General features: G+C 38.8%; 3 protein-coding genes and 2 long non-coding RNA genes across 5 annotated transcripts; 2 read left to right on the top strand and 3 right to left on the bottom strand.

Annotated features, from left to right (window-relative positions):
- Positions 1-22,837: 22,837 nt before the first annotated feature.
- Positions 22,838-23,641, bottom strand: LOC138886936 (uncharacterized). Its single transcript, XR_011405897.1, has 5 exons — positions 23,612-23,641; positions 23,369-23,500; positions 23,207-23,284; positions 22,987-23,131; positions 22,838-22,906 (listed from the first exon to the last, which is right to left on the bottom strand). It is a non-coding gene; the product is annotated as an uncharacterized lncRNA (long non-coding RNA).
- Positions 23,642-34,186: 10,545 nt separating this feature from the next.
- On the top strand, positions 34,187-35,379 carry LOC104227133 (uncharacterized). Its single transcript, XR_711036.2, has 3 exons — positions 34,187-34,249; positions 34,318-34,772; positions 35,068-35,379. It is a non-coding gene; the product is annotated as an uncharacterized lncRNA (long non-coding RNA).
- A 7,127-nt stretch (positions 35,380-42,506) lies between these two features.
- On the top strand, positions 42,507-42,899 carry LOC138888277 (uncharacterized mitochondrial protein AtMg00810-like). Its single transcript, XM_070170110.1, has 2 exons — positions 42,507-42,656; positions 42,738-42,899. Exons 1-2 carry the CDS (start codon positions 42,507-42,509, stop codon positions 42,897-42,899), a joined length of 312 nt encoding a protein of 103 aa, XP_070026211.1.
- Positions 42,900-46,086: 3,187 nt separating this feature from the next.
- LOC138888276 (uncharacterized) lies at positions 46,087-46,725 on the bottom strand. Its single transcript, XM_070170109.1, has one exon. The coding sequence runs from the start codon at positions 46,723-46,725 to the stop codon at positions 46,087-46,089; it is 639 nt and encodes a 212-aa protein (XP_070026210.1).
- A 376-nt stretch (positions 46,726-47,101) lies between these two features.
- Positions 47,102-53,417, bottom strand: LOC138888275 (uncharacterized). The gene is made up of 6 exons (XM_070170108.1): positions 53,189-53,417; positions 52,666-53,028; positions 52,367-52,555; positions 49,582-49,815; positions 48,391-49,065; positions 47,102-47,433 (listed from the first exon to the last, which is right to left on the bottom strand). Exons 1-6 carry the CDS (start codon positions 53,415-53,417, stop codon positions 47,102-47,104), a joined length of 2,022 nt encoding a protein of 673 aa, XP_070026209.1.
- Positions 53,418-72,089: the final 18,672 nt, after the last annotated feature.

Here is a 72,089-nt window from a genome sequence, read left to right as displayed (position 1 = left end):
TAAAATATATTTTTGGATCACGTCACATGAAAAGCACCCGCAATCCTGAACACATTTGACTCGACGTTTTGGGATTTGGATTTGGGTCGCATAAAATGCACACCCGAGTTTAAGAAAGTAAATTATTAAAAGCGCGCCTAAAAGTGACTAGCTTATTATTATTTTGGGGAAGACCATGAAATTTGCTAGACGGCCCATCCCGAATTCTAAGTATTTTTAATACATATGCATTAATGAGGGCCCCACGGCTTGTGCGTTTTATTTGTCGAGGCTCGTCTCGTTTATTTTAAAAGGATAATCCTAAAATGACTACATGTTTTCTATTTTTGTTCGTCATCTAAAAATGAAAGAAAAAAAGTCATAATTAAATTACATGCTTGGCAAGTTCGGGCCTCTTATTAATTATTAGATTACAAAAGATGCTAACGGAAAATTGCACTCGAACTCATAAAAATGGATAATTGTTTCGTGTACCTTATTCTATAAGCGAATATCGCTAAAATTGAAATTATATATAAAAAAGCATACGAGATTGCAAGTTTGGTTCTAGTGACTCGTAACGCCAACTACTGAAGTTACCAATGTCTGCTCTAAAATAATGAACTCAAAGGCATATTAATTTTGACAATTGAAACCTACTCTACTGATATTTAACTATTGCATTTACTAAGGAGGCATGGACTTACTTATTTCAATCTAATAGCATGCTTAAACTGTTCCTAATTTTTAACTTCAAACAGAAAAATGCCATCATACAAACAAAACTAACTACAGCTATAAATACCACATAATAGTTCATTATAACTATAACTTCAATTAATCCAAATCAACTGAAAATAGTCCAGCTATACAAAGCAGCAGAAATCTACATAACAGTAGTATACAAAATGTTCTAACTACAATCAGTAAAAAAAAAAAAACTGAATCAAACTTCAAACTTCCATTTTTATATATATTCACGCTTCCACATATTTCAGCTTACAATAGCCAGTGTTACAGTCGTGTACCTGGTATTGGAAACAAAAGAAGAGGAAGATGAGAAACAGCAGATGCAGTAGCAACACAGCAATAGCAACAAACAGCAACAACCCAATAACAGATTAAAACCAACAAAATCCGAGCAATAACCAATGGAACAATAACGAGAAACCCACAACAAACTCAGAAAAACCAGTTGACAACCCCAGCAATACCAAACTGAACCAGAGAACTCCCAGAAACAAACAGAGGGCAGAAATCAACTCAGAAATGCAATGAAACAGTACTTTCTGATTCTCTATTCTTTAACTCTCAAAGAAGAACACTTTCAAGAAACTCTACTCTTTTAACTGATTTTCAGCAATCAAAGAAGACTAGACTTCCTTACTCTCAATATTGAATTCTTAGTATTGAAATCCAGTCTGTTTTCACTCTCTAACTAACTGAACTTTTGTGTTAAAATCCAGTCACTTTCACTCTCAAACTAAACTGACCTCTTCAACATTAAAAGCCAGCCTATTTTTATATATTTCTAATTATGAATTTCTGATCTCCAAAATTCCCCCCTTAATCAGTCCAAATGCCTTCTATTTATAGCCATTACAGACCTGCCCCCTCTTTAAAACTTAACTACCCGACCCCCCAGCAACCAAAATCTGCATATTTCCACTTAAAACCCACTAAGGAATGCTTTTCCTTATTTTCCGCCCCAATTCCCTCTTGTTCCCCATTAACTTATTAATTTAAAGACATTTAATACCCCACTAACAAGACACTAATATTAAAATATTATCCTAACTGTTTCATTCCCAAATCACCCCTGAAACCCCTTAATATTACTGCCATAATACAATCTATTCATTTGCATTAAAACCTTTAACTCTAAAATCTGTTCAAGCTAACAATTATCTAAAACTAATTCTGATTAACAACCATAACCATTCCTCCTGACAACTGAATGACTAAGGTTGAATTCTAATTGAAACAAATGAACTGAATTTAAATCAAAACCAAACTAACACAACACAGAACTCAACAAAATCATTAAAGCTGAAGTTGAAACTGAATCAAAATCACATGAATGTAGGGATTAAACTAACACAATTCTAAGTCAAACCTATACAAGAATGCAGGATCATTGTCAGTATATTGACAATGCCCTGAAGCTAATTGCCTAAAGATCAGTACATACAACATTCGACCTCAAACCATTTGACGAAAACTACTAATGAAACTGAATTAATCGATGATAACTAATTAACCGATTGCCTATAACAATTGAAACAATCAATCAGAAATAGATAATCAGGCAATTCAAGCGGCATTTACAAGAACATGGATTTATAATAAGACTTAACTAATCGACGAAACTTATTCGAATCGATTACACAGCCTATAATTATACACAACAACGAGCAGAAACAAATTCGACCAAATAAAAGGTCTGAGGGAGAAGAACAGAACAATCGACAAAAAATTGAAAAATTAATATAACAATACTAAACAAAATAAATAGACATTAATATCAAAAATAGAATAGAATGGAAAAAAGAAAAAATACCTTAAAAAAACAGAAAACAGACGGGCTTGACCAACTCGGACTCGAACTTTTTTGAGGTCAACGGACCTTAATCGAGTATTCTCAATTGAGAACACTGGACTAAGGTTAGTTAGAAACCCCAAATTCCCGTTAATTTCGGAGAAATCCCAATTTGGTCTTCGTTTAGGGTTCCTGGTTCGATTTGGGATTCGAACCGTTCTAGCACGATTCGAACCAAACCAATGGTGGTTTATAGGTAAGGGAGGTCAAGTGGATATCTGGTGTGAGTTTGGGGTGGATTGGTTTTGGTTCATGGTTTGCTCGAATCTTCAATTGAAGATTCGAGAAACTGGGGGATAATTCGAAGTAAATGGTTAACAAATTCGGGTTGGGGGTGTTTAGGTGCTCTAGGGGTGTTAGTTTGGTGACTGGCGGCGTTGTTGCCGCCGGGTTTCAGGCGAAGGTGTGAGAGAGCAGCTAGGGTTTGGGCTATGGTGAGGCTCTGTCTCTGAGAGAGACGATGAACAGGGGGGTCTGGTTTGAGGGGCTGGGTAGAGATTAATGTTATATAGGGAGGGGGTGGTTTAATCTTGGCCATTGGATCAAGCACGATCAACGGCCTGGATCAATTCACTTAAAGGAAACTGTGACGTTTGGTCATGCATCGAGACTAGGTCGACCCGGGTAGAAATGGACTGGGTTATGGGGGAAGGTTGGGACCGTTAGATCACTGGGAACGGACGGCTCAAATCAACTCGCCTAAAACGGCGTCGTTTCAAATAATGCTGGGTTGAACTGAGCCGTCTAATGGAAACAAATCAACGGCTTAGATCTGAGGCGCCGAAACGGCGTCGTTTGAACTGTCTGAGAGACCAGGCTTATTGGATTGGATCGTTTGATATGATTTGGGCCTGATTTTGCATTGAAATTGGCCCAGTTCCGATTTTGTCCAATTTTTCACTCCTTTTTTTCCTTTGATTTTCTTTTAATTCCTAAAAACCAAAATTCCTAAATTAAATTGTACAACCAAGATTATTTTAAAAAGATATTAATCAACCCTTAACAATAATTAACACACAAGATTAAATATTGATTAAAATAAAATCACACAATTAAACAATAAAAATGACAAAGCTGCCAAAATTCATATTTTTGTGATTTTTATTCTTTTAAAATAGGACATGGTTTAATTAATTCAAAAATGCACAATTAAATCCTAAATATGCATGAAACATGTATTTTGGTATTTTTCAATTAATTAAAACAAGATAAACATTCACAGACAAAAATAATTATCCAAAATGTCACGCAAAATTCTCAAAATTGTACCCAAAGACAATTTGTTTTATTTTTCGATTTCTTTTGGAGTAATTTTCGTAAAGCAAAAATCACGTGCTCACGTGGAGTATATTACAGATGCAGGGGTGGAGTCAAAGAGTTTTGACATGAAGATTCGGGCAAAGAAGCCTTTCACTTGGTACTCTTTGAAGGACTTGAGGAACCCAAAGAATAAGGGTCAGCCGACTACTATCGTCGGCCAGTCTGATGAGCCTTCGGTGGTAGCTACAGATTCAACTGACATGCCTTCCACTACAACAGGCACCCGTACAGCTGCCATGCCTCCACCTCTATCTTCAGGGTCGTTAACATCAGTTCCCTCCACTTCTACCTTGAGGTCGGTGCCTATGCCTGCTCAGTCATTATCTACGTTGTGAGTCTCCCAAACCCTGACGAGCCTTAACAACTAAATGCAGGTAGCTACTGCAAAGCTGTTTGACTTATCCAGTATTGTTGTAGTACATACATCTACCCCGACATCCCAGATTCCTCCGACAGTGGAGGACACTTTGAAAAAGATTTTGAAGAACCAAAAGACCATCATGGAAACTTTGGTGGCACATTAAGGAGTGATTGAGGAGCTTAGGAAGCAGGTGAAAAAGATGAGAAAATCCCAGGCTTCGAAGAAATTAGTTGACAGGTTGCGGAAAGGGGTGACTAGGATAGAAGCAGTTGGTGATCTTCCATTTGATCTACTGATGGAGACAGCTCCCAGTAGCACCATCAACTTCAAAGGCACCGGCTGGCCAGGCTAAGGAGCCATACCTAGCTACCGACACTGTTGAGGTAGTGCGACAGATGCTTGCCAACCCAGCTACTCCCAGAGTAGAGGATGATAAGATCCAGTTTGAGGATCCTGAGGGCGGTGACGCTAATATGGACACAAAGATGTTCAAGGCCACATAAGGAGTCCCATTTACTCTTACCCTTCCTTATTCTTATTTTGTTAAGCATTGGAGACCATGCTTATTCTTATTCGGGGGGAGGGGTGGAGTTTATTTGATATTTGACATTGGTTTGTAATAACTGATAACATTTTCTTTTGATATTCTTATGTACATATTCTTCTCTCTCTATTGATGTATATATTCTCTTTCCCTCTCTCAGTTTGTATATTCATTTATGCTTTTAGTAGCTTGCTTGGTAGCTTCTTTATTTTGTTTTCTTAGTAGTCAATGTTTAATTTAATAGCTTATTGTTTACTCTAATATCTTCTTTTTAATTTAGTAGTTTCTTTCATGTTTAAGTGATCAACAAGCCTTTGGTTTTTTTAACGTGACGGTTCTTTCCAAAGGTAGTTTTTGTGTGAATCCGGTGACTCTTCCCAACGATGGATGTGACAACCTTCTTAAAGGATTAGTCCATTTTTTATGTTGAGGTAAGAATAGTAGTAATAATGAATAAGAAGACCTAATTGAGTCAAACTCAAAGAGTCAAACATGGTTCACTTGGTACCAACATACTTAACTATGTGCTTATGATTAAAAACAAGTTCCTGGAAAGAAATAACTCTAGTTAGTGACCTTCTGACTCTTGCGTTGACTTAAGTAATCATCGAGTGGTTTAATCGAACCATTAGTGATTTTCAATCTTGAATATGGTTGTTGTGGGACCTAGACTCTATCCTCTTTGGCAATCCAACTCTGTGTGAGGTGCGATCGTTTTGTTGCAAGTCCAAGTATCCGTGCGAATGGTCTAGAACTTGCCCCGAATGTGTTTCTTGGCAAAATTTTAAGTTTTGCTTGGCTTGAGAAGTAATTGTAGGCTCTCCTTATCCCGTTTGAAATTTTCCATGTCCTATTAGTGTTGTTATCCCTAGTTAACCCATTTGATCCTAAAACCTTTCTCATTTGATAACTATGCCATAAGCCTTTACCTTTTTTGTAGTGACCCTCTCTTGACACCCGAGCTTTCCTTAACACTCTTGAGAAATAATTGGCTAAAATGTAAGTTTGGGGGAGAGACGAGGAGTTTGAAAAAGGTATCAAGGCACAAAAAGAGAAAAGGAAAAGCAAAAAAGAAAGAAAGAAAGAAAGAACAAAAAAAGAAATGCAAAAAGAAAGTGAATAAGTTGAAGAGTTGAAGGAATTCAAAGAAAAGTAATGATGCAAGGCATGGAGAAAACAATGAAGGAGAAAATGAATATCATGACCAAGAAAGAGTAATGTCAAGTATCTCTAGTTTCCCTAAGGAAAACAAAATGCCTCAAAGAGTTGGCAAAATATGAGCCGATAAAAGAAAATGGAGTGCTTAAGGAAAGATGAACCCGTTCTATTCCAACATATCCAACCTTAGTCCAAAAGTCTTCATTACATTCCGAAAAAGCCCTACGTTATTTCAAGCCGGGTGAGCTTACATTAGTGGTTATCTACATGGGGGGCAAGCTTATGGTACTTGGAGTCGTACTTGTGACATTCTTTTGAGAGAGATGAGCGAAATTTTCACAAATCTTTGAATTAAGTGATACATTCTTAAGTGCGATGAGCTAAGGGAGAGTAGAAGAGGAGGAGTTTGGGATCCACAATGACCGACATGAAAGAGCGAGCTTCCTTGATGAATAAAGTCAACTCTTGATGCTCAAGTGTCACATTAGAACTATTTGTGCCTAAACTTCAAATCATTGCCTTGTTGATAATTCATAAGTGTTGTGGGTAATTGCTGGTCCAATTGATATGTGATCGATGCATCTTAGATTAGCTGGAATAGCTCTTAACTTGTGGAGGTGGGATACCTTATTTTCTTGAGGACAAGCAAAAGCTTAAGTTTGGGGGAGTTGATAAGTGGGGATTTTGACTACTTATTACCACCTTTTAGCTTTTATTTTAGTCTAATAGCATTTAATTGTATTCCCGAAAACTGATAAAATATGCTTAATTACAGGAGTATTGGAAAATGAACCACTAAAATGAAATCCAACTCAAGAAGGAGTGATCTGAACTCAAGGACAAAATCATATACAAAAGCTCAAAGTGCGGACCGCAGGTTTCTATCTGCAGCCCAGATTGTGAAGGAAATTTTATCAGAGTCCAAGTGCAAAGTGCAGTCCGCACATGAAATGTGCAGCCACAGAAGCTAAGCAAGATTAGAAGCTCAGAGAGTGTTCATTTTAAGAATCAAAGGAAGTGCGGCCCGCACAATTATTGTGCAGTCGCAGAAGTCAGCTAAGCAGCTGCACCCAGAAATGTGCGGTCCGCAGAAGATCCCTGTGCGGCCGCACCCAAAAATGTGCAGACCGCAGAAACTAAGAGATGCGGCCGCGATTTAGAATTGTGCGGACGCAAAGATCTAATCCTGTGAAGCTGAAGCAAAGTGCGGACTGCACATGGAATTGTGCGACCGCAGAACCTCCAAAAGGGCATTTTTGTCCGAAAATTCCAACTTGTATAAATAGAATAGTTTCATAAAATTAGGTCAAGTTTTGAATATTCAAAGTATTGTATCCGTTTCTTCTTACTTCTTTAGGCAACTTTAGCTTATTTTGGTGATTTAACATTGGGTTTTTAAATTTTAATCTTTCAATATGAGTTTTATTATCTTTTTGTTCTCTTTTTTCTTCTGTACCCACTATGAGTAGCTATATTTTTACTAGGGTTGTGACCGAACCCTAGTGTAAATGGGTGATTAATTTTATGCTTATTTATGAATGGGTGTGTGTAATTTAGCTAGTTTATGCTTCAATTGTGAAATTAATGGTTGCAAATATTGATTTATGCCTATTTGACTTAGTCTCTTCTTGAGAAAGGGAGACATAGTCTAGTTAACTTAGCTAACAAGGAATTGAGTCAATTGAGAGATCGATTAACCCAATTAAAAGGTTCAAACTAGAGATAATAACAATACGACTTGAGTTCTTATCAACCATTTTGGTAGATACCCATTTGGACTTGAGAAAGCTAAATTGGGCAAAACCACTCTCTGACCGAGAGGTATTGAGTGGTCAACATAGTGTTGTGAGCTATAATACTCCTCAATCAAAAAAATAGCATAAAAGTCTTTATCCCATTAGGCAAACACCTAGGTCGTGGTCACAACCCTAAGCCTTTTTATATCTTGGAAAACATTCAAAAATAATCATCTCTAGTTTTATACCTTTAGATTTTCAATCCCTAGTTAATTTTAGAAGTAAAAACAATACCCTGTTTGTGGAAGTGCAATCTAGATACTTTACGAACTCACTCCAAATATATACTACTAACTTCCATCATAGCTCCTTGTGGATTCAATCCCGATTTATTATTGCAAATGACCGTGTCATACTTCCTTAGAGACGTGCATTTGGACGTGATCAATTTTTGGTGCCATTGTCGGGGAGTTAAAAACGGATTTAGCTATATATTTGGTTTTGTGTGTGAATTGTCTTATTTTCCTTCCTTGTTACTTATTTTTGTGAATCAATTGTAGGTACCAAAATGGCAAACAAGAATTATCAACTCGAAAACATGCCTTTGGGATATGTGGACGTTGAAGATGACCAAGTTGAAGAGGTTCCTCTTAAACCTCAAGCAAATAGAAGAGTTCGGGGCCTCAAGATAACATTCCAATTCCACCCCCACCTCCACCAAGAGCGGCTCCACACCGGGTGTTGTCGAATGAAGGGTATGCAAGTGCCATTATCCCACCCCACATTAGGACGGGCAACTTTCAAATCACAAATGTAATGCTCACATTGCTAGAGCAACGGGAATTCTTCATCGGAGCTCCGAGTCAAAATGCATACAAACATTTGAAAGGGTTTGTGGACACTTGTTGGGGGAGTAAACGGACAAACATCTCCGAGGATGCTTTAAGGTTGAGGCTATTTCCTTTCTCTCTACGGGGGAAAGCCTTGGATTGGTTAGAGAGATTGCCAAACCATTCCATCCATACATGGGATGAATTGGCGGAGAAATTTATTTCCAAGTTCTTTTCTCCCGGGCATATGGCTACTCTTAGGAATGAGATTCTAGAATTCAAACAAGAACCCAATAAGCCATTGCACGAAATGTGGGAGAGGTACCGAACAATGGTCAAAGATTGCCCCAATAATGACATGAAAGAGGCTATGATTTAACAAACTTTCTATCGGGGGATAAACACTACCAATCAATACGTGGTCAATCAACTTGCCGATGGAAATTTCATGACAACGCCATATGCGGAAGCTTGTGAGATTTTAGATGAAATGGTCGATACTTCATTGGCATGGCAAAGTAGAGAAAATTTTCCTCAAGGTGATCCGAACATGATTCACCTACATAAAGAATTGCATGATCATGGGAAAGCCATTGCCAAGTTGACCACCACAATGAATCAATTAGTCAAAGCTCAACTTCAACAAGTGCAAAATCCTAAGCTCAATGAATGGAGATAGTAGAGAATGCTAATTCTCACTTTCTAACCCATGTTGTTGTTTCCGATCCTTTGAGGTCGGAAATCGGGCCTCTTCTACCTTCGGTTGATGAGCAACCACAAATAAGCACTGCCCCTGTTGCAGTTACTTCTCAATTTACAACACTATCAACTTAATCCCCCTCTACACTAGCTGCGTCTTCACTACCAGCAACTGCTACATCTCCTCCATAGGCCACAGACATCCGAGAGGAGTGTGCTTCTCCTCCCCAGTCCCCCGATCATGAGAATTTAGGGTACAATTATTCACCCCCTCCTTCATATCCCCGAGGGAGTAGGAGTGTCACTCTCTCGGTTTCGAAGGGGTGATTTCTACTGTCCAGGCTAGTGGAACTCGCCAACTATATGAAGCCGCTGGCTTTAGAGAAGGATAAGAAGAAATTACACTCCCTTTTAGGGGAGTGCATGTTGAATAACGCCATGCATAATGCTGCAACGATATCTTACTTGCTCCCTTACTGCTTGTTTTTTATTTATCTGCTGTGACGAGGTTTCTAACTTTAGTATACTTTTTTGTTGGCCATATTTCTTACTTCCAAAGGCTTTCATAGATTTATCCTTGATAAAGAAGGACTTATTCCCGAACAGGTTCAGCAATACTTAAGCAAAAGTCTTCTTTAGCTACAATCAGGCCTCAAGCTCACTCGCCTCGGCAGCCTTTGCCTCCAGCATCAGGAGGCAAGCAACAATTTGGTCCTTCTCGGCCAACAGCTGAGTCCCGGTTGCAACTAAGGCCCGATTCTAACTTCAGTCTTTTTTTTTGTGCTTATGCAATTTGGCATTTTGATAAATAAAGAAGACTCTTGGTTAAGTATTGTGCAAAGTTTATTCTTTTTGCGTCAGATTAGATAAGACTTTGGGTGTATTTTCGTTCGATAGCTTTATGTTCCGGGCATAAACTCTTCTAGAATCAACCCTTTAGTATGAGAGTTTCATAAGAGAGGGCCCTCTTATGTTTATGGTGATCTTGAAGAGGACGTCTCTTGTTCATCCCGGCACAAGCATTTGAAGTTTTTTGTTTAACTTTCAAATGATAAAATCAACTTATCATTTGGACAAGAAACAAGATAAAAATAAAAGGACTTTATTTTATTCCTTATATCTTCAAAAGCACATAAGAATTCATTTTCTAAAAAAAAATTCCAATACATGTGGCTAACTTGTACAACTTGTTTCTACGGGGCTAGCCGTGTAGTCCTTGGTCCCGATTGGATATTATTACTCCCAGGTCTCGTCGTCCCTATTTTTGTGGCAATCATGTTGACGTATCTCATACTACCCCCCGGTTTTCGAATGCGGACTATGTGAATTGGAACATTAAAATTCTTGCTCCGCTGGGTAAAGCACTTGTGAACAGTTGAATAGACTTTGGTTCGATGGCAAACTTTACTTCCCATTAGGAATTTTCCATCAAGCCAAAGACTATTTAGTCATCCTAACTGGTTTGTTATTTAAATGCCTTGTCATTTAAAGGTCTTAACTTTACCGATGACGTTCCTCTTGTAGTATGCTTTCCATTATTGTCTCGTTAAAAACCTTGCCAGAAAAATCCGATTGGGAAAAAAACCGGTCAAAGGGAAAAAGAGTGTAGCACATACTTTCAGTGTTGATGGGATCCATCAGTAGTAATACCTTTTGAGGTGAGTCACCTTCCAATTACTAGGAAATCTGAATCTATCCTAATTTTCCAACTCGTATGATCCTTTTCTGGTGATAGCTGAAACCCGGTAGGGACCTTCCCATGTCGGGCCCAGCTTCCCAGCGTTGATTTCCTGAATATTTTGAGTTACTTTACTCAAAACTAAGTCTCTTACTTTGAAGTAACAAATATTGGCTCTCCGATTATAGTATATTTCCATCCCCTGCTTCTAAGCCACCATCTTTACGTGTTCCAAGTCCTTATGTTCATCAAACAGATCCAACTTCACCAGCAATGCCTCGTTATTCCTTTCTTCGTCTGCTTGGGAAAACCGTAAGGTTGGTTCCCCCACTTCCACCAGGATCAAAGCTTCTGCGCCATATACAAGAGAGAAATGTGTCTCTCACATGCTTGATTTTGCTTCGTTTGGTACGCCCATAGCACGCCCGGTAACTCTTTAGGCCATTTGCCGTTAGTAGTTTCTAACCTCTCTTTAAGGTTTTGGATAATTGCCTTATTGGTTGACTTCACATGTCCATTAGCGCTCGAATGGTATGGAGAGGAGATAATTCTTTTGATTTTCAGGTCTTCGAGAATTTTTGTGATTTTGGGGCCCATGAACTATGGTTCGTTATCGTATTCCGAACTGAAAAATTATGTGTTCCCATAGGAAGTCAATCACTTTACGCTCACCGATCTTTTGGTAAGGATTTCTCCAACCCATTTAGTAAAGTAATTGTTTAAAATTAAAAGAAATCTTAGCTTTTCGGGACTCGGTGTTAGTGGACCAACTATATTTATCCCCCATTTCATGAATGGCCATAGGGACAGTACCGAATGCAAGAATTCTGCCAACTGGTGTACCAATTGTGCATAGCGTTGGCTGTCGCATTTTTGCATGAACGTATTAGCGTCTTGTTCCATCTGAGACCAGTAGTTTCCTACTCTAACTAGCTTTAGTACCAATGAATCTGCACCTGAATGGTTTTCGCAAATTCCTTCATGGACTTCTCTCATCACGTAGTCTGCCTCCGAGGCTACTAGAAATCGGGCCAACGGGCCTTGGTATGATCTCCTATATATTTTCCCTCCCATAAGGCACTAATGAGCCGCTTTGGTGCGTAGTGCCAGGGATACCTTTGGATCTTCGGGCAACTTGTCGTGCTGAAGATACTCGATGAACTCATTCCTCCCGTCCCAGACCAGGTTGGTTGTATTTACTTCATAATAGTCGTCCACATCCAATACTGAATGCATAAGTTGAATGACAGTACCAGAGTCGGATCCTTTCATCTCTATGTACAACCCCAAATTTGTCAATGCATCTGCTTCTACGTTCTATTCTCTCGGGATGGTTGTGATTGACCACTCCCTGAATCGTGCAAGCAAAGTTTGAACTTTAATCACATACTATTGCATGCGTTCCTCATTTACGTCGAAAATCCCATACACATAGTTTATTACCAACTGGGAATCACAATTGATTTCTATGACCTCGGAGCCAACTCCCCGAGCTAGTTTGATTCGTGCAACTAGAGCCTCATATTAGGCTTCATTGTTAGTTAACAGAATAGTTTTAATGGCCTACCTTAGGATTTCCCCCGAGGGCGTGATTAGGACCACCCTGAGCCCAGACCCTTTCATATTGGAAGCTCCGTCCGTGAACAAGGTCCAAACTCCTGATGTTGTTTCGGACACAATCACCACTTCTTTAGAATCCAAGGGTAATGATCCGGGACTGAAATCGGCCAGAACTTGTGATTTGATCGCAGTCTTAGGCTTATATTCAATATCGAATTCACTAATTTCAACTGCCTATTTGACCAACCGGCCTGACAATTCAGGCTAGTAAAGAACATTTTGCAAGGGAAAGGTTGTCACAACAGCTACCGGGTGACACTAAAAATAGGGCCTAAGCTTTAGAGGTTGTCACAACAGCTACCGACTATGAGAGCTAAGGCCAACTTTCCAATGTGCGGATAACGAGTCTCTGTTCCTGATAAAATTTTACTAACATAATAAACAGAAAATTGCGTACCTTCATCCTCCCGAACTAGAACGACACTTACCGCTACTTCTGAGACCGCTAGGTATATTAGCAATTGTTCACCTTCCCTTGGTTTTGATAGTAGCGGGTGGCTTGATATATAACATTTTAGGTCTTTCAAGGCATGCTGACATTCCAGAGTCCATTCGAAATTGTCCTTCTTCTTCAAGAGTGAGAAAAAGTGATGACATTTTTTCGAGGATAGAGAGATGAACCTGCTTAAAGCAGACAATATCACGGTTAATCTTTGTACTTCTTTTATGCTTGTAAGTTGATCCAGGATGTCTTCGATGGCTTTGATTTTATCGGTATTTACCTCGATCCATCTCTGTGAGATCAAGAAACCCAAGAACTTACCGGAGCCAACGCCTAACGCACATTGTTCCGGGTTGAGCTTCATTTTATGCGTCATAGAGATATCGAAGGTCTTTTGGAGATGCTTTAAATGATCACCTGCATGCAAAGACTTGACCTATATGTCATCTATGTACACTTCCATTGTTTTACCTTTTTTCTTTTCGAACATCTTGTTCACGAGCCTCTGATAAATGGCTCCAGTGTTTTTAAGCCCAAAGGGCAACACATTATAACAATATGTGCCAAAATTCGTTATGAACGAAGTTTTTTCCTAATCCCCCGGGCTCATCTTTATTTGATTGTACCCGAAGTAGGTGTCAAGAAAACTCATTAACTCGTGCCCAGTCGTTGCATCAACCATTTGATCTATGTTTAGCAATGGGAATGAGTCTTTAGTGCACGTCTTATTCAAGTCTTTATAATCTACGCACATTTGAAACTTGTTATTCTTTTCCGAAACCATAACTACATTAGCTAAGCACTCAGGATACTTTACCTCCTGGATTTTATCGATGTCAAGTAATCGAGTTATCTCTTCCTTAACAAACATGTTTTTGACCTCGGCTATCGGGCATTTCTTTTGCCTTACCAGAGAGAATCTCGGGACCAGGCTTAGCTTGTGCCCAACCACCTCTAGTGGGAAACATATCATATCCGAGTGCGACCATGCAAAACAATCAATGTTATCTTTAAGGAAATTAATAAATCCTGACCTGAGTTCGGGATTGAATCATGTTCCCAAGTAAAACTTTCTCTCTAAGAATTCTTCGAATAAAGCCATTTGCTCGAGTTCTTCTGTCGTGTATTTGGTCGCTTCTATATCTTCCGGTACTAAAAGTATCTCGGTACCTGGTAGGAATCGAATGACTCCTCGCCTTTACATCTTCACTCAGCATGGGAGCAGATGTCGGTTCCTGTAATTGCTATTTGTTGGGCTCCTTCCCTTTACTGCTGGAAATTGATACCTCGTTCATTTCTTTTACTGTCGGTTGATCTCCTTTTATCTACTTGATTCCCTCTAGGGTCGGGAATTTCAGCAGTTGGTGATACATTGATGGTACGGCCTTTATCTCATGTAACCACGGCCTATCGAGAATTATGTTGTAGCCCGTGTCACCATCCACCACTTCAAATAAGGTGGCCTTTGTTACCCCGTCGGCATTCTTAGGCAACAAGATCTCTCATGGGGTTTTCACACTTGTCGGGTTGAACCCGGCTCAAGAAACGGCCTTTAAAGAAGTGCTAGTCTGCATCAAAGTTACCTTTGAATTTATCCTAGTTATAGTCGCAGTCCTGCCTCTTGGTTGATATTCGGAACCCGAGCTGATCATCTTCTATCCTTATTTTCGACCCGTAGAGGTGAACATCCACCCATATGGTCTCCTGGAACTCGAGCAGGCTTTACTTCAGCTTACGGGAGGCGTTTGAGCTCCTCAGATTCAACCCCTTTGTGAATGCCTCTGCTACCCACTTGTTTGGTACGGTCGGTAGCAGTATCCTATCAGTCTAGAATCTAATCACGAACTCATGCAGCAATTCGGACTCACCCTGAGTGATCATGAATATGTCCACCTTCCTGGCCCCGCTATGGTCCTTAATAAACAAATCTGTGAGCATTTCAAAAGAATATAATGAATGCTCAGATAAGAGTGAATACCATGTCAAACCCTCTTCGTGAGGCTTTCTCCAAACTTTTTTAACAAGACCGGCTCGATCTCATGTTGAGCCAAATCATTCCCTTTCACCGCCGTTGTATAAGTTATGATATGATCCTAAGGATCTGAAGTCCCGTCATCTTTTGGTATGTCCGGCATCTTGAACCATTTCGAAATTAACTCCAGTGTTGCACTCGGCTTAGGGTGTATTTCTTCGAATCTGGGCCCTTCAGAATTGGTGGTGCCTAGAATCTAGACCATTCAGGCACGAAACTCCTTCACATTGTGATCCATCCGCCCGTTCATCTCTCACATGAATCTCATGAGTTCTTTTTGAAAGGATCATTGTCGTTGTCGTTACCGGATCCGCTATCGGTCTCCTCGGCACTGTCAAAACCGATCTTACCCCTCGGGGTATTACTATCAATTCTTTGAGCTATTTGATTTGCAGGAATGTCAGAGGAATCAAGCCTCTTCCATTTGGGTTGTCGCAAGCACCTGACAATGCTTGCTTCAATTCCGTCATGACCTAGTCCTGCCTCTAGGGGTGGCTCATGATGGCTTTCTGTTGCTCTCTCAAGATCCTTACCGTTTCTGTAACATGTTCATCTTCCGCATCATCGGGAGTTTGCTCCCACACATGTCGGGGGTAATTTCCCCCATGGACCGGAGTTGCCACGTCTCCCTCATTGCGAGTGTCATTGATTGAATCCTCATGTTGAGGCAGATTCTCATACGCCTCAATGTTGTGTGCAATATTGATATCGTTAGCTACCATTTTTGATTTTTTGCTAAGAAACAAAGAATCAAATGAGTTAGTAATAAACACAAGGATCAACTCAATTACGCAACTGTCTAAGCCTGATAGTGGGAGCCAAGCTGTTTACCCGTAAAACAGTACAGTTGAATTTGTTACGTGGTTTATATACAAGCAAACTGATTTGATCCAAAAATGATGAATAAATAAGATTAAAGATAAGACTTAGCGTTAAAATCAAAGGAAATAGCAAGCTTGCTCCGGGAGCAATGCTTCCGAGGACAAAAATAAGAATAATACGAGAGAACAAGTAAATTTATCATATTGAGCTTGAGAATAGAATGTAGCATAAGTTTTGCCAAGAATTTCCTGCATCTACCATGGCCGTTGAAACCCCTATTTATAGCTATACCTAGGAAAATAAGATCCTAGGATCAAGACCCTCTTAAATGATAATAAATTGGTCATTGATGAATATGTAACAGCAGACCATGAATACAAATATTCTCTGCAATGGCTGCCTATTTAATGTTAGGGAATATTCGTCATTGTATGTCATCCGATGCCAAATATTGGACTCGTTCACGTTGATTGTGCTCCCTTCGGGGTCTATTCGATGCCAACTGCAGATGTTGTCCCGGTCTTGGTTCTTACTCGATTTGTCTTCTGCCTGTCTCCGGCTCCACGTGTCACACTATCTTTCGATCATTTAATATAAACCAATTTTACCCTATACAAAAACGTTTCTCAAACATGGTGTTTGGTTAGAATAAGTTCCTATGTTTTCTTTAAATATTTGAAAAATATTATAAAAAATCACCTGCTTTTTAAAACAACCCACGGGTCCACCAAACGATATTGTCATCTCTTAACATGATTTGATATAACATCACTATAAAAATGTATTATTCACCGGTCTGTAGTCTAGACTCCAGACCTCGCTAATTGGTTAATTTATGTATCTCAATTCTTAGGATGCGCTCGTAAACTAGTAAATCATAAAACAAGAATTGTGAGCTTGAGTCTGATTGCGGGTGTAGTTGGGCCCTCGATTCACATAACAAGCTGCAGACTGATTGAATTAAGTATTTATGTATTGGGATAGGCTGCAAGCACACAAAAAATGGGGCCTTCTTTAACTATGTTCCTCAAGTGATTTGCAAGAATGGCCTTGGAAATAGGTGATCTTGATTTCTTGACCCCGCTTATCCCATGAACAGAATTTCATATTTAACTAGAGTTGCCTGCTTGCCCCAATATGGGTGATCTTGATTTCTGACCCCGCTTCCTAAGGTTTTTCCCATGTAGCAAGCGGGTTAAAAAAATTAAAATCATCAATTTTCAAGGTCATTGGATGTAATTTTCAGATGTTCCCCAGAAATATTCTCTATTTTCTCAAGGTAAGGTAAGATATGCGTACATACTACCCTCTTCAGACGCCACCTATAAAATTATATTGGATTTCTTTATGTAGTTGTTTCCCAACAAACAAAACAAAGGACCGATGTCGGGCCGGCTTATATCGACACTACTAGGGGGAAGCCCATGCTACGCCCGAGCCCAACATAATATTATGGCAAACAAAGTAAAATTATAGAGAATCAGCAACATAATTTGGTTATATGTTCAAACTAAATACAACACCAACATCGAATCTAGCAAATTGCAAAGCAACATGCTATGAAGAGCTAATTTGAACAAAGATCTAACAGTTTTGAAGCTCCACATGCAGTAAAAGCAACAGGTTAAAAGTCAGTAAACATAAGGAAACTTATTGTATGCAGCGAAATTAGAGGACATAATTCCTCGCTATCAAGCCACTTCGGAAGAATGCCTCGAGACCCCGAAGACGTGGAGTCGCGACCGAGTCCCCTCCCTCGGGGATCGTCGGGGCCCGACTCGAAAAAGACAAAGGTCGAGGCTAGAGAAGAAGGGGAAGCTCCCAAGGCACAATGCTAAAATATGATAAGAGCCGGCCTATTCGGAGCCTATGCCGAGGCGTCGCATCTCGCCGTCCCATCTCCATACTTCACAATTAATGCATGTTGTACTATAACCAGGTACCCTTCCTATAAAAAGGGAACCTACACTACTTTGTAAACGGTTGATGTTGCTCTAACTATTCTCCACCAGATCAATAATATCTCTCTCTCTCTTTCTCTCTAACTTGCTCGTTCTTACTAGCTCGAGGCCACACTTAGCATTTATAACTTCCATACTTGTTCTTCATTTATTTCTTGGTATTGGCCATAAAGAGCCTTGTTTAATCATACCTTAGCTGTTATCCCATTCTACACTACTTTGTAAACGGTTGATGTTGCTCTAACTATTCTCCACCAGATCAATAATATCTCTCTCTCTCTCTTTCTCTCTAACTTGCTCGTTCTTACTAGCTCGAGGCCACACTTAGCATTTATAACTTCCATACTTGTTCTTCATTTATTTCTTGGTATTGGCCATAAAGAGCCTTGTTTAATCATACCTTAGCTGTTATCCCATTCCCGACTACCCCTGATAGCTCGAGATCGAGCCCAGATATCGACCTCGAGGTCTTCCATCGACCATTCCGAAACCAAGGCAGCAGGCCCCTTGGTTTGATCACTGCCCCGTTTTAGCTTGCATTTTATCGTTAAACTTCATATTCTTAGCATCATCTGCTCTAGCAACTAGCATAAAAATAGATCACATATTTTTAGAATTCCATTTACAAATTTAATTGTTGTTACCATTTTCACAGTAAACACTTATAGAGGGATATCTGGCAATTTTTTAACAACATGTGTATTTAGAAATCTGATGGTTCATGCCTAAAAGTTTTAAATACCCGATGCAACAAAAATATGATGTTAAAATTGTAAAGTGCTATCTCGATTGAAGTAGTGTGTGATGACCCAAAAGATCATATTATGTTTTAGAACCCAATTCTGCACTTTTAAGGTTTAAACAACTTATTTTATCCCTCCTCAATTTATGTGCACAATCCGTACGTGTATTCGGATAGATTTTATGTTAAAAACTGATAAAAAAGAATTTTTCCTTAAAATCCACTTGAGTTGACTTCGGTCAATATTTTGAGCAAATGGAACTAAATTCATATTTTGATGGTCCCGGTGGGTCCGTATCATGATTTGAGACTTGGGCGTATGCCCGGATCAAATTTGGAAGTCCCTAGCCCGAGTTATTGCATTCTGTAGAAATTTGAAAGTTTAAGGCTTAATGATTTTGAAATGTTTGACCAATGTTTGACTTTTGGATCTCGGGTCCGTATTTTGGTTTCGGAGCCCGGTATAGGTCCAATACTACATTTATGACTTGTTTGTCAAATTTGGTGAGAAACCAAGTTGGTTTGACATGATTCGGATTTGACGTGACCGGTTGTGAAAATAGAAGTTTCAAAGTTTTCTTGAAAACTTCATTTGATTTGGTGTTCAATTTGTAGTTTTAGGTGTTATTTTGGCGATTAGATCCTGCGAGCATGTTCATATGATATTTTTAGACTTGTGTGCATAGTTGGTTTAGAGCCCCGAGGGCTCGGGTAAGTTTCAGATAGGCTACGGAGTGAAATTGGACTTAGGAAAAGTTTCTGGTGTTTCAGTTCTGGTGCAGGCCTTTGATCTAGCATTTGCGAACTCTGATGGGTCCGCATTTGCGAGCTACTCATCACATTTGCGAAGAGTAGCTAGGCCTTATGATGTTCGTATTTGCGAAGGGGGTCAGGTGGGGGCAGTGATCGCAAATGCGATCAATTGGTCGCATTTGCGGAGAAACTGTGTTCGCATTTGCGGACTTCTCATCGCAAATATGATGAATGCAAAGATGCGATGGTCTTCGTAATTGCGATAGATTCTTCATGTTTGCGGGGTTTGCATTTGCGAAACCCGTGCCGTAAATGCGACATCTGCAACTGATCAAAACTTGACTTAGACGGAATTTTTGGTTCATTCTTCAAATTTTCAAACTTAGAAACCCTAGAGGCAATTTTTCAAAGAAATTTTCTTCACCAAATCATTGGTAAGTGATTTTAAACTAGTTTCTTTCAATATTTCACTACTTTTCCTAAGATTTCAACCTAAAATCTAAAGTTTTCATGGTAAAGATTGGAGGTTTTGGGTAGAATTAGGGGTTTTTGAAAAATGGGAATTTAAACCTCAAATTGAGGTCAGATTCCAAAACAAATTACATAACCGGGCTCGAGGGTGAATGGGTAATCGGGTTTTGGTCCGAATTTTAGGTTTGGACGAAGCGGGCCAGGGTGTTGACTTTTGTTGACTTTTTCAATAATGACCTAAATTGAATTCTTTACAATCGTGGGTAGTTCCTAAGACTTAATTTGAATCGTTTGGTTGGTAATTTGCTAGATTTTATTGGTTCGGAGGCTTGTTTGAAAGGAAAAGCCGAGCTTTGAGTTTGGTCTTTGGAGCGAGGTAAGTGTCGTGGTTAACCTTGACTTGACGGAATAGGACTTGTTTGTCTATTTGCTACATATTTAGATGTTGGGTACAATATATATGTGAGGGGACGAGTACTTATGCGTTGTTGTCAGGTTAAAGCATACGGGTGGGACTTGGTTTCTTATAATTATTGTTTGTTTTGATCATATTATCCATGTTTAGACGAGTATTATTAAATTGATCGTTCTTATCATGTTTACGGATTTTTGGTGATAATTGAGTATTGATTTCAAAGTTGAGATTGGTATTGTAGAACCAAATGTTGAAGTAAGGCTTGTTATTTTTATCTCCCTCTTGTTTTTGTTGAATGCTTTATGGTAAGGAAGAGTGTTAATGCACGAAGAGTGATGTCGTGCCATATTGTGAGTGTTAATGCACGAAGGGTGATACCATGTCATATTGTGAGAGTTAATGTATGAAGGGTGATGTCGTGCTATGTTATGAGAGTTAATGCACGAAGGGTGATGTCATGCACTTTTTCTTTACTGTGTTTAATTGTTTTCATTAGTTCAAGGCATATTGGCTGTTCTAGTTATCATTGCTGTTGTGATTCTCTTATCTTATTTTCCCCTCAGCATGTCCTCATCCCGATATTACCTGTCTAGCTTTTGTTTGCTGTTATTTTCTACATATACTGTTATCTGCACAGGTTTATTAGGTAGGTGTCTTGTCATAGCCTTGTCACTGCTTCGTCGAGGTTAGGCTCGGTACTTACGAGTACATGAGTTCGGTTGTACTCATACTACACTCTACACGTCGTGTGCAGATTTTTGTACCGGCCCTAGTTGATCGTGAGGTTAGCAGCTGAACTTGCTTATCAGGAGATCCAAGGTAGATCTGGTGGCGTCCACAAACCCTGGAGTCTCTTCCTAGTCTGATTATTTTATTGTTTCTTTTTTTTTAAAGCAATGTATTTCCTTTCAGAGACTCTGTTTGTAGTAAATTATAGTAGCTCGTGAGTTGTGACTCCAGATTTTAAATGTATCAGATATTATGGCTTTTATGTTATTCTACAAATGAATTTTAGCTTCTGTTTAGCTTAATTGTTCTTGTTATTGAAATTGGCTAAAGTTGGTATTAAGAATCCTCTAACGTTGGCTTGCCTAGTAAGTGAAATGTTAGGCACCATCACGGTCCCGACAATGGGAGTTCCGGATCGTGACATAGTCCATGTAATATCACTCAGTATATACACTTGCAATGTTACATGAAACAACTAAAATGCATTGAGCGAACATAACACATAATAAACGTAAAAACCTAAAATAGACTAACCTAAAAAGCACATTAGAAGAGTTTATTCAGAGGAAGATTTACTCTTATAATATAAAGAATCTGAAAGGACTTTCAATTGGATTGACTTTATTTGAATGTTCTTATAGGATTGTTGAACTTTGAAAGGCAAGTTGATTGATCATTTCCTTGTCAATAATTTTGCCTTTTTTCAAGATATCATGGCCTAAAATTAATCTGATTGAGCCTATTACTCATCTACCATAACGTCACTACAGAGAGGCACTTCAAATACTAACATTTTATAAATCTCAGAATTCATAGAAGGAAGAAACGTCAAATTTAAGTAGATGGAAACATCCACTAAGTTCAATTAATCTTATGTCATTAAGGCGAAAGTTACTTTAAATAATTTATCAGAAAGCGGTAGATTGTTCTACCTGTAAATCTGGAACATTGAGGCAGCAAAAAACTTGAATAACCAGTGCATGATCGTTCACCACTATCCAGGGAGGTAGTACCATTCATCTCAGAATGCCAAAAAGTATTTCGTCCAGTAACCCAAAATTCCAAAATAAGTTGCTACTTCCTGTTCACAATTAGATGTGGGAGGAAATAAGAAAATATAAGCTGCATTATGTTTTGAATCAAAGCAATTTAGAATCTAGGAGAAAGAATCAAATCTCAAGTATAGATATGCAAGAAGACATGCCTTTCACTTTCTTTTTAATGGTGTGGATGATTCTAATTTCAGCCCGGCTTGGGAATAGTCAGATACTACAACTGTTGTTTCCGTTTCTATTTCAGTTGACCCAAGAGGTTTGACTTTATTTTTGTTCCTCTCACCAATATTGGGTTGAAAGATGTGCTCCTTTTCGACGTAGGACAAAACGGATAGACTTGCATGCATGCTGTCGTAACCTTTCTAGGATGATTTTCTCAATTGAACTCGAAAGATTCTGTCTGAAAGCATGTGTTAGACATGCTTAATGGGCAGGAGTTGTTTCTGGAAGTAGAAGAAGTCAATCCTTAAGTCTAAAACACTCGGTAAAAGGAAGCTAATAAGTACATCTAGACGCCATTTTGCATAGTAGAAATGATTCAGTCAAGGCGTGCATAACTTCATCTGAAACAATTACAAAAAAATAATTTTTCTACATACCTTGGCGCATGTTATGTCAAATATATCTTCTGCTGTCATGGACAACATGTTTTCAGCTAGATCACCAGAAATTACAGCAGTTGTCGAGCCACTACCATCAGTAAGATCAATTTGGAAAGTGCACCTGCAAGCAAAGAAGAGTATAATATTTGACTTAACTGATATATTTTAGTAAAAAAAAAACTATTAAGTCTGGCAAAGACATCATATCGAGGTACTAATGTTGTCCGACGTTTATAATTGGTGCAATCAAATGCCCTTCTTTCCTTTGTTCTCAATTTCGGGTTTGCAGTCTGAACGTTCAAGCACACAAAACTTCTGCACGTCGTTATATTTCTGCCTCAACATGAAAATTTCCAATCTGTCACAGAGAAAAGGAAGAGCACATGATGGTTACTCTGTTATATCAGTAAGAAACTTACACACGTATAAATATAATACCAAAATCATAGCAGTTTGTGCCACAATGTTTAGGATGGGGATCACTTGATGCTGAACAAGAAGCGATGAGAGAGAGGTAGATGACTCTGAAACGCTGCCTGATGCATAAGCTTAAAGTATGCCTTTGATTGTTTTTGCCCTATCACTACAACAAAAAGAGTATTCACTGTGTTGTATAAAGGCAAGTTACAGTTAGCGAATAATATTAAAAAATGCGTACCAATTGATCAACTCTGATGCCTGGGGATAAGTAGGATTTATTTGTATTATTGAGTTGAACCTAGTCTGAAGTGATAAGCTTGCATATGACACAATATTTGTGTAAGGTTCTATTTAAAAATAAATAAATGTTTAAGGGGGAAAAGTTTGAGAACATTAATACCTTGAAGGAGATATTCCGATACTTCTTCCAAGAATTACGGGATATCCTTCATTTTTTTTTATTTTTGTTGAAAGCTCCGCTACTTCAATGTCTGCAAAGTCCTCCCATAAAGTGAGCAGAAACTGCTTTTTCCTGCCAATGTAAAGAATGTATTACTAAAGTATTGAATATCTATTGTAAGGATATATGTACGCGTTGGAAAGAAAAATAAGAGTATATATAATGTAAAAATATTGTACTGACTGATTGTCTATAACAGTAATCTCCCGACACCTATTTGAAGCACGACCTGCATATTTTGGATAGCCACATCGGACGATGACTCCTAGTATATCTGCTTGGGGAAAAAATCAGAATGATCTTACCGGAGCGAAGAAATATAGTGAGGGGAATATATTTGTATAAGCCAAATGTTTCATCAAGGTAATAGTTGACAGGGGTGAATAACCAATTCCTGTAGCAGTGTGTGGAGTCATATGAGCAATGTGGTCGAAAGAAGTGATATTCAACTATGTCGGTGGTAGCAGTGATTTTTCACACTCATTATTTGGCTCAATATATTCCACTATAGCTCGCGATCAAGCACCCAACAAAATTTATATATTGGTGAACCATATAAAGTTGATGAAACTTTAACTTTTGCAGTGGAGATTAGATATGTCTGGAAGAGTTTAAGCTTGTCAGCATAATATGGAATGGCATCGCCATACACGACTCACTGAATTTGTTGCTCCTGTAAAGTGTCAATTTTTATTACAAATGCAGTAAAGTTATAATGATAGAAAGTTGAATATATGTTGTTGCAGTAGAGATAATTACCTCTTCATCTTCAAAAATCAGATTTGAAAACTTACTTTTTTCTCGGAACTCTCTCGTTCTCGACTTATGTCGACAATTTGGACCTTAATCCAATCTGGTGTATCAGTTGTTATTTGATTGATGTTCCCTCTTAATGCCATGGTATCCTGATAACAAAATATAAAATTCTTGAGAAAAATAGGATGATTGTAAAGAGCAGTGACTAACATGCAAGCACAAATTTAGTGGGAAATCAAGATCAAATTAAAGTCGAAGGTCTTCAACAAAATAGTATTTTTAGTATGTTATACTTCACTAATACTATATTTATTTTGAGAAGGTTCACTTTCACTAATATTAGCAAACTGTGAATGCATTGAGCGAACATAACATGTAATAAACGCAAAGGCCTCTGAGAGTTAGCTTCAGTAGTATTCTGCGACAAAATGACGCTTATTAGACCGTACAGTACACTCTCTTCATAAGACTCAGTATTCCAAACATGTAATTAAAAGCGAGATATAATTCTGTACATGCATGTAAAAATCTAGCAAGAAATTGTTAAAAAGAACGTAAAAATTATATCCAATGGAAAATTAATAGCAAGCAAAATCAGGAGTCAGAAAAGAAGGGCAAAACTCAAAGATGTAGGTTAAACACCAAAAGAAAAAAGAAGAAACAAAAGCGCAGAAGAATTGAGAAAGTTACACAGAGATGGGAAACGAAGGGTGGAGAAGAAGAAATTGCAGAGGAATTGTGTCTTAATTCCACTTTTGAAGACTACTAACAAAAGATATACAAATTACTAACCTGCATGTAAAAGATTCAACAGAAAAAATCCAAAATATGAAGACAATTAATTCTTGTTTGCAAATCACACAAGTTTTTCATGCATACTTCCATGATATAGCCATTCCCCATTCATGTGGGGGATTGTTGAGTTTTTGTTTAAGATGAAATAGTCTTAAAATTAGAGTGAATGGGAAATGGGATTTGGATTCGGATTTGGTCAAATGATCGATCGATTGATTAATTTTTTGGACCAAATTTATTTGTTAATAGTGAATATTAACGTGATATAATCCGTGTTTGTAACGGATGTTTTCCAATCCGTGTATTGTGTTGCAACACTAAGCAACAATGCAGCCTAGTGCACCTCCCACAATGGTGCAAGTGTTCCTCCCACCAAGCAAGTGTATATACCACCATGTAAGTGCTTTCTCCATGATCTAGTGCTTGTTGCACCATGGAAGGGGCGGATTTCTCTCAAATAACTGCTATAAATAGAGCATAAGTTGGAGAGAAAGAAGAACACATCGGAAAAAACACTTGAAACACTCTGTATACACTTAATATACACTCTGTATACACTGGATATACACTCTGCATATACTGGATATACACTCTGTATACACTGCGTATACACTGGAAAAACGAATTGCAATTTGATATTCTCTTCAGTAAGAATTCAACATTGGCTATACTTTGCATTCCTTCCTCTCAGAATTTCCATTCGACTTCTGAGTTGTCCTCCTTATTCTGCATTGTTTTTAACTACAAACAAAGCATCCATAAGTGTGATTTGTTGCCGAACTTTGTGTTCGTTGAAACACTGGGGTTTGAAGTACCGCTACACCAGTGTGTAATTCGTTCTATCCTGGGAGGAAATAATCTATAACCTTGGGTACTAGGAGGGGATTAAATTCCTTAAGGAAACACTGTGAATTCAGTGGGCTCGAATTAATTTCTGTTTTTTATTTATATTTACGTTTATAAGCTAACGTTCTAATTTCCAGAATCATTATTTACAAGTACAGAGGAACAACAATCTTAAGGAATTTAATAATTTAATAATTTAATTTCTGTATTTGTGTTACTTTTATTATTCTGGAAACTATAACCTTGTTTCCAACCTTTGTGGTTTTTTGTGTACTCCCGTTTGGAGAGTTAAGCCTTTGTGGCGGTTTGTTGGAGATTAAAATCTACGTGATTTTTACTCCAGTTTTAAAACCTTCGTGGCATTTTGTTGGAGATTAAAATCTACGTGATTTTTCACTCCAGTTTTAAACGTTTATTAAACGTTTGATTGTGTCATTTTTACAGTAAAAATGGCGAATGACGGAAATCAAGCTGTTCCGATGATGACTGCCAACGCATCGACAAGTCGAACTCCGGCGTTGGCACCGGCAGAGAAACCCGGAAAATTTTCCGGGATGGATTTCAAGCGCTGGCAGCAAAAGATGTTCTTCTACTTGACTACGTTATGTCTACAGAAGTTCATCAAGGAAGATGTTCCTGATCTTCCAGATGAAACTCCAGAGAATGATAGCTTTCTCGTGATTGAGGCATGGAAGCATTCTGACTTCTTGTGCAGGAATTATATTCTTAGCGGGCTGGAGGATAATCTGTATAATGTATACAGTGGCGTGGAGACGTCAAAAGAATTGTGGAATGCACTTGAAAAGAAGTACAAAACTGAAGATGCCGGGATGAAGAAATTCGTCGCTGCAAAATTTTTGGACTACAAAATGGTAGATAACAAGTCTGTTATTACCCAAGTCCAGGAATTGCAAGTGATTATTCATGATCTACTTGCTGAAGGTATGTTTCAAATAAATATTGATATTGAAAGTAAATTTTTTAGTAATTTTACTAACGGAATTTTCATTGAAGGTCTTGTCATCAATGAAGCATTCCAAGTAGCAGCAATAATTGAGAAGTTGCCTCCATTGTGGAAGGACTTCAAAAATTATTTGAAACACAAACGAAAGGAGATGTCCCTTGAAGATCTCATTGTTCGATTGAGAATCGAAGAGGACAACAAAGCTGCTGAGAGAAGAGGCCGTGGAAATTCAACAATAATGGGAGCAAATATTGTTGAAGATAACAAAAAGAGAAAGAAGGCTTCTGGTCCGAAATACAACCCAAGCAAGAAGCGGTTCAGTGGAAACTGCTACAACTGTGGGAAAACCGGACACAAATCTACGGAGTGTCGTGCTCGGAAGAAAGACAAGCAAAGGGGTCAAGCAAACATGGTAGAAAAGCATGATGATGTTGATGACTTGTGCGCCATGCTTTCTGAATGCAACCTGGTAGGAAACCCAAAGGAGTGGTGGATTGATTCTGGAGCCACTCGCCATGTTTGTGCTGTGAGGGAAGCATTTTCTACATATGCTTCTGCTGGACCCGAAGAGACGCTCTCTATGGGAAATGCTGCTACAGCAAAAATTGAAGGATACGGTAAGATATTTCTCAAGATGACTTCTGGCAAGGTCATGACTTTGAACAACGTCCTTCATGTTCCCGAGATTAGGAAGAACTTAGTCTCTACTGGACTTCTTGTAAAGCACGGTTTCAAGTGCGTTTTTGTATCTGACAAGGTAGTGATTAGTAAGAATGAAATGTTTGTAGGAAAAGGTTACCTTACTGAGGGCCTTTTCAAGCTGAATGTAATAGTTGTTGAAACTAATAATAAAACTTCAGCTTCTTCTTACTTACTTGAGTCAAATGATTTATGGCATGTACGTTTAGGTCATGTCAATTATAAAACCTTGCGAAAAATGATAAACTTGGAAGTATTGCCTAAGTTTGAATGCGAAAAATCAAAATGTCAAATATGTGTGGAATCTAAGTATGTTAAACATCCTTATAAGTCGGTTGAAAGGAATTCAAATCCTTTAGACTTAATTCACACAGATATTTGTGACATGAAGTCAATACCATCTCGCGGTGGAAAGAAGTATTTCATAACTTTTATTGACGATAGTACTCGATATTGCTATGTTTACTTACTTAATAGTAAAGATGAAGCAATAGACGCATTCAAGCAATACAAAAATGAAGTTGAAACGCAACTTAACAAGAAAATCAAAATGATAAGAAGTGATAGGGGTGGTGAATATGAATCTCCTTTTGAACAAATATGTTTAGAATATGGAATTATTCATCAAACAACAGCCCCTTACACTCCCCAATCCAATGGGATTGCGGAAAGAAAGAATCGTTCATTAAAGGAGATGATGAACGCATTGTTGATAAGTTCTGGTTTGCCACAGAACTTGTGGGGGGAAGCCATTCTTACGGCCAGCCGAATACTAAATCGAGTACCCCATAGTAAAACACAATCCATTCCATATGAAAAATGGAAAAGAAGGAAGCCCAACTTGAATTATTTTAAAGTGTGGGGGTGTTTGGCAAAGGTGCAAGTTCCTAAACCCAAAAGGGTAAAAATAGGACCGAAAACAGTTGATTGTGTTTTCATAGGATATGCAACTAATAGTAAAGCATATCGATTTCTGGTTCATAAATCAGAAAATCCCGACATTCATAATAATACGGTTATAGAATCAGATAATGCTGAGTTCTTTGAAAATATATATCCGTATAAAAAGGAATGCGAGTCGATTGGTGAAGTATCTAAACGACCTCGGGAAGAAACAAAAGAAAGTACATTTAATCAGGGGGATCCAAGACGTAGTAAACGTCAAAGAACGTTTACTTCGTTTGGACCAGATTTTGTGACTTTCTTATTGGAAAATGAGCCTCGAACATTTAAAGAAGCTATGTCTTCTTCGGAATCATTGTTCTGGAAAGAGGCAGTCAATAGTGAAATAGAATCCATATTGAACAACCATACATGGGAATTGGTTGATCTTCCTCCTGGAAATAAACCTTTGGGTTCTAAATGGATTTTTAAGAGAAAAATGAAAGATGATGGCACTATTGATAAATTCAAGGCAAGACTTGTTGTCAAAGGGTATAGACAACGAGAAGGTCTTGACTACTTTGATACATACTCCCCAGTTACAAGGATTACGTCCATACGGATGTTAGTAGCATTAGCTGCAGTGTATGGTCTTGAAATTCATCAAATGGATGTTAAAACGGCCTTCTTAAATGGAGAGTTGGAGGAAGAAATTTACATGGAACAACCTGAAGGGTTTGTGGTTCCAGGTAAAGAAAATAAGGTATGTAGACTTGTTAAGTCCCTTTACGGACTAAAACAAGCACCCAAACAATGGCATGCGAAATTTGACCAAACAATGTTGTCAAATGGTTTTAAGATAAATGAATGTGATAAATGTGTGTACATTAAAAATGTTCCAAATCACATAGTCATTGTTTGCCTATATGTGGATGATATGCTGATAATGAGTAATAACATTGCCAACATAAATGCTACTAAGCGTATGCTAACTAGCAAGTTTGATATGAAGGACTTGGGAATTGCAGATTTAATTCTGGGGATTAAGATCCAAAAGACTCCTCAAGGCCTGGCATTGTCACAATCTCATTATATTAAGACAGTACTTGAAAAATTCAAGCACTTGGGCTTTAAAGTTGCAAAGACTCCAATTGACGTGAATCTTGCACTAGCAAAGAACAAAGGCCAAAGCATATCACAATTGGATTATGCTCGTGTGTTGGGATGCTTAATGTACATCATGAATTGTACACGACCAGATATAGCTTGTGCTATAAGTAAACTAAGTCGATACACGAGCAATCCAGGCCAATCTCACTGGATGGCAATGAAACGAGTTTTGGGATACTTAGAACATACCCAAAACTTTGATTTGCACTACAGTAAATATCCTGCGGTGATTGAAGGATATTGTGATGCAAATTGGATCACCGGTTCAACTGATTCGAAGTCCACAAGTGGATATGTATTCACTATTGGTGGAGGAGCGGTATCTTGGAAGTCGTCCAAACAAACATGTATTGCCCGCTCTACAATGGAGGCTGAGTTCATAGCCTTAGATAAAGCCGGTGAAGAAGCTGAATGGCTCCGGAATTTCTTGGAAGATATTCCATTTTGGCCCAAACCGTTGGCACCAATATGCATACACTGTGATAGCCAAGCGGCAATTGGAAGGGCTGGGAGCGTTATGTATAACGGTAAATCTCGTCATATACGACGAAGACATAAAACCGTTAGGCAACTTCTCTCTAGAGGAATTATCACGATTGACTATGTAAAGTCAAGTGATAATGTGTCAGATCCACTTACAAAAGGCCTAACTAGAGAGGTAGTTGAGAAATCATCGAGGGGAATGGGACTATGGCCGAGAACAAGTCATTGTGGCGGTAACTCTACCTAGAAGACTGGAGATCCCAAGATCTAGGTTCAAGGAGATCAAACAAAGTCATTAATGACGGTTCAACATTGTCAACAAAATTTGTTTTAGTCCATTCTCGTGATGAGACAATGTTCAGTACCAAGGATAAAGCATTAAGGCTTTTTAATGATTTCTAAATTTGATACAGGGTATATCAAATAGTGTATCTATGAGATGACACGTTTAGGAATCACCTATGTATGTGTGAAGTGTTAGCCGCTTCAAGGAGAATTTTGCAAGGCCAATTCTCTACGCACTTATGAAACCAGGCAGTGTTCATGGCTGAAACGAACACAACAATGAGAACCAAAGACGGTTAAGGGATTGATTGTGTGACTTATGGTTGTCTAGGTATACACTAAAGTTCGACGGTTCAAAGATATCAAATCTACCGATTGACCGAGTATATCCGACATAAGTTCACTACGGAAAGTTCAAAGGGAAACCTACTTATCCAGATGCAATTAATTCTTGTTTGCAAATCACACAAGTTTTTCATGCATACTTCCATGATATAGCCATTCCCCATTCATGTGGGGGATTGTTGAGTTTTTGTTTAAGATGAAATAGTCTTAAAATTAGAGTGAATGGGAAATGGGATTTGGATTCGGATTTGGTCAAATGATCGATCGATTGATTAATTTTTTGGACCAAATTTATTTGTTAATAGTGAATATTAACGTGATATAATCCGTGTTTGTAACGGATGTTTTCCAATCCGTGTATTGTGTTGCAACACTAAGCAACAATGCAGCCTAGTGCACCTCCCACAATGGTGCAAGTGTTCCTCCCACCAAGCAAGTGTATATACCACCATGTAAGTGCTTTCTCCATGATCTAGTGCTTGTTGCACCATGGAAGGGGCGGATTTCTCTCAAATAACTGCTATAAATAGAGCATAAGTTGGAGAGAAAGAAGAACACATCGGAAAAAACACTTGAAACACTCTGTATACACTTAATATACACTCTGTATACACTGGATATACACTCTGCATATACTGGATATACACTCTGTATACACTGCGTATACACTGGAAAAACGAATTGCAATTTGATATTCTCTTCAGTAAGAATTCAACATTGGCTATACTTTGCATTCCTTCCTCTCAGAATTTCCATTCGACTTCTGAGTTGTCCTCCTTATTCTGCATTGTTTTTAACTACAAACAAAGCATCCATAAGTGTGATTTGTTGCCGAACTTTGTGTTCGTTGAAACACTGGGGTTTGAAGTACCGCTACACCAGTGTGTAATTCGTTCTATCCTGGGAGGAAATAATCTATAACCTTGGGTACTAGGAGGGGATTAAATTCCTTAAGGAAACACTGTGAATTCAGTGGGCTCGAATTAATTTCTGTTTTTTATTTATATTTACGTTTATAAGCTAACGTTCTAATTTCCAGAATCATTATTTACAAGTACAGAGGAACAACAATTTACAAGTACAATAATTAACGCCATAAGCAACCGGACTCATCAATCAAACAATTTCACAATTTGAAAGATTTAAGAACAAAAAAAAGTAGAAGAGAGTTGAGACACTCATAGACAAAGATGGTCTTCTAACCAGCGAATGAGGCACAAATTGTAAGTTGTGAAGTACTACTGTAGATTATAGTTAAATAAATATAAGTGCAATACACATGATTTGCTCAAAATAATTTGCACACGTGTCCCTCTTAGAAGACATGCAGAATTAGCTATTTACACTTAAGCTTTTTGAAATCCTAAATGTATCCGAAGTCCGAACAATGTTCGTACACCTAAAGTGTCGTTTCTAAATAGTAGAAAAATAAATATAACTGCACAGTTATTCAATCCCTGGCAAGTGCTTTTGCCCATTGACATGCTGAGATCATTCAAAATAAGTACTCTCTTTGTTTCAATTCATATGTAATTTTAAGAAAGAAACAAAGGTTTTTGAAATTTATAATCTTATATCATAATATTTTATTTGTGACTATAAAGCTTTTTAAACTTATGGCTTAAATTTGTCATAATATTTATATGACTATTAAAGTTTGTTGCTAAGAATAAAATGATAAGTTAATTAAAGTGAAATAATTTTTAAATTTAAAAATTATTACTCTTTTTTGGAATGAAAAGTAAGAAAATGGTATCATATAATGTACGAATACAGTAAAAGAGTTAAAAGAAAACAAAACAACAAAGGTGGAGATTTAATCGTGCTTTCCAACTAACACACTGTGTCCGCCTATGAATAGCTCGAAAGATAAACAAAGACCGGAAACAACTTATGCCATGCGTGGGTATTCTGGGTAGTCAAAACAGAAGATATAACAACATAAAGGTTTACTTATTGTAAAGGGTCTTATCTAAGGGTTTGTCATGACAAATAAATTAAATAAGGTGTGCGTATGGAAGATCTTTTAGAATAGTCGTTCTCAAATTTCATTTAAGATTTGAAAATTGTTAAAGTAGAATATATTAAAATATTATTTATGTCAACATCTTTAAATTTAATGTTTATAGTTGATAATGTTAGCAATAAATTTTCGTAGTATGAAAAATAAACTGCAACAAAAATAATATGAAGAAAAAAAATAGATTTTATTGATAAATATTTGTGGGTACAATTCTATGTATCCCTTGATTCTCTTCTCTAAAATTCTCCATGATTCGAGGGCTTGAGAAGCGTCTTTCTCGAATGTAGGATGATGCAGACCTCCTTGTGATGTATTTAATTGCCAAGAATGTCGAGCAGCACCTTGTTGTTACGGGTTGATCTCCAAAAAGAACTCTGTTGATCACTCATTTGTTAAAGAACTATGCACATGATGATTGATCTCTCTGTTTGTGGATGTCTTCACCAATTGCGGAATGCTCTTCTCCAATTCTGAATGTCCTCTAGAGAGTTATCTAACCTCTCTATTATAGTAGTAGATGATGGACAGTCCAGCTACATATGAACTCTCTTGCTTGATTCTGATTGACTCACATGTGAGTCGTCAAACTTATCACACAAACTATATGATTAGCTTACTTGTGATTGGCCAGACATGTCACATTATACATTTGGCCATCTTTGGTTGGTCATTGACTTTTGACTGGGATTGCCATATTATTTTAACATGTGACATTATCTTGTTGGCTTTGAATTTGACTGAACATGTCATGTCACTTGACACATGGCATGAGCTTGGGCCTTAAGATGAAATGGACCTTGGGCTTTAAATTTAAAATAGACTTATTTAATTTGTGAAGTCCAAATTAATTTAGAATTTAATCCAAATTTTGTATGGACTAAATTCAATAATATTTACATATATACAGATGCCCCCTACTTCAAGTCTTGCCCGGTATAGACTTCACGAACCTTAGTGACGAGGCTTGAAGTACCGGCGAAGGCAACAATTTTTTTTAGTCTCCTAACAAAAACACTTGCTCATGCACTTTGATTGAGTAATGAGTATTAGGTGAAACCACATAATCATATTGACAAGTAGATTCTAGTCAAATAACGGGTGTTACATCTTTAATTTGGAGATACAGTTTGATAGCTTTTCCTTGTTAGGCTTGAACTTAGTCAAAGAGAATCAACTTTACAACATGTAAAGATATGCCACGTAGGATAATATAAGGCCACGACCAAATTTGATAATAAGCTTAGCACACTTGAGTTATGACTCCAATCAAAGTTTCTTCCTCTAATTTGACGTGCACCACTATCCCTTACCAAAATTAATTCACCCAACATAGTGTTTTATTGAATTCAAATACGTCTCTGAATCCTTTCATTTAAAGAATAAGAGATTTTGTAATCAACTAGGAATTCTCTTGTTATTTAATAAGGAAGTCTTGTACATCAAGTAAGACACTACTGTCTCATGAGCTTTATAAAAAGGACAAGATCTAGACCTCAGACACATAAGAGCACAAACTTGCAACTCGAGAAGTTCGGCTAATCATGAGAGACGATATACAAAACTCTTCCCATTTGTAATTCCTTCTTCTCGCATCTCTTTTTTTTCTATATTCTTTCTCACGATTTTTTTTTTCTTTTTCAGGAATTGGCATCACCCAGAAAGGAAGCTCGAATCTACAAACCTTCAGTAATTTAGATGGTTGTTTTGATATTAAACTTGGCCATAGTTTCAAGCTTTGTGTCGTTGGCACTGTTACCTGTCACGCTAATCCAAACTTTGAGTTGCGAGTACATTTATCTATCATGACGAGTTGAAGCCTTGTGTCATTGACATCGGTATCTCCTACTGAATCGAAGCTTCGTGTCATTGGCACCAATCAACTAGACAGAACCAAAAGCTTCGTTCCATTGGCACTGAGGCCTCCAAAATCTTTTCCCTTATGCTGCAGAATCTGTCTGTGATAGTCATCTTTAGGCATCTGTGAAGAAAACTATCATGTGTTGTCGTAGGAACACCAGAAACACAAGCCGTATGATCCTCTTGAATACTTCAACATATCAAAATTTTGGGGCAAAATTCCTTCTATAGCTTCTCAGGTATTATTTTGAAATTTTGTTTCAAATGCTGTCATGCTCAAATTTACAGCTTTGCCCGCCTTCACCAGAAGACCCATATCTTGGCGTAGCAATGTCGAAATCACGAGTGGTTTATGGCTCAGAAACTAGACTTCCAGAGCTGCAAATTATATAACGATCACAATCACATTGACCCTATCTCTTCCCAGATATATTCTAGAAGTTAGGCGATGAGTTTCGACATGCGAGCTCTTTTAGCTTTGTGCGCTCTCACCGAATTGAAATATGTTCAACAATATCTTTTTGTTTTTTACAGGCGAAAAGGTACATGAAGACTTCGTATCTATTGAGCTTTGGCGTAGACGACTTATTGTAACTTAGCGAATAAATTCATGGAGCATCCTCTTCTTATAGTTGGCTGGAGATGTACATGGCATTCCAAGTCCCAGTTTTTGTGAAGAAGTAAAAGGAGCACTCTCTTTTTGAAATTTGTCATAGAAGGATAGATGAAGTTGTTAAGTAATTAGTCGTGTATAGTATCCCACGTCGCAAAATAGATACCTATTATGCCGTAATTATTGCATATAAATAGGGTTGTACAACACTTTATTTAAGTTATAATATTTTTCTCCCGTGCTTTCTCAAATGGTATCAGGGCATTAGTGAGAAACTTATCGCTGTGCATCATTCCAGTGACTTCCGGGAAGAAAGACATCATCGCCGTGTAATTTTCTGGTGACTTAGAAGGCTGTCCGCAAACAAATCACTTTCCGTTGGTGCTGTGCAAAAACCAACACCACCACAAAACTCCTCAGGCGACCAAATCCAAGTCAACCCCACCGGAAAACTCACATCCATGCGCCCTCATACGCCGAAAAAGGAAAAAAAAATCCGACAAGATCTGACCCATGCGCCGGCGCGTGAGACCTGTTCCGGCCAGATTTTGGAAAAATTCCTATTGAATAGTCAGATCACCTAGTAATTCCGAGCCTACCCTTACCTTATTCTTTTTATTCCAATCACTTTGAGATTTTCCGGCAACTAACTAACTTTCCGGCAGCTACAGTGATTTTTCCGACGAAATTTTTTTGGACAGATTACTCAGGAGGTTATTCCGAGTCTTTTCATTCAAGTTTGAATCAAATTCCAACCAGTTTAGTATTCTCTAGTGTAACATTATAATGGCATTCGTATCAGAAGTCTTTAACTCACAACCCGTTAGATCTAATTCATTGAATCCAATCCAGATAGTTTCTACCAAATTATATTGAGTTCCTTCAGTACAAAGCATGTAAATAGACATCTTCAGGGATAGCTTCCGTAGTTCAAATAGATAGTAGCGTGACTTGTATCTCCCAATCTTCAACCTCTGAGTCTTGGGTCATTGATTCAGGTGCATCTGATCATATTTTTTATAATAGGTCAAGCAAGCCCACTTCCTTCCTTAACTTTAGATTCAGTTATTTATGTTCCCAGTAGTCCTTTTAATCTTATAACCATTAGTCGCTTAGCAAAATCACTTAAATGCGTTGTTTTATTTCTTGATGATCTTGTTTTTATATAGGAACGTATTACGGGGCAGATCATTGGTACCGGGCGTGAATCAGATAGACTTTATCACCTTATCCTTGCAAAATTACATGGACTCACATCTTGTCTTCCTTCAATAACTTGTCTTGTTACCGATTCACCAGATTTATTATATAAACGGTTGGGACATCCCAGTTTGTCAAAACTTCAGAAAATGGTACCTGGTTTATCTCACTTGTCCACTTTAGAGTGTGAGTCATGTCAGCTCGGTAAGCATACCCGCTCTCATTTCCCTTAGTGTCTTGATAATCGAGCAGAGTCACCTTTCACTTTAGTCCATTCAGATGTTTAGGGTCCTAGTCGGGTCAGTTCTACTTTGGAATTCTGCTATTTTGTCAGTTTCATTGATGATTATTCCAGGTGCACTTGGATATTTTTGATGAAAAATCGGTCTGAGTTGTTTTTTATTTTCCAGACCTTCCACGCTGAAATTCAAAATCAATTTGCGGTTTCTATCCACACATTTCATAGTGATAATGCCATAGAGTATTTGTCTTCCCCATTTCAGCAGTTTGTGAACTCTCTTGGGATTATTCATCAAACATCTTGTCCGTACACATCTCAACAAAATGGGGCAGTTGAAAGAAAGAATAGACATCTTATTGAAACTGCTCATACCCTACTCATACAATCTCATGTTCCGTTGCGTTTGGGGGGGAGGTGCAGTTCTTACATCTTGCTATCTTATTAATCGTATGTCATCTTCAGTTATCCAGAATCAAGTTCTATTCTCTGTCCTATTTCTCCACTTGCGTTTGTTCTCTCTTCCACTCCGTATCTTTGGAAGCACGTGTTTTGTTCATAATCTTACTCTAGGAAAAGATAAGTTAGCTCTCCGTGCTCTTAAGTGCGTATTTCTTGGTTACTCAAGAATGCAAAAGGGGTATCTATGCTATTCTCCTGACCTCCAGCAGTACCTTATGTCCGCTGATGTTTCCTTCTTTGAAACCCAATCATACTTCATAGGTCTAGGTAATCACTTAAATATTTCTGAGGTGCTACCAATTTCATCTTTTGGAGATTCAGTCACTATATCCTATTCATCTTCCTCTACAACTCCAGCTCCACCATCTACAGCTCCGGTTGTAGCTCCATCGCTCTTGACTTATCATCGCCATCCACGTCCAGCATCAGGCCCAGGTGATTCACGTCCTATATCAGATTCTGCACCTACTGTGGACTTGTCTCCTCTTAGTCAACTAATTACACTTCGCAAAGGTGTACGATCCACACTTAATCCTAATCCCCATTATGTCAGTTTAAGTTATCATCATCTGTCATCACCTCATTATGCTTTTATATCATCTTTGTCCATTCTTTCTATCCCTAAGTCTACAGGTAAGGCACTATCTCATCCAGGATGGCAACATGTTATGATTGAAGATATGTCTGCGTTACATGCAAGTGGAACTTGGGAGCTTGTTCCTCTTCCTTCAGGTAAGTCTACCATTGGTTGTCGTTGGGTTTATGCGGACAAAGTTGGCTCGGATGGCCAGGTTGATCTGCTTAAGGCTCGTCTTGTTGCAAAAGGATACACTCAGATTTTTGGCTTGATTATAGTGACACTTTCTCTCCTGTGGCTAAAGTAGTATTTGTCACACCTCCTTTTTGCGCGCCCGGCCCCGAAGGGTTAAATGCGCGGGTGGAGTTTTTCCAATTTAAGTGACAATATTCGAAATGGGATTATTTATTTAATTCAGAGTCGCCACTTGGGAAAGGTTTGGCTTTTGGTGTCCCAAGTCACCGGTTTATCTTGAATCCCAAATCGAGGAAAATATTCGACTTTTCCAAATGAAGTCTGCGAACCAGAAATTCTAAGTAAGGAATTCTGTTGACCCGAGGGAAGGTGTTAGGCACCCTCGAATCCCGTGGTTCTAGCACGGTCGCTTAAATTGTTATAATGGCTAAAATATCTGATTTAAATACATGTTGTGACTTATGTGCTTTTATTAAGTTTAAACCGCTTTTATTATTATCATTTGTTTTTATAGAATTGCAACGTCGGGAAATTGCATCTCGAACCACGTCACAATCAATGCACCCATAGTTGTTAACACATTTCGACTCCGTTGAGATTTGGATTCGGGTCACATCAATGCGCACCCAAGTTTAAGAATGTAATTTATTAAAGGCGCGCCTAAAGCAACTAGCGTATTGTTATTTTGGGAAGGCCGTAAAATTCGCTAAAACGGCCTATCCTGAATTCTAAGTATATGCATCTAGAGGGCCCCGCAGCTTGTGTATTTTTGTTTTGTCGAGGCTCGTCTCATTTTATTTAAAGAGGATAAATCTTCGATGACTACATCTTTGTTATGTTTAGTCTAAAATAAAAAGGAAGATACATGTTGATTCAAGTATATGCTTTAGGCCTAATTCTTATTGATTTCTGATTAATTATTTATAAAAGCAAAGAAAATCATACTTTATGAGAAATGTTCTAATTTGACGAAGAAATTACATGACAAAATGCTATGCTTATATCCAAAACATCTCTTGAATCGAATTTAGACTTATTTAGGCGGGATTAAGGGAATTAACTTACTAGGCATTATTACCAACGGGGGTTCGAACGTGCTCCTATATACTGCCTAGCGGGTTCTAATGAAAGAAACTAAAATAAAACAGAGCATTATTGTGAAAGTGGAAGCATTTTATCCTATGCATATCATTATAGCTAAACGGGAATCCGGTCAGTTACTATGTCGAATATTTGTACAATTCTACGTATTGTACTATTACTTAACTCATGTCATCAAACAACTATAAACTAAGATACAAGAGGCTAAACTCAGTTAAGTATTAACTAACTAGATTTTTTCTGCTATTGAATTACACATTATTCAATTTATACAGAGAAATCCATAGACCATGAACATTACAAACAGACATTTGAACTTCTTCAAAAACTCCTTTCATTTCATGCTTTCGAACTGTTACAGTTAACACCAAGATGGGACTCGAAATGTGTACCTGGAAATACTGAAAATGCAAAGGAGAAGAAGGAGAAGATGGGGAAATCAGCAGCAGCAAGGAACAGGACTAGCAGTAGCAGCAGGACATTGAATGGCAGCAGAGATAGGGAACAGAATGGCAGCAACAACAACACACGAAACAATTGGAGTGGGATCAAGACCTCAACTGAAATACTCAACTAGACCAAATCCTCGAGTAAGATAACAACAACCAAGCAGACTCAGCTGGGATTTGGAGGAAAACAGTGTTACACAAACAGGCCCAGATTCAGTGAAATCAAAACAACAGGAAAGAAAGCAATTTCTAGTTTGTCTGTTTGAGTTATCAGACAAAAATTCTTTTCCAGTTTTCTGTTTCCAGAACTTCACTCTCCTGAAAGTTTCTCCTCTCAAATTACTCTGTTCTTGTCAATGTCTATCTCTATGTGTGTGTGTGTGTATATCACTCAATGTGTATCACCTTCTCTCTCTTTCCAATTCTCCTATATGCTCTGTGTGTATCTATTTGTATGTATTTCAGCTCTCTCTTTCAAAATTTCCTCACCGTGTGCCTCCCTCTGTATCTGTGTCCTCTTAACCTCTAATCCTTGGGTTTTTCTGACCTCCCTCTTTTATAAGCCTTAACCTTACCCCTTTCAACAGCCTGTTTAGAATATATCAACATACCCCTCCCATGTGCCTTCCATTTTCAGTTCCACTTTAGCTAATTAAGTATTAAACCCCATCCTTCCCCTGACAGGCTTAAACTTTCCCATTTTATTAACTAAAAGCAAGCATGGGCAGCAGGATGTAGTCTGACAGCACATGCTGTCAAACCATTTTTAAATCCAAAGTCCTTTTATGCAGGAAACAGGCTGTGCACAATGCACATGCTGTGCACAAGTGCACATGCTGTGCACAAGTGCACATGCCATCAACTCAGATTTCAATTAACAATCTACCCTCAGATTCAAATATAGCAACTATAAGTGAACCTACTTGATCCTTACTTTGATTCAAACAAAGTTGCAGCAAGCAACAGGTGCAATCGTTAACATTTGAACTACTGAAATTAATTGACGACATTTGTCGACTCGACTATACTAGTTATAACTCATACAATCGTAACCAAAAATCAGACATTTAACAGTATCAACAAGGTTCGCATTACATTGACTGAGCAGAATTGTGCTTCGAGGAATCAGTTAATCAGTACAAATTTGGAATTCAACTAATTGCTCAACAAATACATACATACACACTATCAGGACAAGTAGAAAATGACACTTAATCAAACAACAAGGGTTCAGGCAAAGTAGACAGGACACAATTAATAGAAACTCAAAACAAAACAGACTTCAACAATCATGAACAGCTTTTAAAACAAATCACACGGACTAAAACAAGTAAAGGAAAGAAAGCAAACTCACCTTAAAACTCGAAAAATCAAAAGTTTTGAACTCGGATTTGGACAGACCTTTCTTAAGGCTGAACGGACTTTAATCGAAGTGTTTCTCAGATGAGAAACACCTCGATTAAGGTCCATTAGGCCTTAATTTCTTTGGCTCGAATAAAACACGAACCAGTGACGAAGAATTACAAAGTTCCAAAACTCAGATCTGGGATTCATGCTTCCCTGATCAGATTCGGACCAAACCAAGTATGGTTTGGTCACGAGGGGTCTGGGGAGTGTCTGGTGGGAAGCTGGGGTTAAACGGTGTAGATCGAGTTTTGACTCGAATCTTCAAATGAAGATTCGAGGACTTAGAGGATGATTCGAACTAAACGGTCAACAAGTCTATGTTCAGGGTGGTGAGGGGGTTCTATGGTGTTCAGGGCGAGGTCACCGGCGTTCATGCCGCCGGTTTTCATGGTGGAGGATATAGGGGCGGCTCTAGGGTTTGATGGGGATGAGGTTGAAGACGGGAGCTGGGGTATCAGATGGGGGGCATGGTAAGGTTATAGGCTTATATATGGAATAGGTGGGTAGATCTCAGCCGTCGGATCAACTGAAATCAATGGCTTGGATCTAAAGGCCTAGGGGAAACGGTGTCGTTTCAACTAAAGGGAGTTTGGGTTGGTCCGGGTGGAAACGGGTCGGGTTCTGTTCGTGGGTATGGGAAATGTGATCTTGGTCGTTGATCAATCTGAGATCAACGGCCTGGATCAAACTGGATTAAAACGGCATCGTTTGGACACCCTGGGTATCAGGTTGGACTGGACCGGGCAAGCTTGGTTTGGGCATTGTTTGTTTGGGCCAATTTTAATAAATTGGCCCAATCCGGAAGAAGAAGAGAGATTTCTTTTTTTCTTTTATTATTTTTATTTCTTTTTCTTATTTATTTTAAAAACAAAACTAAGCAAAGAAAAAATCAAATTAAAATTAAAACACACTCAATACAATTATTTGCACACACACACTAAAATATTTCAAAACAGGTAAAATCAAACAAAAAATAAAATCACGGACGAAGATGCCTATTTATGATTTTCTATTTAACGACCGGATTACGGTTCGAATTATGCATGACCCACACATTTTTTGTATTTTGTTTTAAATAAATAAATAAATAAAAACGGGCAAAAGTCACAAATAAATCAACAAAGTGCCGTACAGAAATCCAAAATTGTACAGCAGGACCAATTTTTATTCTTTTGGAGCGACTGTCGCGCAAAACAAAAATCACGTGCTCACAGTATTTGTTCGTCTCTTTTTGTCCATGGTTGTTGTACATCATTGGCCTCTTTATCAGTTAGACATTAAGAATGATTTTCTCCACGGTGATCTTGAAAAAGAAGTTTATATGGAGCAACCACCTAGTTCTGTTGCCCAAGGGGAGTCTAGTGGTCTTGTATGCCGATTGCGCAGGTCACTATATGGTTTGAAACAGTCCCCTCAAGCTTGGTTTGGTAAGTTCAACACAGTTGTTCAGGAGTCCGGCATGACGCATAGTGAAGCTAATCACTTTGTATTTTATTGGCATTCTACTCCTAATCTGTGTATTTATCTGGTGGTTTATATTGATAATATTGTTATTACTAGCAATGATCAGGATGGTATTACTAATCTGAAGCATCATCTCTTTTAGCTCTTCCAAACTAAGGATCTGGGCAGATTGAAGTATTTTCTAGGTATTGAGGTTGCTTAATCTAGTTTGGTATTGTTATTGCACAATAGAAGTATGTCTTAGACATTCTTGAGGAGACTAGAATGATGGGTTGCAGACCTGTTGACACTGCTATAGATCCAAATACGAAGCTTCTGCCTGGAAAGGGGGAGCCTCTTAGAGATCCTACGAGATATAGGAGGTTGGTTGGCAAATTGAATTACCTCACGTTGACTAGACCTGACATTTGTTTTCCGGTAAGTGTTGTAAGTCAGTTTATGGATTCTCCCTGTGATAGTCATTGGGATGCAGTTGCTCACCGTCTTTGATATATAAAGCCAGCTCCAAGAAAAGGGTTACTATATGAGGATCGAGGCCACGAGCAGATTGTTGTGTACATAGATGCTGATTGGGCAGGATCACCTTCTGATAGACGTTCTATGTTTGGATATTGTGTTATAGTAGGAGGTAATTTGGTCTCTTGGAAGAGCAAGAAATAGAATGTAGTTGCTCGATCTAGTGCCAAAGCCAAATATCAGGCCATGGCTATGGCAACGTGTGAGTTAGTTTGGGTCAAGCAGTTGCTCAAAGAGTTGAAATTCGGAGAAATCAACAAGATGGAACTGGTGTGTGATAATCAAGCTTCTCTTCATATTGCATCAGATCTGGTGTTCCATGAGAGGACTAAACATATTAAGATCAACTGTCACTTTGTCAGAGAAAAGATACTCTCAGGAGATATTGTTACAAAGTTTGTAAATTTGAATGATCAACTAGCAGATATTTTCACTAAGTCTCTTACTGATTCTCGTATTAGTTACATCTGTAATAAGCTTGGTACATATGATTTATATGCATCGTCTTGAGGCGAAGTATTAAGTAGTTAGTCTTGTATAGTCTCCCTATTGGGAAGTAGATGCCTATTATGCTGTAATCACTGTATATAAATAGGGTTGTACAACACTTTAATTAAATAATAATATTTTTCTCCCATGCTTTCTTACAGAAGTGTTCCCTCCTTGAGGCTTGGTGAGAGAGAGGATTGCAACGACCGTATTCCATCCTTGACGAGCGAGCACGTGGCACCTCTCATCCTTGTGGATTGCCACGGAAGAGGCTTGGAGTTGGAGCGACCGTATTCTTTTATGCAAGCGCGCATGTGATGCAACTCATGATTCTTGCGTATTGGCGCATAAGAGGCTTGGAGTTGGAGTGACTGTGTTCTTATTTGCAAATGAGCATGTGGCAAATCTCATTCTTGCGACTTGGCGAAATTGACACTACTTGGAGCAGTCCTTTCCATCCTCGACGAGCAAGTACTTGGCACATCTCTGCAAAACTATTCATTCTTTGACGTGGGTGTGATGAAATTTCGAGCTTCTTGCTTTTGAAGAATTAAGACTTTAAAGGCTACATTCGATAAAATTAAAATCCACTGATAAATTCCTTGAGGACTAGCCGAAATCGACTTTTGAAGCTGATATAAATGTCTGATATTTCGAGTTTACAAAGTTGTGTATTGTCATTAGAATTCACATATCTCAAGCTAGGAACATCTAAATCACTAGCCGTCTATTTCTCTTGAAATAAGACTCAGAGATAAGAAAATCCTCAAAGTATCATGGAAGGATTCCTAGCAGATTAGCCGCAACAATTTCCCCAAATTAACCCATCTGTCTGCCGAACTTGTTGTTCAGCTTTATGTGCTCTTGTGGAAAAATTCACATATCGAGCTACATATGTCGGAGTCACAAGCCATCTGTTCCATTGGAAAGAAATATCCAAGACCTACAATATCTTTAAATACCATAGAAAAAATACTTTCAGAACGTCCGCCATAATATTTTGAAATTGCTACAGAAATTTGCCACACTTGATTTTCAGATTTGCGCACTCTAGATAAAGAAACTCATATGTTGGGCTAGGAACATCAAAATCACAAGCCATTTGTGCCACTGGAAATAAGACTCAAAGATAAGAAAATCCTCAAAATATCACAGAAGTATACCTTCCAGATTGGCCGCAACAATTTCTTGAATTTGATCTAGACGTCTGCCTTGCTTCTTTTCAGCTTTGTGCGCTCCAGTCAAAAAATTCATATCTCGAGCTAGGAATCTCCAAATTGCGATCCGTTTGCGCTGTTAGAAACTCATATTTATGCATCACATATGAATTTTATCGCAAAATTTCTTTTGGGCTGGAAACAAAAAATTCTCAAAACGCGACCTAGCTGCAGTAAGCTTTCAGATTCGTGTAGTTCTGGTAAAACAAAATTATATCTTGAGCTAGGAGCCTCCAAATTGCCAATGGTTTGTGTTGTTGGAAATTAGACATCTAAATATACAACATATATAATGTTTTGGGCAGAACGTCTTCCAGATGGACGACAATAATTTTCCAAAATTGATCCTGTCGTCTGTTGAGCTTGCTTTCCAGCTCTATGCTCTTTGAGTTGTCCTACGAACGTTTTTTTTCTTCTTGAAATTGACTTTATAGTATTGCATGTATTAACTTTAGGTATCATGCTTCCCAAATCTTATCTCTTTATTTATTTATATTTTGCAGACTCGCAAAGAAGCTCAAAGGTTTGCAGATGTCATACTGAGGTGTTATACAAGATGCAGAGTCACCCTTTCACCAACTGTTGCACTTGATTTGTTGATAGTCTTGAAGTTCATCAATGGAGGATCCCATGGTGATTAAAGGTTTTTCAAGAGATACGACTTCTCATATATGGGACCTTCAACCAACACTTGCATAAGAGAAGGAAACTATCATGCTCGAGGCCTAACAACAAGATATGTGGTCAAGAGATCATCACAACTACTGAACACAAGAGACATACATCGAGAATGGTATTAAATGTGGAGACATCATACAGACTTGGAAAAACATTCAAGACGCATCAGCAACAAAGCCTAGTTTACAATCATCTTCATGATTTAGGCTTTTGTATAGAAAAATGTCTAGTTCCTTTTGTCTCTACATTTTTGAATGTATCAACTTTTGTACTAATGAAACAATAAAACATCTTTTATACTTCAACACAAATCATCTTCCTTTCCTCACATATATGGGCCTCTACACTTGGAAGAGTTAATGTGATGATCCCATGACAACGAACTTTTATTTTTCTAAAACTCATGCGACTGGACTTAGAATAAAACTCTAAGATGCCTATGTACCTTGATGAAGAGGATCAAGTCATAACATAGTTCAGAGAGGTGAGTTTTTTTTCCGCCTAGGAAGCCTCTCGCGAGGTTTTCAACCTATCTGGATTTTTTTGGGCCGTAAATAATTAAGACTCATGTAGGCCAGGAGTATAGCAACGTGAAGTTTAGGATCATGCATCAAGGAGTCTAGCAACATGCAGTTTAGGCTCATGCATTAAGGAGCTTCAGGACTTGCTGTTTAGGCTCGTACTTCGAGGAGTGCAGCAACGTGCGATTTAGGCTCATGCGTCAAGGAGTATCATGACTTGCAGTTTAGGCTCATGCTTCGAGAAGTGTCACGTGACTTTCATGGGAAGTACTGCTTCAAAAAAATTTCGTTAATCGGACCAACTCTAAGACCATCCTTATCAACGATTTTGTATGCACCGCTTGAATAGGCTTCCATCACAACATATGGCCCATCCCATTTTGAGGTAAACTTGTCACCCATGCATTTGTTGACGATTATGGGTCTTCAAACAACTAGGTCCAAGTCTCCCACTTGGAATGATCGTGGTCGCACTTTCTTATTGAAGGCTCTTGCTAGTCGAGCTTGATAGCACTCCAATTTTTGTTGCGCTTCCAATCTTTTCTCATCTAATGCCTCTAACTCTGCTAGGCGAAGTTGAGCATTCTCTTCAGATGTGAGTCCTTCTTGGATTGGAATCCGCAACGATGTAATTTGTTGCTCCAACGGGAGGACTACTTCAATGCCATACACCAAAGAGTAATGAGTTGCTTGTATAGCAGTTCTGAAGGTTGTCCAGTATGCCAACAATGCTTTACTAATTTTATCATGCCAGTCTTTCTTGTTCTTTGCAAAAACTTTCTTCAAAAGGTTACCAAGCGTCTTGTTAAAAGCTTCAGCAAGGCCATTAGCAGGTACATTATATATTAAAGACTTATGTTGCTTGAAACCGAACTTCTCGCATAGACTCCTTACGAGCTTGTTGTCAAATGGCGTTCCATTATCAATGATTATGCATCTTGGTATACTGTACCTAAAAATTATATTTGACTTGATAAAATCAGCAACAGTTTCCTTTTTCACTTCCTTGAGTGAAACAGCTTCAGCCCATCTAGAGAAGTAGTCTGTGGCAGCCAATATATACATCTATCCCTTTGATGACTTTGGAAGTGGTCCAACAATGTCAAGTTCCCATGCATCAAAAGTCCATGAAGCTATAGTTGGATGAAGAGGCTTTGGAGGTTGGTGGATGTATGGCATGAAATTGACATGCTTGACATCTTTTGGGATGCTTCATGCAATCTTTCATCATTGTCGTCTAGTAGTAGCCCATCCTCTTGATGTGAAAATGGAGCTTAAGACCAGATTGATGTGCTCCACATGAGCCAGAATGTGCTTCCTCCATCACTTGGCAGGCTTCTTCTTTGTCAAGATATCGCAAGAATAGTCCTTCAAAAGAGTGGCGAAACAATGTCCCCCTATATAAGATGAATCGTGGTGCCTTTCGTTTGATGCATGTTCTTTATTGCGGATCCTCAGATAACTTTCCATGTCCAAGGTACTCTATCAGTGGCTGCCTCCAATCTTCTTCTTCAATCACTCGAACAGATGTATGATGGCTTTCGTTGATTTGAAGGTCAAGAAGTGTAGGAATAACCCATCGATGACACACATATACCTTTATTGACTTATTCTCTCTAAGTGGCATCATCATGGCCAAGTCAGCCAAAGCATTAGCCTTGCAATTTTCTTCTCTTGGGACGTGATTTAAGAACATTTGATCGAATATTTCAAGTAAACCAGAAGCATATTGATGGTGTGAAAAGAGATCTTCCTTCTTTACCTCGTAACTCCCTAAAAGTTAGTTGATGATCAGCTTAGAGTCACCGTATATCTCCAACTGTAGAGTCTTTATGTCTAATGCCATTTTGAGACCGATGATCAAAACTTGGTAATTTGCAACATTATTGGCGCATGTTTCACCTAAAATAAAGGAGAATGGCAAGACTTGCCTTTCTAGAGAGATCAACACAACCCCTGCCCCCCCCCCCACCGCTATGACATGCAGATCCATCAAAGAACATTTTCCATGGTGGTAATTCTTAAATGAACAAAATGTATTCATCTGAAAACTCATCAGAAAGCTCCTATTTCGCTGGAAGAGGGGGATCAGCTAGAAAATTAGCTAGTGCTTGTCCTTTCACAACCTTTTGAGGTATGTATGTGATCTCATATTGGTTGAAAAATATGGACCATCTTGCTAGGCGTCCAAAAAGAATAGGCCGAGTCATCGCGAACTTCATGGGATCTGCTCGAGAGATGAGTTTGATGGTGTATGCTTCAAAATAATGCCTTAGCTTCTTTATCACATAAAGTAACGCCTAAGAATATTATCTTAATAGGCATATAGTTCAGCCCAGCTCCTATTAGAGTTCAACTGAGGTAGTACAAGGCTTATTCGTTTCCTTCCTCATTCTCTTGAGCAAGTAGTGCCCCAAGTGAATGTTCTTGTGCCGCGATGTAGAGTATCCATGGCTTCCCAAGCATTGGTGCTCCTAACATAGGTAGATTCAACAAGTATCTTTTGATGCTTTCAAAAGCGTTTTGACATGACTGATCCCAACGAAAAGGGATAACCTTCCTCAATAGATGATTGAAGGGTTGACACCGTCCGGCCAGATTAGAGATGAACCTCTGGATGAATGCTAAGTTTCCTTGGAGACTTCAAAGCTCCCCCAAGTTCTTTGGCTCAGGCATTTTCTGAATGGCGTCAATTTTTGTGGGATCAACTTCAATTCCACGATAACGCACAATTAGTAGCATCAACCATGAGTTCAATAATTAGTAGTGAAAAGTCATCTTTCGGACATGCCTTGTTTAGGTCCCGAAAGTCAACACAAACACGCATTTGACCATTCTTCTTCTTGATAGGTACAATATTCGGTATCCATGATGGGTACTTCACCTCTCGAATAAATCCCGCCTTGATGAGCTTGTTGACTTTGACTTCAATTTGTGGTACCATCTCGGGTCGAAACATGCATTGTGACTGCTTCACAGGATGTGCTCCACTTTTGATCCCTAAATGATGAACGACTACTTTAGGACTAAGACCAGACATTTCTTTATATGACCAAGCAAAGACATCTTTGTACTCGGTCAATAACTTAGAGTATTCTTCCTCCTCTTGAGGCATAAGAAGCACACTAATGAAGGTGGGGAGTGGATCTTTCGGAGTGCCTAAATTGAGTTCCTTAAGTTCATTTACGGTTGATTGCCCGCCAACTTTTAGTTGAAGGGGAGCCTCGTGTACTTTATCATTAACGTCAAGGCATGGGCTATCTTCCACAGTTATGTGATAGGATGTTTCCATAAAGTCTGACTTTTCTCTTTGACTTCCTTGGATGACTTCTTTCTCTTTCTCTGCTTCTTTACGAGGTTGGCAAGTGTAAACAATGGTTCTCCTTTGCATCTTCAGTGGACTATCTGTGGATATTGACAAAATAGACTTCCTCTTCATACGTGATGGGAAAGCACAACAGATTTCTTTGTTAGCAACAACTTCAAAATGACCCCGCTCCTCATGGACTTGCTCCTTATGTTTTAATAGTATCTTTATAGATGGTGACTTCCTTGTAGTTCCAAGGCAACAAAAGACGGAGGTCTTTGAGGTAGTGGAAACTTCCTTTTGATGTTTGGAAGATACACATTCACCTTTTGACTTAGCTTTCAAACATCGAGACTCGAGGGGTAGAGCCTCCAATGCGATCAAACACTGAAGCCTATTGTTTTATTTTCTTGCCCTTAACTTCCTTCATGTCCTCTACCGAGGCATGCTGTGATGAAGCTATCTCTTTGCTTTTCTTAGATGAAATTCGAAGAGGCTCTGCCAAACTGAATTCCAACCCAAACTTTGGAGTAGAGACGTAGTGCCCTTGCTTTCTCAACTTCATTTTAGACTCATTGAGGCCTTATTGGCCCCATGAGTTGACACACATATACCTTTATTGATTTGAAGATCAAGAAGTGTAGGAATAACCCATCGATGACACACATATACCTTTATTGACTCATTCTCTCTAAGTGGCATCATCATGGCCAAGTCAGCCAAAGCATTAGCCTTGCAATTTTCTTCTCTTGGGACGTGATTTAAGAACACTTGATCGAATCCTTCAAGTAAACCAGAAGCATATTGATGGTGTGAAAAGAGATCTTCCTTCTTTACCTCGTAACTCCCTAAAAGTTAGTTGATGATCAGCTTAGAGTCACCGTAGATCTCCAACTGTAGAGTCTTTATGTCTAATGCCATTTTGAGACCGATGATCAAAACTTGGGAATTTGCAACATTATTGGCGCATGTTTCACCTAAAATAAAGGAGAATGGCAAGACTTGCCTTTCTAGAGAGATCAACACAACCCCTGCCCCCCCCCCCACCGCTATGACATGCAGATCCATCAAAGAACATTTTCCATGGTGGTAATTCTTAAATGAACAAAATGTATTCATCTGGAAACTCATTAGAAAGCTCCTATTCCGCTGGAAGAGGGGGATCAGCTAGAAAATTAGCTAGTGCTTGTCCTTTCACAACCTTTTGAGGTATGTATGTGATCTCATATTGGTTGAAAAATATGGACCATCTTGCTAGGCGTCCAAAAAGAATAGGCCGAGTCATCACGAACTTCATGGGATCTGCTCGAGAGATGAGTTTGATGGTGTATGCTTCAAAATAATGCCTTAGCTTCTTTATCGCATAAAGTAACGCCTAAGAATATTATCTTAATATGCATATAGTTCAGCCCAGCTCCTATCAGAGTTCAACTAAGGTAGTACAAGGCTTATTTGTTTCCTTCCTCATTCTCTTGAGCAAGTAGTGCCCCAAGTGAATGTTCTTGTGCCGCGATGTAGAGTATCAATGGCTTCCCAAGCATTGGTGCTCCTAACATAGGTAGATTCAACAAGTATCTTTTGATGCTTTCAAAAGCGTTTTGACATGACTGATCCCAACGAAAAGGGATAACCTTCCTCAATAGATGATTGAAGGGTTGACACCGTCCGACCAGATTAGAGATGAACCTCTGGATGAATGCTAAGTTTACTTGGAGACTTCAAAGCTCCCCGAAGTTCTTTGGCTCAGGCATTTTCTGAATGGCGTCAATTTTTGTGGGATCAACTTCAATTCCACGATAACGCACAATTAGTAGCATCAACCATGAGTTCAATAATTAGTAGCGAAAAGTCATCTTTCGGACATGCCTTGTTTAGGTCCCGAAAGTCAACACAAACACGCATTTGACCATTCTTCTTCTTGATAGGTACAATATTCGGTATCCATGATGGGTACTTCACCTCTCAAATAAATCCCGCCTTGATGAGTTTGTTGACTTTGACTTCAATTTGTGGTACCAACTCGGGTCGAAACATGCATTGTGACTGCTTCACAGGATGTGCTCCACTTTTGATCCCTAAATGATGAACGACTACTTTAGGACTAAGACCAGACATTTCTTTATATGACCAAGCAAAGACATCTTTTTACTCGGTCAATAACTTAGAGTATTCTTCCTCCTCTTGAGGCATAAGAAGCACACTAATGAAGGTGGGGAGTGGATCTTTCGGAGTGCCTAAATTGAGTTCCTTAAGTTCATCTACGGTTGATTGCCCGCCAACTTTTAGTTGAGGGGGAGCCTCGTGTACTTTATCATTAACGTCAAGGCATGGGCTATCTTCCACAATTATGTGATAGGATGTTTCCATAAAGTCTGACTTTTCTCTTTGACTTCCTTGTATGACTTCTTTCTCTTTCTCTGCTTCTTTACGAGGTTGGCAAGTGTAAACAATGGTTCTCCTTTGCATCTTCAGTGGACTATCTGTGGATATTGACAAAATAGACTTCCTCTTCATACGTGATGGGAAAGCACAACAGATTTCTTTGTTAGCAACAACTTCAAAATGACCCCGCTCCTCATGGACTTGCTCCTTATGTTTTAATAGTATCTTTATAGATGGTGACTTCCTTGTAGTTCCAAGGCAACAAAAGACGGAGGTCTTTGAGGTAGTGGAAACTTCCTTTTGATGTTTGGAAGATACACATTCACCTTTTGACTTAGCTTTCAAACATCGAGACTCGAGGGGTAGAGCCTCCAATGCGATCAAACACTGAAGCCTATTGTTTTATTTTCTTGCCCTTAACTTCCTTCATGTCCTCTACCGAGGTATGTTGTGATGAAGCTATCTCTTTGCTTTTCTTAGATGAAATTCGAAGAGGCTCTGCCAAACTGAATTCCAACCCAAACTTTGGAGTAGAGACGTAGTGCCCTTGCTTTCTCTACTTCATTTTAGACTCATTGAGCCCATTTATCTTTTCAACAATGACTTCGTCTTTGAGTTCTCCTAGTCTTGATAGACTGGAAAAGTTGTAACCAGACTTTTCCATCAGTATGAATGCCTTAATATCAAAGTGCCCTTTTATTTTATCAGCTTGAAGATTGCCTTTAGCAGACTCACAAGTTATAGATGGGATTTGTGCGTTGGGATGGTCGTATGCTCCTTTGGAGTACATTCTTCTAATAGAGGTTTCCATTTCTTTCGATGCCCCCGCAAAACATAGCGAAAAACTGGATGCTCTTTATTAGTCTTTGTCTGTATGTCACCTTCAGATGATGATAGCTTAACAAAGACTTCTTCAGTTATCCTTTTAGACATCTTGGTGGTAGTCCGTTGAGCCTTATTTTATTCTTTTGAATTGATATCAGCACCATCGAGTGATGATGGTTTCTCCACACTCACAAGAATCTAAGTAGAAATTTGCATCTGCAAAGTACGACTCTGTCTCAGCTAAAGGATTGATGTCTATATCAATTTTGACTATTTCTCCATCCCTTCTGTACTTCAGACATTGGTGCAAAGTTGACGATACCACTCCATTCTCATGAATCCAAGGACGTCCAGGCAGTAAGTTGTATGATGTTTTTGCATCTATGACGTAAATCAGGGTGTTTGACTTTATATAACAATGGATAATCCCATACGGATCATACATATGGCCTGTTGTCCTCCTTGGTTGAAACCTTGGATTGTTAAGTTACTTTTGGATGGCTCATAGATAGAGATCCTAAGCTTTTTTAGCACCATCTTTGGCATGATGTTGATAGCCGAATCATCATCAACAAGTATGCGATTAAGATATTGTTCCCGAATGGCCCCTACAATGAACAAAGGTCTATTATGTGGCTTAGATCCCAGCAGCAAGTCATCATCTGTGAAGAAAATTGTTGCACAACATGTGACAACTTTTTTGTTATCATGATGTTCTTGTGTTTTCATTGGAGCAAGCTCATCATTGATTTCCTTTGTTTCATCACTACTAGAAAATATATGAGTTGCACCAACGTGACCTCCATGAAGGAATTTTCCAGGAAAGAATTCATACAATGTGATGGCTTTCGGAACTTCAGCAATAAGGCACCGTTAATCTTCTTGCTAATAGAAGATTTGATAATTCTTGGTGGTTGTAGCTTATCCACATCGCTCATATTTTATCTTGACTTACGAAGTCATAGCCTCAAAATTACTTGATGTTTCGTTTCTTGTTAGTGACTAGAGTACAACCCTCATCGTCTTTATCTTTGAACTGAGTGTCCAGCTCTAGTAAACCTTCAAAATTTGTCCTTGGAAGATCAACTGCAACGGGCTCAAAACTTCCAAATTGCAAGAAGGCGATACTTGAAACATTTTGCAACCTTGAACACTTCTTTTCCTTGAGCGCGATACTTGCATAATTTGCTTCTGCTGTTTCATCCATGTCGATGACGATCTTTCCTTCACTTACAAGAGCCATGATTTTCTCCTTCAAGACGAAGCACTTCTCTGTAGGGTGGCTAATAACGCGATGAAACTTGAAGTATTTTGGATCGCCAACTTTACCAATTTTCTCAGGCCTTTTTTATTCAGGGGGATATATGACTTTCTTGTCCAGCAATTCATTAAGGATCGTGGGTACGTCCAAATCTAAAAATGGATAAACTTTCGCCTCTAATTCCTTCAAGGTTGGACGACGTTTCTCTTCTTTGGGATATTGACTCGGGGTCTTATCCTCTTTCACCTTTTGCTTGGTCAAGACTTTCACAGAAGTTGCTTTCACCGCCATAGATTCTTTAGTTTGATTCTTTGATGCAACACTTTTCTTGAACTCTTTCTAATCAGCAAGTGGAGATGCCTTTCTATAACTTGTGATGCTCAACTCCATGTCGTGTGCTCGCGTTGCAAGTTCTTTGAAAGTTCGTGGTTTGATCCCTTGTAGGATGTACAAAAGGCCCCAGTGCATTCCTTGAATGCACATCTCCACAACAAATATTTCTCACAAGCGATCCTTGTAGTCCAAACTCAACGCTCTCCAATGATTGATGTAATCCATCACAAGCTCGTATTTCCTTTACTTGGTGCCTGCCAACTCTATCATGCTTACAGTTCTTCGAGTACTGTAAAAACGATTGAGAAATTCCTTCTCAAGTTGCTCCTAACTATCAGTAGACTTGGGCTCCAAGTAAATATACCAGTCAAATGTGTTCCCTTCAACGAACGAACAAACTGTTTTACCAAAAGGTCACCATGCGTTCCAACATTGCTACAAGTCTCAACAAAGTGGGCAATATATTTCCTTAGGCTTCCTTTGCCATTAAATTGATGCAGCTTTGGTGGTTGATAATTGGTTGGCATAGTTAGACAATCAATCCTCTTAGTATAAGGCTTAGAGTAGTACAACGGACTTTGTGATGGCCCGCCATATTGAGCTTTGACGGTGTTTGTTATCATGTCTTGCAATTGTTGGATAGATAACATCGTAACCGAAGTGGATTGCTTTTCCTTCTGAATGCTGAACTTGGCAAGCGATTCGCAATAGCCATTCGTTGCGAGGTGAAGACAGATGAACGAGGAGGGATGTTGCTTGACTCTCTAGGTGCATAGGCCTCCAATTTGTTCATGAGTTTGTTGATACCCAATTTTTTCCTGTATATTTTTTAATATGCAAAATACTTTCAAAATAGCATATGTATGCATATATAAGTATGTCCAGTTATTTTATTATTTTTTTAAATTTTTAAAAAATTTTAAACCAATTTATACCCCTATTTTATCATAAAAATCTAATAATATTTCCAAAATTATCATTTTGGTAATTCATTTATTGGATTCTCATATTTATGCCAAAATATAGCTAAAATAATTTTGTACATTTTTACAAATTTATTTAGTATTTTTAAGGCTAAATTGCATATAATTACAATATTAGCCTCTTTTAGATTTAATTGTGTTTATATCTATAAAAATTAAGTCTAGTATTTTTAATTTGATAATTATATGTTATAAATCATTTTAGTACTTTTAATTTATTTTTAGAATTTAATTTTCTATTTTCTATAAAATAAATAGGAAAATTGGCTATTTAAAAACTAGCTAAATTACCTTTCAATTATGGCCTAATTTGAACCCCAATTTTACCCTGACCCAATTTCCTTCAAATCCGACCCTTTACCCGTTTAAATGACCCACCCGAACTCCCACCTAATCCCAGCCGTTGATCGTGTAGATCAACGGCTCCCATTACTCTCTTCCTTTTTTAACCCAAACGACCCTTCACCCTAATCCATTTCTCACAATATGTTGCCTCTGAATCCCCCTCCTCTCTCAAATCCTTTCTACAAAAACATCAAACCCTCGACGACGCCACCTTAATCTACCCTAATCCATGGCTCTCCAGGATCATCTAAGACCTGTATCAGCCTCTCATGGCTTCTATGTGTTCGTTTCTGTGGTCTCATAACCAGATTTTGAAGGGGCTTGGTCCAGTCTTTGCTCGATGATTGTTCTCCAATCATCTCTGACCTCTCTTCGGCCAGCCATGGACATTCGAGTCAGACCCTTGACTCTCCTATTTAGATCGATGGCTTTCAAGGCCTTTCTCGTCACTTGGGGTTCAACTAAAACCCTAATCTCTAAGAGCTTCTCGACTTTTTTCAGGTTCACTTTAGATCTATGCTTGCTATGAGTTTTTAAATGCCTTCTCAAAGCTTCTTTTATTTTGCTTTCAGAAAAAAGACCCTTCATCTTTTTCCGATTAGGGTTTTCCTTCAAGTTCTTCTTTTCAAAATCTTTTCTGAGTTTAGCATGATAAAAACCCTAATTTCTGAGACTATTTGTTAAGCGTTTGTTTGATTTACTTGTTTATCATCTCTAGACTCGATGGTTGATAAAAACCCTAATTTCTTTGGGTTCGTTCGAGTTTTTGAGACTATTTGCTAAATATTGTCTAATTTATTTGTTCATCATCTTTAAACTCGATCGATGTTGAAACCCTAATTTCTTTTGGGGTCTATTCAAGTTTCTGAAATTGCTTGTGCGGTTTATTTGTTTATCATCTTCTAAGCTTTTATTAAGGAAAAACCTATGTCTTTGGGTTTAAAATTGCTCGTTGGAATACCTGAGTTGATTTGGAGTTCCTTTGTTTCAGCATCTCTTTTCTTTATGTGATTCCTTTGATTCTCGGTTCTTACTATCTTTGAAACTCGACTATGTTTTTCAGAAGGGGTTTTGCACTTCACCCTTTGCATGCTTCTGATACTCTATCCTTTTTTTCTCTTTTCTCTATACTACTGATTCAATGAAACTTGACCTACGTGACTATCATGTTTCGAATGTTTGCTGTCTACTAACTTTGTGCTACTATTGCATGTTGTTTCTTTTGCCAATAGTTTGGCCTCGCATGTCCATCGTTTGTGCAGTCTATTTATATGCAGAGGCCCCTTCTATGATTGATTCTCAATTTTGAGATTGATTTCAAAACTCCTCTTTTTGTGAACTCTAAATTTACTTGCCTGTTAAAGTGATTGATCCCTTTCCTTACTTATTGCCTTGCTGAATCGTTTCCCCCAAAACAAGTGTATCTATGTACTTTGACTCTATTGCGTACTCAATGTTTTACTACTTCCATTTATGGTAATAACCAGTCAGCCTACAAACTGATTTTCTATCCTTCTTTTAAACCTGTTAGCCCCGTTAAAAAGTGATTCCTCAATTAAAGGGGAATCACTTGGTTGATTGATTCTGATTGCTGATTACTTCCATATGTGCATTTATTGCCTTATTTTTTACATGCTTTCAAAACTATAAATACCCACCTTCTCTTCTTTCAAACACGAACACAAGGCATAAAACACTTGAGTTCAAACACACACTCCACTAAAATCTCTCTCTTTTCCCTGTTGCTACTTGTATTGCTGCCTTACCTAGCCGGCTGAAAGCCAAGGCTAAGCTATGGGAAGCTTGATTATTTTTCTCTACATTTGCATCTTACTGGTATGTTCTAATTAAGCTTCTGCACCAACAACAACATATTTCTTTACTGTCTCTTCCATCCTTGTTTGTCTCCTGTTTGTATTTAACCAAGTTCCATTATTATACATGTTCTAATCTGCCCCTTCCTGTTCTGAGTTAATGCTTCTGTCCATTACTTATTATGACTTGTGAATCCTAAATCCCCATCCCCAAGGTGTTTAGTATCTGTGGTTGGTTTGGGGCATGACATCATTGGACATTGTTGTGCATGATCCAAACCTGATCCCCCCGAGATCATAACCTCCATGTCTCCTCTAGATGTTATATGTTCTGATTGGTTTATAGGCATGTCAGAACCTTCTATTACTGTGCATGCCCAAAGTTGATCCATGCCTAAGTACATGGGCTCCTTGCAATGGATTTCCAACCCCTGACCCCCTTTGTATGAAGTTATTAAATCTATGTGTTACTAATTACTGTCTCCCTATCACCCTTTACCCCTCTCATTTATCCCCTCAGTTTTAAGACTCCGTTCCTGCACTTTCACTATCTTCTTACACTTAGGTTCTGCCCCTCTTGTGTGAGCCTTGCTTTGGGACCCATGAGCTCTTTCTGAACTTGGACACATAAGGGCTGGCACTTCCACACTGCACTCATCCCAATCTGGTTCTATGAACCTGGGCGTAAGCACTGCCCGGGGTCCTTTGAGACCCTTAGGGAACTCTGACACACCCAGGTCTAAGAAAGGCTTTGAATCAATGGCATTTGAGGTGGTTTATTCCATAACTCAGAGAGGAAGTCGAGAATCAGGCTTCCTCTGGTTGTAACTTTTCTTTTCTACTTTTCTGATGTAATTCATTATCCATTCTGTAATAATTTGTAATAAACATTGGAGTTGGTTAGTCAAAAGGGTTGGGTAATTATGCATGCTTAAGGGTATAAATTATGCCTATAGGATCTGCTGTTTAAATTCTACATGTTTTGAGTTCTGCATTTTAGAAATCATGCCTATAGGATCCGTTTGTTTGAATTAAGCATTTGTAATTCTGCACGTTAGATACCATGTCTATAAGACCTGCTTTCATTAAATTTTTGCATGTTCTGCATCTAGAGAGAATGCCTATAGGACTTGCTTAAATTCTGCATATTATGGACATATTTATATACCATGTACCTAGGATCTAAATGGTTAAAATCAGATATCGTGTTCATAAGGTTAAGAATTAGTACCCCTTTTAGAAATCATGTCTATAGAAATAAAATGAGCAATATTAGACATCCTGCCTATAGGATCTGCAATCAAAATAAATTCAGTCTATTCTGAACCAGTTTTAAACAACCTTCCTTCTTTATCTAACGAGGTTTAGAAAGCATGTCTATAGGATCTCAATCGTTCGTTTTAAAACTGTTACTATTTTTCCACTTTCTGAATCAATAATAGATATCATTTCACCCAAACACTTAGGAAAGCCTTAGGTGATGATAACAATAAGAATTAAATCTGCCTTTGTTAATTGCTACAACCAACAGGCAGGCCTGATTCAGACTTCTTATCTGAGTTATGTAATAAACTAATCTACTTCAATAATTAACTCTCCTTGTCTTTAGTATTTTAATCAGACCTTAAAAGTATGTGCAAGTCATGCTATTTATGTATTTTGTTTAAGGAGGTATGCATGAGCCTTTATCTGTTTACATACTCCCCCCAACATGTAGTATTTTATGTTTTGTATGTCGCCTTAGATTTTTACCTTTTGAAACCAAAATTAGCCTAATATTCCTCCCATATAGGAATAGTAGTCCTAAACTCCTCCGGAATGATAGGAATAGGATGGGTAATAGCATGCAATAGTGATCGAGACCAATCCGCGCTTTAATACCTCAATGGGACGGGAAGGGTAGATATGGATATGATGACTGGTGCGCTAATACCACATGTATCCCCTCTTTTGAGGAGTGTCATACCGGGTATCGCATTGATGTGATCCATATTAAATATAAACCTATGACCTCCTTTCCCTTTATTTGCAAACTTTTCAAAAACTCTTTTTTTTAATTGTTCTTTCTCTTATGTGTTTAAATTTAAATTCCCTAATATTTGAGCTCATACTTGTCTATTTGCTAAATTGCACAAATTCACAATTAATTGTCTGGCCGGGAACCACGCTAGTGAATCCTGAGGAGTGCCTAACACCTTTCTTTTAGGATAATTTCAAATTTTTACCCTATCTCTGGCTGTTCAAATAACTTAGAATTGAACCTTATATGTGTCCTAATGCACCTTAAATCATTAGGTGGCGACTCTTCAAACGCAAACCCAGTTCTCAAAAGGAACGAGTTGTCCCATACCAAATGTCATAAACCCGATTTCGCGAGAAAAAGGGGGGACGCGACAGCATGGCGACTCTGCTGGGGATATTTAGGCTTTTACCATTTCAGGCTGTTGTTGTGAATTTATACCTCTTTATGTGCAATTACTTGTTTAATTCCTTTAAGCATTCAATTTCCTTTTCAACTGCAAAACTGACTTGTCTTCTTTGTTTCTTTCCTTTAACATTGCTTTAAATTATGAAACCGTTGTATTTACTGCTTTCTTAATGTGCAAATACATGTCAATATGCTTTTAATTATTGCATAACTATGTTCAACATCATATTCCACTCGTGCCAAACAAAATACCATAGCAACGCTTATAATGAGTGGTTGCGCTCTTCCTATATTATTACCCTCCAAATCCGGAAAAGGCATATTTGCGATAAAACCAGTCGATCAGTGGTGCAGTCGACGGTTCCGTGCATTTTCCCTTGAGTTGTCCGCTCAAGGGTACCAATCTAAAACCCCATAGAAACCTTACTCTATTAAATTGTGCATGCATTATAGTCAAACCTAGTCGGGTCAGTTATGTTGTCCACATAATGATCCTTTAAGATAGCCTCGTCCAAAATCCGTCGGGTTTCCATGATCCAAACGGACATCACCACGTTCTGTGCATTTATTTGGAGAACTAAATGCTTCTTGCTAATTATTGGTATTAAATAGTCAAGTCTGGTGTGGGTAAGGGTCTAACCTTTTTTGTTTTGCAAAAAATGAGGTACGAGCTCCCCAGTTTCGGTATGATTAGCACACCCCCACTGGTGAAGGAATCTTCCATCAAATGACCAAATCCATGAGTGGAAAGAGAGGGCCGCCAAAGCTAGCGAAAAGTTGGAATATCTGGAATACAGTCTGCTGGAATTGGAAGGAGAAGTGAGGAAGAGAGTCACCGACTTCCAGAATGCTGAGGGAAACGAAGGAGAACAACTGGCAAAGGCATTTTTACTGGTAAACCTATGCGAACTAGAGGATCTGATTAAAAAGAGCATTCAACCTGAGGAAGATCCTTCTGGGACCAAATAGATAGGAGTTTTATCTTTTTGCTCTATAAAATGTAATAAGGCCAATGGCCATTAGTGATTTTCATTTCCTATCTATTTAGTGTCAATTTGGGATTCGTCTACTTTTTACCAATGAAATGAGGCATTTAGCATCCTAAGTTCTCCAAATCAATTTGTCGCTAGGCTTACCTCGGGCACAAAGAGGTTCCCAAATTAGGACACGTCTTACATTCCGCACTATGTGTTTAAATATTGCAACCCTTATTATGATCCTCACTAACTTGTTACCTTTTTGTTTTTACTCTTTGTTTTATTATTCCCCTCCCCAAAGGTTAGTTCGTGCACTCTGGCAACATCATCCTATTCCACGAGATCCAAGGGCCCTCCACCCACTCCTCCTCTTAGTCCTGTCAAAAACAAGAACAAAAGGAAGATGGAAGATTTGAACAACGTTAGAAAGGAGAACTCAACTAAACGGGTAGAGGTTACTCATGGTCATGGTACTCAGGTTCCTAAGGAAAATGCATCCCAACTCGAACAAAAACTGTTGAAATTCCAAGAAGAACTTGATCAGGTTCGGAATCTGGCAAGTCTGTCATTTTCCCTCACCACTCCAGATATCAATTTCCCAAATGCTCAGAACCCTATACCTCCACAGAATATCCCAAAGCAACAGAACCATCCCGCTCCTCACCATCACTGCAACACCTGCCATAGCTCAAACAACACCCCGTTACTCATCCCAGAACTCCAAAACTCCACAAATGACCACTTTCAAACCCACCATAACACCCCTATCTACGTGGAGACCATGCCACACTCCACCCAACCCATCTCAAGCACACCCGAGTCTGATGATAAGGACTTACTCATCAGGAACCTGGCCAAAGAACTTAAGAAATTGACTAGCTGGATTCAAAGCGTCGAAGGAAGCTAGGTGGATAGACTTACCATCACATTAAACGGGTAAATGCTGTTGACAAAGACAAGTGATGGTATAACAAGATCGAGAGTATACTGAATTGGAGTGGGTACGAACCTAGCAAGGGGCTCGACAAGAACCTCCAAGGAATCGCTAAGCCCATAAAGCTTTAAAAACCTGGCACTACTTTCGATCTGGGATATGAGTACACCTAGGAAGAATTCAACAACTGGTCACCACCGTGGCACAGTCCTTACTATCCACTGGAGCAGGCAATACCATATCTGGAGTAGACCTTCCAACCGGGCGACATTATTTATGGGTCAGACGAAGAAGAAACACTGGCCGGTGTGAAGAACTTGTTCCTGGAAGACAATGACATGGATTGTTGTGTTGTTCTCGAGGATGAGGGGGGAGGAAGGCCCTTCCATATAGGCCATAAGAAGAGGGCACGCCTCAATAATTGGACCATCAGGACAACCAGAGCCCGACGAGCCTCGGGGTAGCAAGGCTAAAACAAGCATCATGCACTGTTTTTATTTACTAAATGATTTTTCTTTCGCATTTTAATTCCCGAAATAAGATCTCCAATGTTCAAAATGATTATGCAATTTATCAAAGCATTTTGAATTTTCTTATGAATCAATATTCATTATTGCCACACCTCCTTTTTTACCTACACCCCCGTAAAGGGTATATAAGGGAGCTTTTCCAATTAAAGGACAATCGAAACGAGATTATTTTATTTAAAGATTCAGAGTCGCCACTTGGGATAATTTATGGTGTCCCAAGTCACCGGTTCAAATCTCGAATCGAGGAAAAGATTGACTCTGTATTATAGTCCGCGAACCAGAAGTCCGAGTAAGGAATCCTGTTAACCCGGGAGAAGGTATTAGGCATTCCCGAGTTCCGTGGTTCTAGCACGGTCGCTTAACTGCTATATCCGGCTTAATTATTTGATTTTAATCAATTATGAACCCATGTGCCAATTTTAAATTTCTAAACGCTTTTATTTAATTATTAAAAAAGATTGAACATCGTTTAAAACATGTCTTTGGATTACGCCACATGAAATGCACCCGCAATCCTAAACATATTTTATTCAACGTTTTGGGATTTGATTTAGGTCACATGAAATGCACACCCGAGTTTAGGAAGGTAATATTATTAAACTAATGTGCCTAAAGCAACTATGTGTTTTAACTTTACGAGGGCCATGGAAAATTCGCTAAATGGTACGCTTCGATTCTAATTTCAAAAGGTGTTTGAACTACTCTTTCGAGGGCCATAAAATGTATGTTTGGCTAATATGGCACACCTCAACTAAGTAATGGGCATAATTAATTAATTAAAAAACATAAGGGAATTTCAACTTATTTTAAGCCAATGTTTGAGTTAAACTTTAATAACTAATGAGCTAGTAATAGACAAAACCAATGTTTGATTGTTGAAAGGCCTAGGTTGGTTGTAAGCCCAACGATAGGCTGCCCTATACTGCCTGCCCAGCACGAGAGATAAATGGGCTCACTCATGAAGCCCAGATTGATAAGTTAATAGCATAAGGGGAAGCTGATCGCAACTGGGCCAACGATGGCAACCCAATTTAAAGATTTAAAACTAATACTTGAAGTAAACTACATTGTTATGGAGATTTAGAGTTTGAACAAACACCAACGACCTTGAGCCAATTCAAAACACATTCTTGATGCTAACATACATGCTACAATGAAGTTACAGTCCCTGATTATCAACAACTCATATGCAGGTCGCTTTATCATTGAAAGTCACCAATTTGAGTTTCCAACAAGGAGAAAACAATTTAAAGTTTCAAAAGGACTTCATTTATTAACAATGAACTTGGAAATACCTAACTCTAAACCTTGAAAAGAAAGCAAACACAGGCTGATTTCACCTAAATCAAATAAGAGATTTTCCTGTATTGCAACATAGCACACTTTATGCTCAAAGAACAGCCAATCTTATGCATCTTAAAGTCAGAACTACTACTAATCAACATTGAAACTAAATAGTGGCTTCAGTAGAGTATTACAACCATTCGAATCAGCTTATCAAAATACAATAACATGCAATGAATTTGTTCAAATGCCTAAACCAAAATCTGGAAGAGGTAAATAACCACAAGTTAATTAACAAGACTACATGATTACAGAACCAAATAATCAAAAATAGACTGTCGTAAAACATGGTATCATCAACATTCTCATTTCCATTTCAACATGTCATTTGAGGTCGAATGAGTACCTGGTTATAGCAAAGATAAACAAAGAGCTGAGAATCAGCTTAAAGCAACACTAGGGTAGCAGGTATAGCAGCAGAGGTCAGCAGTGAAACCAAATCAAACAGTTTCCAAAAAATCCAGCAATTTCAACTCTTTAAACCATTTTACACAGATAAAACCAGAGCTGTTTGAAGTTTTTTAAATTCCAGTTGAGACTCAAGGTTAAGGAGCAGATTCAGATCTAGTTCCCACCCTAAAAGATGCAGAAATTTTAATGTATTTTCAGAATAACTCCTCTCATTCGTTTTTGCTTTTCAGTATTTTTCACTTTCAAGTCTCTTGGGTCTGCCTTGAAAGGCAAGAAATGATGCCTTTATAGGCATGAAACAAGGCAACCTTCAGGGTTCAACTTTTTTATTTTAGTCATTTTCAAATTTTCCTTTTAGCTTAGGAGTCCTTATCCAATTTTCCTTTTTGTTTAACTGCCCCTGGTTCAAATTTCAATTTGTTAGGCAGTCCCCCTCCCCAGCTTCCTAGAAGCTTTCCAATTCTGTTACTCATAGATTCCCTTCCCCAATTTCCCCAAACTACCCCTCGAGCCATGGTTATTTACTCTAAGAAACCGACCTAGCAGAACCCCTATTGATACTTAGACAGACTGAATAGGCCACGGGTCAATTTGGCCCAACTATTCAACCCCAAATGAACCAGAATAGACCCAAAAATCCAACCCTCAATATCAAAGATCTATTCGGGCCAACTAGCAATTATCTGACTACCAAATAACTCAGAACAATTAAACTTTAGCCTAAATGGTTTACTAACTAAACTTTAGCCAAACAAACAATTTGACAACTAACCTAACAAGACTCTGATTACTCATGCATGCATGAATAGATTCCGGAACAAATGAAGAATGATTCGAGAAGATGAGAAGAAACAGAAAATTTGAAAACAAACGAGGGACAGATTAAACCAAAAGAAAGAATAAAAGGGAAGCCTGGGTCTTCAGATCCTTGGATTTTCCGCCCAAATCTGAGGTTAATCGTGTGCTCTTACGAAGAACACACGAATAAACTCAGATTCGACACGAAATTTTGCCAAAATTTGACTTGGGATTTCTGGGGCTCATTTATGATCTAAGATTCGAGGAGCTGGGCAACATTTGAGAGAAACGGAGTGGGGATTCAGAACGAGGGGGTTAGGGTGGTTCAGTGGTGTGATTTTGGTGGCGTTTGGAGGTGGCGCCACCACTGGAGGCCGGGGATTTGGGGGCGGCTCAGCTAGGGTTTCGGGGTGTTTCTGGTGGGGTGTTGAGCAGAAGGGGTTCTGAGGGGGGGAACAGGTTTCGGACACTTAAATACTCCCAGGGCTTCAGTTCTGAGCCGTTCGATCAAGGGGAGATCAACGACTCAGATCACTACTTATTGAAACGACGTCGTTTCGCTTGGGGGGAAGCCGGACTGGGTTAGGGTGGTTTGGGCCGGGTATTGGGTAGTTTCCAGTTGGGCTAGGACGATTAAATTGGGTTTGAGCCCAGATTTGGATTTCTTTCATTTCTTTCTTTTTCCTTTTTCCAATTTCAAAATTCTTTTATTTTTCCAAAATTAAAATAAATCCTAAATTAATTTATAATAATTTTTAAACTAAATTAACCTAGCCTATTAGATTAATCACTCATCATGGTATTTACAATAATTAATTAAATCCTAAATTTAAAGAAAATTACACAATTCAAAATTTAAAAGTAAAAATGCAAAATGAATTATTTTTTATGATTTTCATTTTTATAAAACAAACTAATTTACTAATTAATCTAAAAATATAAGATTAAATCGCAACATATTTTTTGTATTTTTCATGAATTAAATAAAATAAACGTGTACAGGCAAATGCAAATAATTAACAGAAAATGCCACGAAATCCAACAAAATTGCAAACACTGAAAGAAATTATTTTGTTTTGAATTTGTTGGAGTGATTCATATAGGGCAAAAATCACGTGCTCACAGCTGCCCCTCTTTGCCCGGAAACATGAAGAGTTTTTTTGCAAAGATAAGTGAGCGGATACGAGCGATTTTTGCTCATTTGAATACTCCGTGGGAAGCATTTTTGAAAGATTTGACCGCACCCTGCTTCTGAGGTTGCCTACATATCCTTGGCTAAAAAGGAATCAGGTCAGTGTAGTTCGGGAATGTCTGGTAGTTGGGACTACCATGGAGCTGTGATTTCACTGTTGTTGCTGTTGTTGTTGCTTACTGAACCCCTCGTTACACCATGTCAAAAATAAAAGAAGCTAGACTAGACTATGATTTATGCTTTACAAAATCCTATCTAGATCTTCAAATTTGATCTTGTGTTGCTTGTTGTCGTGTATTCTCTCGGTAAAATTCCTTCGTTGCCGTCTTGAACTGTAAACTGAGATGCTTCCTTTTCTCCAGGCGGGCTCCTGACTACTTCATTTGAAAGTATTCCCTACTCTCCAGGAGGGCTCCTGACTTTTAACTTGAAATGTATTCCCTTGTTCTCCATGCGGGCTCCTGACTGCTGCGTTTGAAAGTATTCCCTGCTCTCCAGGCGAGCTCCTGACTTCAGCAAAATAGACAAAAACAAGGAAAATTTCTGCCCCAGTTTGGGTATATGGGCCCATGTGTAAGCGTAAAACAAATTACATTACTGAATATCAATAAGAATATTGAAAACCGAAACTTGAATTGTACTCCCTTGTTCTTCAGGCGGGCTCCTGACTGCTAAACTGAAAGTATTCCCTGCTTTCCAGGCGGGCTCCTGACTTCAACTTGACAGTACTCCCTGCTTTCCAGGCGGGCTCCTGACTTCAACTTGAAATGTATTCCCTGCTCTCCAGGCGGGCTCCTGACTTCAACTTGAAATGTGTTCCCTGCTCTCCAGGCGGGCTCCTGACTTCAAAATAGATAAAACAAAGAATTTGAAAGCTAAAACTTAAATGGTACTCCCTTGTTCTCCAGGCGGGCTCCTGACTGCTACACTTGAAAGTATTCCCTACTCTCCAGGCGGGCTCCTGACTTCAACTTGAAATGTATTCCCTGCTCTCCAGGCGGGCTCCTGAATTCAACTTGAAATGTGTTCCCTGCTCTCCAGATGGGCTCCTGACTTCAACTTGACATGTGTTCCCTGCTCTCCAGGCGGGCTCCTAACTTCAAAATAGATAAAACAAAGAATTTGAAAGCTAAAACTTAAATGATACTCCCTTGTTCTCCAGGCAGGCTCCTGACTGCTATGCTTGAAAGTATTCCCTGCTCTCCAGGCGGGCACCTGACTACTGCATTTGAAAGTATTTCCTGCTCTCCAGGCGGGTTCCTGACTTCAAAAATAGACAAAACAAAGAAAATTTTCCTGCCCTAGTTTGGTGGCAGGGCACAGATGTGAGTGTAAAACTAAATCGTATTACCACGTATTACTAAGAATTGAAAGCTAGGTCCCATTATCCAGGGGGGTCCTGAAATTTCTAGTTACATGACAATTAAAAATCTACGTTATATCTTCTAAAGTGTGACTCCTGCTAAATCGTGTTATCTAAGAGGGTCTTCAAACTACTCCCCATTATCCAAGAGGATCCTGAAAATCAAAAGTCGAGTTTTATCTTAAGAGTGACAACTTTCGTAGCTGAATTATACTACCCTACAGCAGGACTTACGCTAAATGTTATTATCTAATCGAAATCTTAAAGCTAAGTCCCATTATTCAGGAGGGTCCTGGAAACTCCTAATTGAATCATATCTCGAACATGCAAACTTCTAAGCTAACTTATATTCTTTTAGGATACTTTTATGCTAAATTATTCCATTTCTGAACTTTAAACTAGGTCCCATTTTCCAGGAGGGTTTTGAAAGTTTACGGTCAAACCTGTTTTGATGCTTGCTCTTTCCCCTGCGGAGAGTTTCTCCGAAGCAAATGAATTTTCTACCCCTGTTTCAATCAAAGAAAGATTTGTCAGTTTAAAGTGGTGGTTAGTTGATGGCACTCTTGCTGAAGATCTCTCCACTGCATTGTTTTGTTCTGAATGGTTTTCCCGAACTGGCCCTGAGCCGCTTTGACTTTCTGACTGACTTTCAAATCCCATGACCTTTGACGAACTGAGTGTTCCATACCCGTGTTGTTGTTTCACACCTCTGGCCCCTTTATTTGAACCTTTGCATCTCCCATGACATTACCAAATCATTCCACCGATGAAACTTCTGGTGATTCCTTGTACCCCACCTTACATCATGCTGTCTTTAGTATGCTCTGACCACATTGTGATTTGCAATTTTGGGAGTTGGTAGTGAGCTTTGAAATTCCTTTCCACTTACTTGGGACAAGAATGACATTAAAACATCTTAGACAAATAAACCCAAAAGAAAATAAAATGCAATGACTTTTCGGGTTAAGGATAAGAAGAATCCAAAACCGGATAACTGCTATAAAGGTAATAGGAAAAGAAACTTATCTGAGTGAAACAGCTGGTACCAATGATCATGACATGCATTTCGGATTAATTGGCCCAATCTATCCAACCAATCAACTTTCAGTTGCCATACTTTGTCACCTCAGAATTTACATGACCTGATTACTTTACCTAAACCATGACCTTGTTCATCCTACGGTGCCTTGAAACAATTTTCCACCAACATGCCTTTCTCACTTGTTGACTTTTCAACTCACTTTCGCCTCAAGGTGCTCGTGAGGGTTTTCATCAATAAGACTCTCTCATTTTAATTTCTCTCAACTCCCGTCGCCTTACGGTGCCTGTGAAGGTTTTCACCAATAAGAATCTCTCATTTTTATTTTTCCTGCTTGAACCAGAGTGTTGCCCCTGACATGAAATTACCTTTACCTGCTCGACTTGACATTTCTCAAAGACTGATCAAAAGGTCTTTCTTTGGACTGTAACGTGGGCTTTTGGACCGGGTTGGAAAGAAAAAGTATAAAAGGCTCAAAACAATTCAAATGAGTTAGAATTACAACTTTCAGAATCAGGTTTCTCATAACAACCACAACTTCTACCTCAGTTTCTTGCTTGGGGGCTTTTGGATTTTGTTTAATGAGACCGAACCGTGAGGCAGCCTACGTATCCTTAAAAGAAATCAGGTCGAACGTAGTTCATGTCATAGGAATTACTTTGTTGTTGTGATTTTCTCTTTCTTTTCTTTCTCTTTTTTCTTTCTTTTTCTCTTTTGTTGTTTTTCTTTTCTTTTTTTTCTTTTTTCTTTGCATTCTTTTCTTTCTCTTTGCTTTTTTCCTCTTTTTTTCTTCAATTTTCACTTTTCTCCTCTCCCTTTCGTTCTTTTCTTATCTTTCATGCTTGTGTTTCTGATATTCACTACTAATTCCAAAAAGGAGTAAGAAAGAAAATAAATAAGGCTCAAAAGGGGTGATGAGGGATCAAGTGTTTAGATAGTAGAAAAAATGCCTTCGTCATTTCAATCTTCAAAATATGCCAAATACAAACAAAGGAATCATACATAGTATCTCTTGACTGCATCGGAATTGATAGCCATTTCCACACATTTTCCCTCTACATCTATCAAATATAGTGTGCCATTGGACAACACCCTAATTACGACAAATGGCCTCTACTAGTTTGGGGAGAACTTTCCTTTTGCTTCAGCTTGATAAGGCAAGATACGTCTCAACACTAATTGACCCACTTCGAACTTCCGTGGACGTACCTTCTTGTTATATGCTCTCGCCATTCTCTGTTGGTACTATTGGTCGTGACATACTGCTACCAATCTCTTTTCATCAATCAGACTTAATTGCTCCAAGCGGGTTTTGACCCATTCAACGTTATCAATTTCTGCCTCAGCGACAATCCGAAGGGATGGGATTTCAATCTCTGCGAGTGTTACTGCCTCTGTGCCATACACCAACAAATAAGGAGTGGCCCCTACTGAAGTGCGAACAGTAGTGCGATAACCCAATAATGCGAAAGGTAACTTCTCATGTCATTGTATGTACCCTTCCACCATCTTTCGAAGTATCTTCTTTATGTTCTTATTGGCTGCCTCGACTACTCCATTCGCTTTGAGGCGATATGGGGTGGAATTGCGATGTATAATCTTAAACTGCTGACAGGTCTCCGTCATCAGATGACTGTTGAGATTAGCACCATTGTCCGTAATGATTACCTTCGGAATCCCAAACCTACAGATGATATTTGAATGCACAAAATCGACCACTACTTTCTTGGTCACAGATTTGAAAGTTTTCGCTTCAACCCACTTGGTGAAATAATCAATGGCTACCAGAATAAACCTGTGTCCATTTGATGCTGCTGGCTCGATTGGCCCAATGACATCCATGCCCCAAGCAACAAAGGGCCATGGTGCTGACATTGTATGCAATTCAGATGGTGGGGAATGAATCAAATCTCCGTGCACCTGGCACTGATGACACTTGGCACAAAACTGATGCAATCTCGCTCCATAGTGAGCCAGTAATAACCTGCTCAGAGAATCTTCGTTGCTAGAACGTACCCGCTCATATGCGGTCCACAAACTCCGGAGTGTACCTCAGTCATGATAATTGTGGCATGTCTGGCATCTATGCATCTTAGCAATCCAAGATCTGGAGTTCTTTTGTAAAACATCCCTCCACTGAAGAAAAATCCACTTGCCAATCGTTGAATTGTTCTTTTTTGATCACCTGTGGACTGCACCGGATATACCCCCATCCAGAGGTATTCTTTGATATCATGGAACCATGGCTCCCCATCAAGTTCTTCTTCTACCATATTACAGTAAGCATGTTGATCACAGACCTGAATCTGCAAAGGGTCCATATAAGCCTTATCTGGATGATGTAACATTGACGCCAGAGTAGCCAAAGCATCGGCGACTTCATTATGGATCCTTGGGATATGCCTGAATTCTATTGACTGAAACCGTTGACAAAGATTATGCAAACATTGTCTGTATGGTATGAGTTTCAAATCCCGTGTTTCCCATTCTCCCTGAATTTGGTGCACCAGGAGGTCCGAGTCACCCAAGACCAAGACTTCCTGGACACCCATATCCACAGCTAACCTCAAACCCAGAATGCATGCTTCGTACTCAGCCATGTTGTTGGTGCAGTAAAAAGGAAGCTGAGCCGTAACAGGGTAGTGCTGCCCTGTTTCAAAAATAAGTACTGCTCCTATCCCTATGCCCTTCATGTTTGCAGCCCCATCAAAGAAAAGTTTCCATCCCGGCTTCTCAACTTGCTCCAAATCATCAATGTACATCACCTCTTCATCAGGGAAATAAGTTTTCAAAGGTTCATAATCTTCATCAACCGGGTTCTCGGCCAAATGGTCCGCCAAAGCCTATGCCTTCATTGCAGTTCGAGTCACGTAGACAATGTCAAACTCTGTGAGCAGGATCTGCCACTTGGCAAGCCTCCCTGTGGGCATAGGCTTCTGAAAGATATACTTTAATGGATCCAAGCAAGATATGAGGTAACTAGTATAAGAGGACAAATAATGTTTCAACTTCTGGGCTACCCAAGTTAAGGCGCAACATGTCCTCTCAAGCTGAGTGTACTTGACCTCGTACGGCGTGAATTTCTTGCTGAGATAATATATGGCCTGCTCCTTCCTGCCAGTGATGTCATGTTGACCCAATACACAGCCGAATGAATTGTCCAAAACCGTCAAATATAGAATCAACGGTTGCCCTAGTTCTGGCAGGACCAACACGAGTGGATTTGACAGATACCCCTTTATCTTATCAAATGCCTCCTGACATTCATCTATCCACTTGACCGCAGCGTCTTTCTTTAACAGTTTGAAGATAGGCTCGCAAGTTGTCGTGAGCTCAGCGATGAACCTGCTGATATAATTCAATCTCCCCAACAAACTCATCACCTCGGTCTTGTTCCTCGGAGGTGGCAATTCCTGGATGGCCTTGACTTTCGATGGATCCAGTTCAATGCCCTGGCGGCTTACTACGAACCCCAACAACTTTCCAGACGGCACCCCAAAATCACACTTTACAGGATTAAGCTTGAGATTGTACCTGTGAAGCCTTCGGAAGAACTTCTTCAGATTCCTGACATGGTCAGACTGCTTTCTAGACTTCACGATCACATCATCCACGTACACCTCGATTTCTTGGTGTATCATATCATGGAATATTGTTGTCATTGCCCTCATGTAGGTTGCCCCAGCATTCTTCAAGCCAAATGGCATAACCCGATAGCAGTACGTTCCCCATGGCGTGATGAATGCTGTCTTTTTTGCATCTTCCTCGTCCATTAAAATCTAATGATAACCCGCGTAACAATCCACAAAAGAACCAATCTCATGTTTGGCGCAATTATCAATCAATATATGGATGTTCGGAAATGGGAAATTGTCTTTTGGACTCGCCTTGTTGAGATCCCGATAATCGACACACACCCTGGTCTTGCCATCCTTCTTCGGCACAGGCACAACATTGGCTAACCAGGTGGGATACCGGGTGACCTGAATGACTTTGGCATCGAACTGCTTGTGACCTCTTCTTTGATCTTTACACTCATATCCATTTTGAACTTTTTCAGCTTCTGTTTGACAGGAGGGAATGCCGGGTCAGTGGGCAATTTGTAAACCACTAAATCAGTGCTCAGACCCGGCATGTCGTCATAGGACCATGCAAAAACATCT

This window comes from Nicotiana sylvestris, chromosome 3 (genome assembly GCF_000393655.2).
Source record: "Nicotiana sylvestris chromosome 3, ASM39365v2, whole genome shotgun sequence".
Taxonomy (NCBI): Eukaryota; Viridiplantae; Streptophyta; class Magnoliopsida; order Solanales; family Solanaceae; genus Nicotiana; species Nicotiana sylvestris.
Note: the sequence above shows the minus strand (reverse complement) of the source record. Positions and strands in the feature narration are given on the sequence as shown.

Excerpts from the sequence above, each read along its gene's own strand:
- LOC138888277 (XM_070170110.1), top strand. The coding sequence starts at position 42,507 with ATGGGTTGCAGACCTGTTGACACTGCTATAGATCCAAATACGAAGCTT. Across the intron at positions 42,657-42,737 it reads GACCTGACATTTGTTTTCCG|CCAGCTCCAAGAAAAGGGTT; the intron begins GTAAGTGTTGTA and ends TGATATATAAAG.
- LOC138888276 (XM_070170109.1), bottom strand. The coding sequence starts at position 46,725 with ATGTATATATTGGCTGCCACAGACTACTTCTCTAGATGGGCTGAAGCT.
- LOC138888275 (XM_070170108.1), bottom strand. The coding sequence starts at position 53,417 with ATGGCTCTTGTAAGTGAAGGAAAGATCGTCATCGACATGGATGAAACA. Across the intron at positions 53,029-53,188 it reads CAAAGATAAAGACGATGAGG|TTCCGAAAGCCATCACATTG; the intron begins GTTGTACTCTAG and ends TTATTGCTGAAG. Across the intron at positions 52,556-52,665 it reads TATCTATGAGCCATCCAAAA|ATGCAAAAACATCATACAAC; the intron begins GTAACTTAACAA and ends TTTACGTCATAG.